A 72,089-nucleotide genomic window follows, 5' to 3' on the forward strand; every position below is an offset into this window, starting at 1 on the left:
AGGGCATTCTCAAATCATTGCAACCTCCTTCAATCCACTAATTCCTTCAAAACTCTGGTCACCAAGTGGAACCAAGAAATTTTTGGAAACATCTTCCACCAAAAGAGAAGAATATACAACATCCCACACCAAAGACCCTTGGGCTTTCACCAACCATTCCATTATGTCCCCCATTCTGTCTGAAGGCCAAAAAGCTTTTATGGACAGACCTCTTGAACTGAGTGAGATAAAAAAGGGCAGTCTTCTCCCACAAACCCTTTAAATCTCCTGGCCCTGATGGCCTCCACCCTTTCTTCTACCAAAAGTACTAGGACATAGTAGGTGACTCTGTCACAAACTTCTGTCAAAAATGCTTTTCTTTATGTTTTATGGATGACACCATGAACCAAACTCTATTGTGCTTAATCCCTAAATGCCCCCAAGCTTCAATGTTAAAAAGCTTTAGGCCAATAGGACTGTGTAATATAATTTACAAGTCAGTCACAAAAATCATATTGAACAGAATAAAGCCTATCTTGCCTCATATCATTAGGCCAAGCCAAGCCAGCTTCCTTTCAAATAGGAGAGCATGTGATAATGCCATCATTGTTCAAGAGTACATCACTCACTTTAGAAAAATGAAAGGGAAAATGGCAACATGATCCTAAAAATCGACCTAGAGAAGGCCTTTGATAGGCTGGAATGGTCCTTTAATAGAGACACCCTTGCTGCTTTAAACTTTCCACAAGGCTTATCCAAACCCATCATGTCCTGTATCAGTTCATCATCCATCTCCATTCTTGTCAATGGGGGAAAAACTGATTCCTTCAAACCTTCAAGAGGTATTAGGCAGGGAGACCCTATGTCTCTCTACCTATTAATTATGTGCATGGAAAGACTATCAAGATCAATTGATAAGGTTGTTCTAGATAACCAGTGGCAACCTATTAGTATAAGCAGATCTGGCCTAAAAATATCTCATCTCTTCTTTGCAGATGACCTAACCCTCTTTGCTAAAGCTAATGGCAGGAACTGTAACACCATACTCTCCATTATCCAGAATTTCAATGAGTAGTCAGGCCAGAAAATTAATCTTGCCAAGTCAAGAGTCCTGTTTTCCTCAAACACTCCACAAGACTCCATTCAGAACCTCTCCAACTCCATGTCCATCCAACACACCACATCCTTTGAAAAATACCTTGGTTTTCCATCCTCCATAAAAAGCAAACCAGTGCAGACTACCAATTTATCATTGATAACATGCAATCCAAACTGGCTAGTTGGAAAACAAACTGCATAAATATGGCTGGAAGAACAGTACTGGCCAAAACATCTTTAAACAATAGTCCTAGCCATGTCATGCAGTACATCAACCTGTCCACTAAAGTTACCAATCATATTGACAAAATTCAAAGGAACTTTCTTTGGGGCACCACCCCTGAAAAGAAGAAGCTCCATTTAATCAAGTGGGAGGTGGTCACAAAGAGCAAGGCTGATGGAGGGCTAGGACTCCAAAAGGCTAGTATTAAGAACAAAGCTTCTCTTACTAATCTTGCCTGAATGACTTACAAAAATACCAACAGTCTATGGGCAAAAGTTCTAATTCATAAGCATTGCAACATGTACAATAATGTTAGGTTACTTAGAGCCTCTAGATTCCCTAGACTCCCAAAATCAACAACCTGGCAGTGCATCCTAAGGGGCTGAGAAAACTGCAATAAAGCAATCAGATGGGTAGTACACAAGGGAAACAGGGTCAGCTTCTTAATTGATGCATGTATCCCCAATCAGCCCACAATCAGATAGTTGATTAAGGGTCTTTTAAACCAAAATGACCTCAATGCTAAGGTTAGCTCAATCCACAACCTAGGAACTTGGGACACATCATCCTTGTCTATTGCCCTCCCCCAAGTATCCTGAATCTGTTAAACTCTATGCTTATTCCCCCTGTTCCAGCTAAAGAAGACAACCTCATATGGAACTTGACTCCTAATGGCCAATTCTCAAATAGTTCTGCTTACTCCTTCCTAAGCAAGATTGGCACCAGTCCCCATTCTAGTGAGGAAGACTCCTTCAAATGGATCTGGAAGCTGCAAGCTCCCAGCAAAATCAAAAATTTCATTTGGCTCCTCACCCATAAGAGACTCCCAACTAAGAGCTTCCTCCATAGAATTGGGATAAATTGTGACCCACAATGTCCTTACTGTAACAATGGCCAGGAAACTATTGACCATATCTTCTTTGAGTGCCCTAATGCTTGTCCACTTCTGGAATAAAATGCTGTCAAAATCTTCCTACACAGTTAACAACAAACTCCAGTATTCAATGGCCATCCAGTGGCCATCAACATGGAACTCAATCAGAAATGTCTCTTTCAACAGCTATATCCTATGGGACAATCTCATTCCCTTCTGCTTCTAGCACATCTGGTTAACTAGAAACAACAACATATTCAATAACAAGAAGGAACACATCAACTCCACAAACACAATCTCCAAAGCTACGGAATACCTTATGCTTACAAAAAATAGCTCTAGAAAAATAACTCATCAAATTGCATTAAAATGGGAACCCCCAAGCAGAGGATTCTACAAGCTAAACACAGATGGAGCAGCATGGGAGAACCCAGGGAAAGGAGGATCAGGAGGAGTATTTAGGAATCATAATGGCGATTGGATAATGTGGTACATGGATAATATCCCTCACACAACAAACACTAGGGCAGAATTTCAGGCACTCCTAAGGGGTCTACAACTTGCGGAGCAAAATAACTTAACTCCTCTGGAAATAAACGCAGACTCCTCTGAAATCATCAATATGCTATCGAAAGGAAGCCTTATTTATGATCCTTTAATTTGTGAATGCAGTTCATTAATTCACAGGATGGACAGGGTGGTAATGAAGCACATCTATCAGGAGTAGAACAGAGTAGCTGATGCACTGGCCAAGGAGGCAACAAAAGAAGTCTTTTTGAACAAGTCTAGGATATTATGAGTTCCTCCGATGTTTGTCAATGATATATTTTGGGCAGACATCCTAGGAACTGAATTGGTTAGAACTCTTGTGGGTTGTAATATAGACACAATCGTGCATAACATTACTACTATGGGGGTACTACAATACCCTAACAATGACTCTGATGTACTATCTTTTGTTATCTAGCCATATATAATATAATATCCCTTTAAAAAAAAAAAATAAGAACATATCCACGTGCTAATGTGTTAGTAGCAGATTAAGGCATTAAAGCAAAAAATTATATCACTTAATTCTGAATGGTTGATAAATTAAAAAAATATATATATACAACATGTTTTATATTATATATATATATATATATATATATATATATATATATATATATAATTAATTATTTATTTGGTGCAGACATCGGATACGAGTAAATACTTTTTCTATTCATGTGTTGTCTCAAGCTTGTGCAGCGCATGATTTTTTGCTGTATTACTGGGTTCCAGCTATATCAATTTAATTCAATACTTAAACCTCAAAAATTATAAAATTCTATAAAATAATTTTAAAAATAATCGTTTTCATCCTCATTTTCAATTGGCCCTATCAGTTTTTTATTCTTTTTTATTTGTTTATAATCAGGGTGTCCGGTCAATTTTTGTACACTTTAAGTATTTCGCCAGACACCCTAATTCCATTGATACAAATATCAGATAACTTTGTCCATCAAATAATTTTCTTTTCTACTGAGATTTGGACAAATTTGAATTAAACAATTCCGCTGACATAAAATTTATCCTATTTAGAGGATGTTTGACTAAGCTTATAAGCTGGCCAAATTAGCTTATAAGCACTTATCGACTTATCTAAGCGTTTGGTAAAGTTAAAAGTACTTATAAGTCAAAAATAAGCCAAAAGCCATAAGTTGGTTACTCCCAGCTTATTAATTTTTAGCTTATAAGTACTTTAAGTTTGACCAAGATTTTTACTATTTTATCCTTAAAATATTCCTTTTTAGAACAAAATTCCTATATTGATACTCACTGGCTCAAGTATTTTTTTAACCTAGACTCCCCCTCCCTCCTTTTCAAGTCTTCAATTCTCATTGACTATTTAAGATAAACAAATTCTCTATTCATTTACATATTTATATATATGTGATTGTGTATTAATGTTTGAACTGTATATAATAAATAAGGACATATCAAATTTTTGATGCATTGCTTTCTAAGTGTTGTGGTGATGAAGACAGTGTTTGTTTATCTTCAAGTATTTTGTCAATTTATTAATTATTATAACTTAGGATTATATGCTTATCATAAAATAAATTATATTTATCATAAAAATTATCTTATCTAAGCACAATTGTATTTAAAATAAAATGACAAATAGAATACTTTATATTTGAATCGGAATCTAAAATTTTAAAGAAATTACGCACTTATAAGTGTAAATAGTTCTAAGGTCATTTAAATCATTTTAACAGAAAAAGAGCTTATCAGCACTTTTTTATCAAATACTGTAGCAATTTGTTATCAATTTCAGCACTTGTACCCAAACACGTAATTGCTTATTTATTAAATCAGTTTCAACACTTAAAAGTGTTTTTCAGCACCTAATGCTTGTCAGTTAATCCAAACGGGCTACTTTCAAAACTTTTAAGACCTCAAATTCATTTATTTATTCAAGTTTTTATTTTTGATGTTATATTTGTTTTCTCTATTAAAATATATCTTCAATCATTGTCTTAATTCATCTTTTTTCTTCTACCACTACAATTGTACATACGCTAAGAAAAGATCTTAAATCTTCTTTTTTGTAAGTCAAACAAAAAGTGAAGGCCACAGAATGATGAAGTAATGAAATACCATGAAAGGCAGTCGTATTTATAATAATTTTTGCAGAGACCTTTACCAGAATATTATGTTATGGAGTTCTTCTCATAGTAGTGGCTCTTTTGGTCAAACCCTATTTTTTAACATATTATAAGCTTTTAGTGTATAGTTTATTCATGGCAAGTCAAAACTGGCCGACCTTCGAATGTGCCTCCTCCAAATCTCTAAAGGTTGAGAGATCGTGAAGGGGTGTGGCGGAATGGTTAGAACCCGTCCATCTTTAGTCAAAGATTTTGAGTTCGAACAATTAAAATTATAACTTTTAGTAGGGAGCGATTATCCTCTCACAAAATGTTAATCCAATACGAACATTGATTAATCGAGTTAGTAAATTTCAAATAATAAATAATTAAACAAAAAGTTATTTTTCCAAATAATCAACCACTAGTTTTAGCCAAATCCAATTCCAACATTTTTGACCCTTTACTCTCCACAAGAAAATTGGGAGTAGTACTAACGATTATTATGATCTTTACCCACTTAGTTTTTTTTCTTCATATGGAATTCTCGACGTGTTCCAATAACGTTAGTAGTAATAGTAAGACCAATTGTATTCATTACTCACCAACATCAAATCAAAGTGACTGAAAGACAGAGATGTATTTTGTTAGGGTTCAAGGCAAAAAATGACAAAATCTAATGTGTAATTTCCTTAAGAGGGTCCCTTTACTGGCATATAATGTAAGGCTCCATTTGTCCATAAAAAAAAAAATTAAAAGTGATTTGTCTATGAAATTTTGCAAGTTTTTGAAATTTTTCGGAAATAAGTTTTTTAAAAATCAAAAAGTGATTTTGACCACTTTTTCAAAAATTTTAGAAAAACTTTTTGCCTCAATTACAAAACTGCAATATTTTTTCATTAAATACATGTCCACACATAATTTCAAATTTCAAATACCATTTCTCAACTTAATTTCAAATACTACTTTTTTTTCAAAAATTATACTAATTTTTATGTCCTAACGGCTACTAAATGTGTCAAACATTTGAGCTAAATATATCCCATGCATAATTAAAATTTAAACCGTGGGAATATTAATAATGGTTGCTTCTGGACTTAAAAAAATCAATTAATGGTTTAATCTAAAGAATGTTAATTTTCTAGTGAAATACACGAAAAGGAATCATCCTTACATGTTCTTTCCCCAACAATCTATTCATTCGTGATTAATGGCAATATTGGACTTTTTTTAAATGTTAATATGCCATTAAGCAGTGTGCTTAGTAGCTATTTTTAATTATAAATAAATCTTCAAAAGAAACTTTACCTTACAAATCCTAATAGGTATTCTTTTGATCTTTCAAACCTTGAAATGCAACTTAATTGAAGGGGACCATGTCCCTTAAACTTAATTAAGATGCCCCTTAAGCACTTGCAATTGGTATCAAAAAACTCTTTTGTATAGTACAAGTTGAGATTAAAATGTTTGAATTAACTCTCTCTAAAAGCAAGTGGCATAATATTCAATTTTAATAAACTTATATAACATGCTTGTTGCCTCCTCTCCCCTATACTATCATTGACCACTTTCCCTATTAATATTTTTTTAAACTTCATACCAATAATTCCTCTATATATGTAGAACCTTGATATAGCCTTGCTTTGGCCCAATCTATTGACCAAGAAAAAAGAAAAAAAGTTAAAGAAAGTAAATCAAAAAGCCTAATTTTTTGGGGGAAAGCATCACAAAATAGAGATGTAGAGAAAAACTTCTAGCATATAAGTGCATATAATTGAACTTGTTCCAAATGATCATTTCCTTTCATTATATTCTTGTTTAGAGTGAAACTAATACTTTCTTAAGTAATGACATGACAGAAAAATGTTATTAATTCATCTGAAACGCGTGACAAGTAGAAAGTACACAAAATACAAAAAAGATTGACAACTACAACTATTTAAAACTTGAAATTGGAATTTAGGGTTTACATTACGTATTTTTCAGGTGTGGCATAATGGTTAGTAAAGTGGATTGAGAACCATAAAGTTTATATTTAAATTTAAACGGAGAAAAAAATTAAAGCACAAGTTGATTTTTCCTCTTTGTCCAAGCCTTGATGAATATTAGAATTTTTTTTGTATTTGTACCGGTAAAAAACAGTAAATACTTCACAAAATTAGTTAAAATACGTATAAATTGATCGAACACTATAGTTATAACAAAATAGGTAAAGAATAATGTAAAAATAGTACGGGCTAGCCGGTTTTCGGACTGGTCATTCAAAAATAGTCAGTGTTTGCAAAGTCATTAAAAACTACTATTTTGTGGTGACAGGGACCGGTCTAGTATGAACTTCCAGCAAATTATGCTGGACCGATGTATTATACAGGAATTCCAGTATATTATGCTGAAGTATTTTTCGAATTTTGAACAGTATTTTCATTCAAATTTATCTTTACATAAAAAATAGTTAAATTTCGATTCCGTTAAAACTTTAGCTATTTTAGAATTTAGAATTTGGGGTAAGATTAATGGAAGACAAGGCCTTATAAGAGGTACTTGGTGCCTAGTTTTTTCTGTAGGAAAATGATGACATAAATGAAAGACGTGAGCATAGAATTAGATGGTGGGAGGGTAGTAGGGTTACGTAGAAGAAATAAATAAAATGACAACTCAAACGTCAAATCGTAGGATTTCAGATTATAAGACAAGCAGTGATGTATTGTCATTCAGTGCAGATTTGTTTCGACTCCATTTTTCTTCTTCTTTTTCCTTTGAGAGATCCCCACTTAATTAATTCCCCACTTAATTAATTACCCACACTGAGAGGAGAAAATAACAGCTCCTCCCTCTAATACAGACATTAATTATTATTCCCTAACACAATTCAACTGTTTTATGAACGCAGCTATTTGAACTTCTTGTCTTTTAATTAATCTGATTTTAGATATTAATTCCCTAATTTATTTAATAGAATTACATTAATTTAAGTCATTTGAATCAGATTCAACCCTCCCTTAAGTGAAAAAAATACGGCATGGATTGTGCCAAAAATAAACATAAGAACATAATTAAAACTTTATATCAATAAATTAGAATCACTTATATGGATCTCTTTTCCTCCATTTTGCCATATTTTTGTTAGGTTCAAGAGATTGATAATTTTTCGTTATATCCACCTTCCATATGATTTTAGATTTATCTTATCTAATTTAAAAATTTAACTCACTATGATTAGAGGTGAAACTAGGATTTGAAGCTAGTAGATTTGGAATTCTAATTTTTTAAAGTTATTATAATAATTTATAATACATCTTTTAATGATTTTTTCTAGACACATAGAATTTGGACCAAAGTTCACCCGAACTTGTAATCGAACATGTGAGTGATGTTTAGATTTAAACTAGTGCATTTAGAGGTTAATGTAAAATATGTAACGATTTTTTCTCATTTTATCTTAAACATAGATTATAACTAAATAGCTTATTAAATTACATTACATTTCCAAGGACCATTTACTCCTAAATCTTTTCCTTTAAACACTCACTTCTCCAACAAGATCTAAATTTCAACAAAAAAAAAAAAGAAAAAAAAAAGATCTACATGTTTAAATTAGGCAGGCTGATGAATAACCCTAAAATCCAATACAAAAAACTATAAAAAGATAAGAAAAGAAAAACATAGAAAAGAACCAAAAAAGAAGAAGAAAGAAGCAATATAGAATTAGGAACCCATGATTTTTCTATTCAATCTTCATTTCATGTTTTTCTTGAATTTTTCTTTTTTTATCTATATTCTCTCTTCTTTTCCCTTTTATTTTTTTTAAATACCTCAGCCACCCTGTATAACCATCCCCAGTATAACCATCCATATTGCTTCACCCTCTCTCTCTCTTAATATCTAACCACACAACACAACAGAAAACACCAACCATAGACAGAATCTCACAAGAAATAACATTGTGAGTACTTCATCATCCCAACAGTAGTTAAAACTATACACAACAAAATTCTAGTCACATAGTGTTTCTTTATTTTTCTTTTTGTACCACTTTTGAGTTTTGTTGAGAATATGAGTAGTACTCCTGAAGACAACTTAAGAAGTCTGTCTTTAGATTATCTAAATCTTCTCATAAATGGACAAGCTTTTAGTGATGTTGCTTTTAGTGTTGAAGGTCGTTTAGTTCATGCTCATAGATGCATCTTAGCTGCAAGGAGTCATTTCTTCAGAAAATTCTTTTGTGGGCCAGACTCACCTCGGTCTGGCCCACAACAACTTGACCCAACCGGGTCAAGAATGGGACCCGTCGGCGGTGTATCATCACCGAGGGGTTCGGGTTCGGGTTCAGTGATACCAGTAAACTCAGTAGGGTATGAGGTATTCTTGTTGATGTTGCAGTTTTTGTACAGTGGACAAGTCTCAATTGTGCCACAAAAACATGAGCCAAGGCCTAATTGTGGGGAAAGAGGTTGTTGGCATACACATTGCACCTCAGCCGTTGATCTTGCTCTTGACACTCTCTCTGCCGCTAGATCTTTTGGTGTTGAACAACTTGCTTTGCTCACTCAGGTTTGTCCAATTTTTTTTTAATTTTTTGTTGGATTTTGGAAAGAGTGATATCAGATTTTCCTTTTAATTTTTTTCTTGGGAAATGGGGTATGATTAATTTTTGTTTCTTGTTTGTTAGACAAAGATTGTTTATCACAGAGAAATCTAGTAGTTTACTAGTAACAACTTCTCTCTTTTTCTGTTAGTACTAGATTTCTTTTGCAGAATCATCTGATCCCAAATATTTCTTTTTATTTAAATTTCTTTTCATATTTTTCGACTTATGTATAAAGAGCTGAAGTGAATACCCAAAAAGAAAAAAGAAAAAGAAAGGATGTTTTTAACCTTTTTCCTATTTTTGCATTGTTTGATGATTTTTGTGATGGAATTTTGATATCAGCTGTCTCATCTCACAATTGTTACCTTGATTTCATGTGAAATAATTCCATTTTCTTGAATTGGGGTTCTCTTATCTTCATGTTTTAAGCTCAAATGTTTCCAAAAATGGTGTCTTGATTTTTCTAGTCGTCTTTCCACAGTGATCACACAAAATCTTTCCCCAATAGTGATCTACTTTCCTCATTTGGTTAGAAGAATGAATAGCACAAATGGAACTACTAGTGTTGAAAAAAGTTCCTACCCTACCCAATCACAACTTGGAACAAACACATTACAAGTTTGGATATCCAAATACAATCTAAATATGTCCCAGCTATTGAGTTTTAGCATTTACAAGTGTTTTTCAGCACTTGATGTTGTTCATTTTTTATATTGCATTTCTTTACTGCTTACTGAGTGGAGGATCTATCGAAAATAGCCACAAGCTATGAGTAATGTCTATAAACACACTACCCTCCCCATACCCATTTATGGGATTATACTACCTATGTTGTTGTTGTTGTTGTTGTTGTTTCAACACTTGATGCTTATCGGCTAGTATTTTTTTTTATCAAACTAAACTGGCTCGTAATATTTTCATTATATGTTTTGGGTTAAGCAGAAGCAATTGGCAATCATGGTAGAGAAAGCTTCAATTGAGGATGTGATGAGAGTTTTAATAGCATCAAGGAAGCAAGACATGCAGCAATTATGGACTACTTGTTCACATTTGGTTGCAAAATCAGGCCTTCCACCAGAAATCTTAGCTAAGCACCTTCCCATTGATGTTGTAGCCAAAATCGAAGAACTCCGCCTCAAATCCAATCTAACACGTCGATCGCTAATGCCACACCATCACGGCCACCACCACCACCACCACGATCTCGGCTCTGCAGCCGAGCTCGAGGACCAAAAAGTCCGTCGGATGAGACGAGCCCTTGACTCATCCGATGTTGAACTTGTCAAGCTCATGGTAATGGGAGAAGGCCTCAATCTTGATGAATCCATTGCCTTGCATTATGCAGTTGAAAATTGCAGCAGGGAAGTTGTGAAAGCGTTGCTTGAGCTCGGGGCAGCTGATGTTAACTACCCTGCTGGCCCTGCTGGTAAAACTCCTCTACACATTGCAGCAGAAATGGTGTCACCAGATATGGTAGCAGTACTATTAGACCATCATGCTGATCCGAATGTCCGAACATTAGACGGGATCACTCCGTTGGACATTTTACGTACCCTAACATCCGATTTTCTATTCAAAGGAGCTGTCCCTGGAATCAATCACATTGAACCAAATAAACTGAGGCTATGTCTTGAACTTGTTCAATCAGCAGCTATGGTGATTTCTCGAGAAGAAGGAAGCGCGAATATTGATCCGTCTTCTACAACTATTTACCCGCCTAATGTCAGTGATGATCATACTTCTAGCACAAGCAGTGGTGGGAATATTGGAAATAATCTTAACATTGATTCAAGAATGGTGTATTTAAATCTTGGTGCAGCTACTAATACTCAGAATCGATACAATGGTTGTGATCCATCTTCAATGTACCACCATTCACATGATTATTAGTTAAGCTCATATATATACATCTTTTGTCCGAACAGTTCATTTATTGGAACAGACCATAAAGGAAAGTACGATGATTCAGATTTAAATAATATTCAGATAGTTTACATATATTTTCTTCTTCTTTACCTTCTCTTTATGCTATAGTCGTTCTTCTCTCTATTTTTTTTTTGTGCATATTTTTTTGATTTGTTTCTAGGTCATTCAGATGATAATGCAATGAGCAGATTTTTGGATGGGACAAAAGGAGAATGTGAGGTTTTGCTTTGTGGAGAGAAAGGGACGCAGGTCAATCTTCTCTGGCCTGTCAACTCCCTTTTGTTTTATTTTTAAAGATTTTATTTGTGTACACTGATCATGTAATTTTTTATACAGCCATTAATTTATAATCTGTTTGATCAAGCTGCAAAAATTAGTTTATTTTGAAAAATATTTTTTTAAAAATATTTTTGGTGAAACATTTTGTGTTAGGCTAATTAATTTGAAAAGCATTTTCGAGCAACAATTAGTGTTTGCCAAAACTTTTAAAAATTGCTTCCGAGTGCTTTCGGAGTGAAGCTACTTTTTTCTGCTTCCACTAAAAAATACTTTTTTTTCTTTTAAAAATTTGACCAAACACTTCAACTTTGAAAAAACACACACTACTTTTTAGATTTTTTTTTGTTTGACTTTGGAGAAGCTTGGCCAAACAGGCTATTAATCACATTTTTTTTGGGAGAAAAAAGTGCTTATTATTGTTATATACATATACTTATAGTTATCGTTTAATCTAATACTCCATCCCAATTTATGCGGCAGTGTTCGGATTTCGAGAGTTAAACAAGTTTTTCATATGCCTTTTAGATATTTTAAACTTTTAATTATTATGGCTTATAGTAATTTTTATGTAATATATATATATATATATATATATATATATATATATATATATATATTTTATTTTTTTTATTTTTTTTTATGTCCGAATTCATGGTAAAAATTAAGAAGTTTAGCTCTCGATTTTTAAGGCTCCGCCATATAAATTACGACATAGAAAGTAGTGTTTAAGTAATTTAATAACGTAAAACTATTTTATACTGTCACTATAAAAATAAAGCTAACGGACTACTATTTTCTTCAACCAATAATTTTCTTGTCTACCAATATCCCACCTCCCATCTTCTTCCTTACATTTCTTGCTGTCACACCGAAAAGGTATTATTTTTAAACACAATGTATTTCAAATACATTAATGGTGGACTAGAATATATCAAAATAAGAAACAAAACCTTGTTCTTTTCTTCTAGTTGATATTATTTTTTTATGTATATTAATTTGCATGAAAGATTTCAAGAATGGATGTCGTTTGGCTTCTTGTATATGGTGGGGTTATATGTTTTTTTTGAGGCCATATTAGGGCATTAGACCTTTTTATTCTAATGAGGAAATTGAGCTGGCTCTTCACCCCCTTTTAATCTATTTTATGTTATTTTATATTTATCCTGTGTACTGCCTAGAAACTTGATTGGCTTTGATTTATAATTTTCTATAGAAATGTATTATTAAAGACACGAATTGGGGTTACAAAATTATATTGTTTGTCTTGCATGGATGCAACATTGAGTGTGACTGCACGACGGAATTGTACATATAATTTATTTGATTAATTCATTGAATCCATCTATTTATGTAAAATCCTCTTTTTTGTCTCTTGTTCCCCATTTTCAAGTCACTCCAAATTGAAAAGTTAAAAAAAAAAAAAAAGGAAGAAAAGGAAAGACGACTTGTGAGTGTTTTTCCTTTTTTGTATGGCTTTACTTTAACGACGACTTGAGGTAATATTACAGTTTTGAATATAAAATAAAAAGTAACAAGAATCTTTTGTAAATTAATTGATACCAATCTCTTGTGTTATTTTTATCGATCTCAAATGAAAATAATCATATATTTAATATTTTGTAATAAGAGGTGGAGCTAGCCTATGAGTTATTTCGACCAAACTAGTCATTTTGCTTAAATATTATATTCGTACTAAAAAATTAATTAAATATGCATAAATGTTGGTGAACTCAGTAACTACGACGAATTATGGATTCCGCGGCAAATTTAAAACCCATAAACTTTAAAATCCTGACTTCACCGCTGTTTATAATGAATCATAAAACAATCTCCTTTGAGGACTTTTTATGTGCAGTAGTTGAATTTTTAGTGGTCCTATTATTGTCCTTTTATTCAGGTTCTAAGGTTCGTTTTCAAAGGAAATTTCGAATATTTTTTGAAATATGACAAAAGTAGTGATAATTATACTCTATTTTATATATGACAAAAAATTTTTGGGGCATTTTCTCTATATGATTAAAAGTAGGAAATCAAGACTATAAGTCTTCTTTTCCTTATTATATGGCCCACTTAATACTTTCTTTTTCCTCTTTTCCTTCGCGTTGCACTCATGTTCTAAAATTTCTATATACACCTCTACTTATGCTCAATAAATAGCCTGAAAATTTTGGGAGATCAAGGTTTAATGAGATATGTACGATTTGTTTTCATAGAGTTACCGAGTACATATTTTGATAGGAGATAGTAGGATAGTGAAATAGCCAAGGTGCGCACAATTTGGTTGTTATGACAAAAAGAAAATAATAATATGCATGCATGATTACTTTACTTATGTTCGACTACTCTTTCCAAATAATTACAACTGCTTTTTAGCTTTATTAACATGTGGTGTATATTCGAATTTTCACATAAATATTAATTAGTAATTCCAAGTTTTTGAACTTTGATGCTTCCAAGAGACAAATTGGCTTGAATTCCATCGTGAAACAAGAAGGTGGTACATTATATAGCTGGATTTCATCTAGTTGTTCATATAGTTGACCTTCCAAAGGTGGCTTTAAAAAAGAACAAACATCATCCGAAAGTAACATATATATGTACTATCAAGTTGTATTGTATGCTTTTTTGTTTTGAAAATAAATTCAATGTTGTTTTGGTCACAGTTCTTAGGAGAACTAAATTAAAAACATGTCTTTCAATATTGAATAAATTTGTCCTTTGACTAAAACCTTTTAGACTCTTTGAGTAACAAGTGATGGAAAATAGGTATTTACGGCGGAAACAAAATAGCCAGGATCACTTGCATGTAATATAGACAACATATAATTATAGATTTTAATCAACCATAAGATCGATACGTATTTCTTGAAGCGTGACAGCGATCGCGAAAAGAGCCTCCAAGCAAGAGCGAAAACGTCCATGGGATCATCTTCCAGTTCCACAGTCTTCTGCTGTGTGACCCGAATAATGACCGGAATAAGCGAAACTCGTGTGGGCGAGTTTCTCCTAGGAAAACTGTATAGTAAAACCCATAGCCTCCTTATGGAATAAGACCTCTTTATATAGCCACAGGTTTTAGGGTTTAAAGCCTTTTTCTAAACCTGTTGGGTCTTACTTTTCCACCAAGAAATATAATTCCATTTAATTCCTAATTATTCGGTCACAACAGGGACCACAATATTTAATTAATGAGGCTTCCTATTATGGACTTAATTCGAAATATCTGAATTAATACTACCATAATAAATTACGAATTATTCTACTAAAAATTCGTAACTGCACTCCTCAGTTCAGTTTCGAAATTCTTCCATTAAACATTATTTAACTTCCCATGTTAAGATTCAGATACTAATCGAATAAATTAAATTACTGACAATTTAATTCATTGATTATTTCCTTTAGACCTTCGCTTAACTTATTTCATGTGACGGGTACAAAATCCACCTGCAGGGTTTACACATGAAAACTTATAAGCTTTCATAAAGGTGTATTATCAATCTCTAGACTTAGACATGGATTCCATCAACTAATTATTACTTCGCCAATGTATCATCATTGTCCAATTACCAGGCATATTGACCCACAAAAGAATCTTGCCTTTTATTAAATCAAAACAATAAATAATATACACAACTAATAATAATTATATCAAGATTAAGAGTATAAGTACATTTAATGGCTAGAGAATTTATTTTATTAAGTCAGTATAAAATACTTATCTCTACTTGGTCCGTTTAATACATACAAAATGTACTAGCACAAGAAGTCGGAATTAAACCATTCTCATAATCAAGATAAATTATATTTAATCTTGTGCTACAATCATTCTTGATGGTTTGTCCAATTCCATCATTAGATTGTGAACATGATCTTTATATTTATAAGAACCGATGATTTAATCTTCTGTGTATAAGCTAAACTCTAAACACTAAAGCATCTACTATATAAGTAATGGACACAAACGAATATATGATCTATTTAAAACTTTGTTAAACTTAAACAAATAATTATTCCATAATAAATACTATATCCAAACCAAAATCCATGGTTAATAGTATATATCCCAACAACAAGTTGCGACTTTAGGGCAAAGGCATTGCAACCAAGTAGAATTGTCGTGAAGCGGTAAATATTCCTTTATTCTTAATCAAAGGCTTTGGGTTTGAATTTTACATATAGACTAGAGAGTGATTTATCGCACAATGTGGGATTTTCCCGTACAAAAAGTTAAGATTTAATTGAGCCCTAATACGGATACCGGACATTAGACGAAAACCAAAAAACTGAATTGCTGAAAAATCTTAGAGTAACACTTTATAGAGCAACCTTTTTAGAGAAAATCCCAATTAAAATATGAAGTACTGACAAATCTTTTCAATATTCACAAGAATATAATCATAATAAAGGCAACTGGTAAAGATTGATTAAGGTGGCCCTTTTGACTTTATATACTACTGCTAGTAGTATTAAGCAAATAGAAACTAATGATAGAGTCTTTAAGGGCAAATCATACTAGTTGATAGCATAATCCAAATCTTCAGGTGACGTTTACATTAATTCTTCTACTTGTTTCCTCTTCTTCTTTTTCTCCTGTCACAATCCGTACACTTTTTGGGTAATGGTGAAAAAAACAGTAAGAATCATTAGAATATATACCATAGGAAAAATTTAAAATAATACTCCAATAAAAGAATCGACAGCTTTGCTTAAAAAATTCTTTCTTTTACGGAAAAGAAGATTTGGGGTTGACGTATATGGATTTGGATAATTAAGATTAGATTATATTACTTAGAATAGGTTTTGGGGTTTTTAAAAGGGAGTATCATTTTTTTAAAATTTTTTTTTTTCGTTTTATATGCTTTAATTTGGTTGGAGATATAAGTCGTCAAGTGGGCAACATGTCTGAAGTGATGGGACGATGACAAATTCCATGATCGATCCCTGGCTCAGGGGCGGATTTATGCTTACCGATCGGATGTTTGATATTCGCACCAGAGTGGATCCAGGATTTTAACACGGCAGGGCACCATTATTTTACTTGACCAACACCCCCTAAAGACTTTTAGTGTTCAGGGTACCAAGTTATTTATATAATCATTTTCAAGATACACATATACATATATAAGATTTCTGCCGTAGTTTATGGGGTACGGTGACCCCTCAACACTATCCATAGGTCCGCCTTTGGTTCACACTGAGGTCTCGATAATATATTTTTCTGTTCCCATGCTCGAATCTGAAATATCTCGTTAAGGGTTAAAGAATTCTATGTCATCGAGAATGTTTATACTCATGTCAAAATTCATTATACGGGTCAAATAATTTACAATTTTTATGTTGACTTTTGATATAAAATTTTCAACTTCTATAAAATAAAATTTGTATATTTTCGTAACTTATGCAAAAAGTACTATTAATCATGATTAACATTTTTTACATTTTAAAAAAGTAATTTGGAAATTATAATCAAGAAAAATCAGTTTGTCTCTTAAAATAATATTAGTGTTACATGAGTAGAACAACCATGAAAAAAGACCATTGGAAACAGATTTGGATATACCAATTATCAAAAACCCCACAAAAAATGTGAACAGAGAATCAATACGATCTGTTTGGTAATTAACTCTTAGTAAGGCCTTCTAATTCTCTAAATTGCCCATAATTTTACTTGATTGAGGTGAAAGGAAAAGATTGAGAGGAATATACTAAGGGGTTGTTGTGGGGTCCAGCCCTTAATTTAACGAAGAAGTTTTTTTCCTTGCTTCCGTTTTCAATATAGGCAGCAGCAGCCCACAGTTTTTTTGTCTGTCAAAGAAAGTAGGCTGCAGAACATTTAAATGTCAAGTATGGGAGGCTCATTTTTGCCTATATTTTTTATCACAATCTCAGAGGAAAATATATATGAGAGCTAGAAAGAAAGAGTGGGGTTTCACAGACAGGGTATAAGAAAATAGTCTGTGAAGAAAATAGAGAGTGTGAGCAATATTGTAGTGAAGTGAAATATCAAAAGAGGGTTATTTCTTTTGAGTATTATAGTGGTCTTTGTAGTATTTTACTCGGGCCTACAAAGTGTAAATTCCTTACTATAGTGATATCAGTTGCTCCTCTCGGGGTCGTGGTTTTTTCCTTTTTCAGAAGGGTTTTCCACGTAAAAATCTTGGTGTCATTGTTACTCTTTTATTCTTGTTAATTACCGTATCTCGGTGCTACATTATTATTCCGCTTTTATTATCGTGAATATTATTTTGGTAGGGGGTTTATTCCCAACAACTGGTATCAGAGCACAGGTTCTGCTCGTTCACTGAAATACTATTCACTGTCGGTAGTACTATACTTGGTGAAAAATAAAAATGTCCGGAGTAAAGTACGAGGTAGCAAAATTCAACGGAGATAATAGTTTCTCAACATGGCAAAGAAGGATGAGAGATCTGCTCATCCAACAAGGATTACACAAGGTTCTAGATGTTGATTCCAAAAAGCCTGATACCATGAAAGCTGATGATTGGGCTGACTTGGATGAAAGAGCTGCTAGTGCAATCAGGTTGCACTTATCAGATGATATGGTAAATAACATTCATTGATGAAGACACTGCACGTGGAATTTGGACAAGGTTGGAAAGCCTATACATGTCCAAAACGCTGACAAATAAATTGTACCTGAAGAAGCAATTATACGCCCTACACATGAGTGAAGGTACGAATTTTTTGTCACATTTAAATGTGTTTAATGGACTAATCACACAGCTTGCCAACCTCGGAGTGAAAATCGAGGAAGAAGATAAAGCCATCTTGCTATTGAACTCGTTGCCATCTTCGTACGATAATTTGGCAACAACCATCTTGCACGGTAAGACTACTATTGAGTTGAAAGATGTCACATCGGCTCTTCTACTCAATGAGAAGATGAGAAAGAAGCCTAAAAATCAAGGACAGACTCTCATCACAGAAGGTAGAGGCAGGAGTTATCAAAGGAGTTCGAACAACTATGGTAGATTCGGAGCTCGTGGGAAGTCAAAGAACCGATCCAAATCAAGAGCCAGAAATTGCTACAACTGTGATCAACCAGGTCACTTCAAAAGAGATTGCCCAAATCCAAGGAAGGGCAAAGGTGAAACCAGTGGCCAGAAGAATGACGACAACACAACCGCCATGGTGCAAAATAATGATAATGTTGTCCTCTTTATAAATGAGGAAGAGGAATGCATGCACCTGTCAGGTCCAGAGTCGGAATGGGTGGTTGACACAGCGGCATCTCACCATGCCACACCGGTAAGAGATCTTTTTTGCAGATATGTAGCAGGTGATTTCGGCACAGTGAAAATGGGTAACACAAGTTACTCAAAGATTGCGGGGATTGGTGACATTTGTATCAAGACAAATGTCGGATGCACATTGGTTCTAAAGGATGTGCGACATGTACCTGATTTGCGGATGAACTTGATCTCGGGAATTGTTTTAGACCGAGATGGATACGAGAACTATTTTGCGAATCAAAAGCGGAGACTCACTAAGGGATCATTGGTGATTGCAAAGGGAGTTGCTCGTGGCACGTTGTACAGAACAAATGCAGAAATATGCCAAAGTGAATTGAACGCAGTACAAGATGAGATTTCTGCAGATTTGTGGCACAAAATAATGGGTCATATGAGCGAGAAGGGATTGCAGATTCTTGCCAAGAAATCACTCATTTCTTATGCCAAAGGTACAACGGTAAAACCTTGTGACTACTGTTTATTTGGTAAGCAGCATAGAGTCTCATTTCAGACATCGTCTGAAAGAAAATTGAATATACTTGATTTAGTATATTCTGATGTTTGCGGCCCAATGGAAATTGAATCAATGGGCGGTAACAAATATTTTGTTACTTTTATTGATGATGCTTCACGAAAATTATGGGTTTATATTTTGAAAACCAAAGATCAGGTGTTTCAAGTTTTCCAGAAGTTTCATGCTCTAGTAGAAAGGGAGACGGGTCGAAAGCTAAAGCATCTCCGAAGTGACAATGGAGGTGAGTACACTTCAAGGGAATTTGAAGAGTATTGTTCAAGTCATGGGATCAGACATGAAAAGACAGTTCCTGGAACCCCACAGCACAATGGCATAGCCGAGAGGATGAACCGCACCATTGTGGAGAAGGTGAGAAGCATGCTCAGAATGGCTAAACTGCCTAAGTCATTCTAGGGTGAAGCAGTTCAGACAGCCTGTTACCTGATCAATAGGAGTCCATCAGTTCTGTTGGCATTTGAAATCCCAGAGAGAGTTTGGACCAACAAGGAGGTGTCCTACTCACATCTGAAGGTGTTCGGTTGCAGAGCTTTTGCACATGTACCAAAAGAGCAGAGAACAAAGTTGAATGATAAATCTGTTCCCTGCATATTTATGGGATATGGAGATGAAGAGTTCGGGTACAGACCGTGGGATCCTGTAAAGAAGAAGGTCATCAGAAGCAGAGATGTAGTCTTCCGAGAAAGTGAAGTTGGAACTGCTGCTGATATGTCAGAAAAGGCGAAGAATGGTATAATTCCTAACCTTGTTACTATTCCTTCTACTTCTAACAATCCCACAAGTACAGAAAGTACGACCGACGAGGTTGCCGAGTAGGGGGGGCAACCTGGTGAGGTTATTGAGCAGGGGGAGCAACTTGATGAAGGGGGAGCAACTTTACTGCATCCTCATCATTGACTCAGCTTTTGTTGGTTACTATCTGTTTTAGGTATGTCTTTTCCACTTTTACCTTGTTTGGAAAGTAACTGCTCATTATTTTTTTGACATAATTAGGAGTGTAACCAAAGTCTGTCACCTCAGTATGACATCTAAGACCAGTTATTACTGCAAACTCTCTCAATCTAATATTTAACCTCTCACCTTTTAACTCAGGTGAAAAATAGGAAGCATCAGATGATTTCAATTCATACTTCATAAGAAGATGAATAGCTTGATTTTGCATGCATAAATTGGGAAATGACAGTAAATAACCAAAGCATGTCTTCTTGAACAGCTTCAAACCATTTGGAGACAAAAGTGCTTTAATTTGGCTCGGAATGCTAGGGTCACATAATGTCTGGAATCTAAGCACCCCATAATCAACATTATGAGATGCAAAAAAATGTATATTCTGCAAAATTCAACAAATGTAATCTAACATTAATACAATAATTAAAAAGCACTGATACATTTGTATTTTATCTACAAAATAACTTCAAAAATATACAATAAAACAACAATGTTAAACAGATCAACAAATCTACAATTAATCTTCAAAATTAAGACAAATAATCTCACATAATTTTAGTGCTTAAAAACATAGATACATTTGCAATTTATATACAACATTCTACAAAAATCTACAAAGCAAAAAAAAAAAACAGCTTATGTAGATTTTTAACAACTAAAACAGGCGAAATAAGTAGTGAAGAAAGTACTAAATTCTTACCTTCCTCAATGAGTGTTTTCGAACATTTTTAGGAGATTTAACACTAGGGGCTTTTTTTGAATTTTTCTTCTTTTGGGGAGTTTTTAAACTGGAGTCACCTTAGCTTTCTTTCCAGGTTTACTGATAGGCACATTTTCTACATAGATAGGCACATTCTCTTTTCGTTTCCTATCCGCTTGTTTGATTGGCCTCGGAGATTCTCCAACATCAAAATCATGTTTTTGTTTAGTTCTAGCTTCAGCCCTGATTTGACGCGGAGAAACACTATGCTTCATATCTACAATTGCATGTGCAGATTTCCCTTGCTTTTTGGGTGAATGTGATGATAATACACCTAAATCGAAAGAAGGTATATCAGCTTCTAGATCTTTTTTAGGGCTGTTCTTTGAAGATTTGTTCTTCTTCATTGAGAAAATTTGAAGATGAAGGTAAATGTGTGTATGAACTTTGAAGATTTGACTTCAATTTTGACTGCTTTGTAGAAGAAAAACCTTGATTTTGGATGTTAATGGTAGATGGTTACCTTTGTTTTTCTGGTTTTAGCAGAGAAAATAATGGTTTGAATCGTGTGTGTGTGGTGATACGTGGGTGAGGTTGTGGGTTTAGGAGAGAGAAACGTGGGGGAGGGGGGGGGGATATGGAGGAATATACGGTACCATTAATTTAGGAGTGATATAAGGTACAATTAGTGTACAGTTAAAACACCTTATGATATAGAATTGGTAATTAGGTATACTAAATGTAGTTATATCAAACCTTAAACATTGAGGGTAATATAGTTTCCTATATGGCATAGGAATGTAAAAATTCCTTATTTCAAAGTTGGACTTAGAACTTTTGAATGTTCCAATAAGTTTTATAGCCATTAATATTAGTAAATTAAATAATGCTAACAAAAGCCCAAACCAAAATCAAATCAATACTAATGCTAATAAAAGACATTCAATTCAATACTACGAATGAGGATGTATTGAATATCTATTTTTTATTTTACAATAATTTAAATAAAAATGCATAACCTATTTTTATTTTTTCTTTAGCGTTTAGTCATGTAATTAATACTCCCTTATTAGTCTACTTATTTTAGCATGACCTAGTACTTTTAGATTATGTTTATTTTTATTATGGCTTTTTAATTAGCAATATTTATATCACATAATTTTATTGTCTTTATTGTTGAATATTTTAGGATAAGCCATGACACATCTCATATTTTTTATTATTTTCTTGAAAAATACTTTATATCGTTGTATCTTACTAGGATTAAAGAAATATTTTGAGCACAAGTTATATGTTTTGTTCTATGAAGATTTTACCGGAAAAAACCCGAATAACCCGAGAAACCGAGAAAAACCGAGATTGAAAAACCCGAATTTTATTGGTTTGGTTTGGTCTTTAGATTTAATAACCCGACACAATTGATTTGGTTTGGTAATTAAAAAATTCGAACCAATCCGACCTATGTACACCCCTAATAGAAGGTTACATAATCGTAGGAAAGTAATACAATAATTATTTAGAGTTACTCTTAAGTTTTTGGGTTAAATGCTTTTTGGGATGAGTGCATAGATAGTCAGTCATCACGGATATTATCTATAGATTAGTCAGTACTTATTTTGTCCTGAAATTTTAAACTAAAAATTTCAACTTCAGGACAATTCAGGATATTTTTATCCTGAAAAATTAAACTGAAAGACTAAAATTAAGGATGCACCGGCTAATTCCTAAATAATCGCTATTTAAAGTGACTATCTGGTGTCATTTCTACTAGATTTTTTCACATTAAGTTTATGTATCAACTCAAAAATCAGGATACAGTTGCATAAAGTTAAAACTTGCAAAGATCTTGAGCTACTTTACATGCCTTAAGATTTTGGATTTGATGGTCAACCTTTTTGATAATAATTACACAATTTTAAGGCTTAAACCTTGTCTTGGGGATAATGAGCCTTAGCGCAGAAACGAGGAAGCGATAATAGACCATGCTATTTGAATTAACCCAAATAGTCGTCCATCTAATTTTTTAAACTAAAATTGTACAGTAACATGTCTGTGTATTGTCTATTGCTTTTGCTTTGCATCTACTTTCTCATTTTCATAATGTTATTTTTCCTATGATTTTTACTAGTGGTACTGATATTGTATCTTTTCGTCTTCTTAAGCCGAGGATCTTTCAGAAATAGCCTCTTTGCTCCCTCGGGATAGGGGTAAAGTTTGTGTACACACTACCCTCCCCAGATCCTACTAGTGGGATTTTACTGGGTCGTTATTGTTGTTGTTGTATAAATGCATATGATTAATGTATAATCTATGTATACCAGCTAGAAAAAGTAAACATTGAATTTTATCGGCTATTTGTATAATAATCCTTTTTTCAAAAGCAGCCCAATTTAGGAAGGAAAAAATGACACCGTATAGCCGTTGTAAAAATAATAGCCGAAAAATATAAAATTTGTATATATATATATATATACATTATGTATGTTATATATAAAAATTATATAAATTTTATTTACTTTTTAAACTACCAAATATAAATAATTTCTGACGCGGGCTAAAAATGATAATACCCCTCTGGGAAGTGGACTCGTGCCCCCGTACTAGTTCCTCAGATAGTATGGGCTTGTCTTACAGAGCCCAAAAAGACCATAAAAGATGAAAGAGAAAAGTTCATAATTCTAATACATTCCATTTCCATTAATTTTATTATTACAGATATGAAATATCCACGAAAGGCTTATGACATGTTTCTATCTTTATCGCGGCTAGTTTCATTCAGACAAGAGGGGTTGCTCTGATGGTAAGCAACCCTCACTTCCAATCGAGAGGTTGTGAGTTCGAGTCTTCCCAAGAGCAAGGTGGTAAGTTCTTGGAAGGAAGGATGTCGGGTTTCTATTTGAAAACAGTCTCTCTACCCTAGGGTAGGGGTAAGGTCTGCGCACTACCCTCCCCAGACCCACTAAGTGTGATGATATTGGGTTGTTGTTGTTGTTGTAGTGGCTCGTTTCATATAATTTTTGAGATAGTAAATGTTTTTCATTTTGACAGTAATTTACTTGTGATATTTTAACCACTAGATTGACCTCTCTAAATAGATTCATTATGATTGGGTGGATTAGAGCAATATTTGTGCAAAACTCTTGAAGTTGGTCAATTTTATTCTCACAATATACCCTTCAAGCTAATCGATTAACTTCAAAGTTTTAAAATATTATAGTTAATTCTTTTTACAATCTTCTTTTCCAATAATATATCTTAATGTATCCGAATAAAATATTGTACGTTATATTAATCTGCTTTTATATTTAACGTTTTATCAACCATAAATTATTCTTCCAAACAATGACGGTTCGTCTCAATTAAGCCGTAACTGGTTGACATGCACAGACTTAGAAGTCTCAAGTTTAATTTGAAATACATGTGTATATTGGCTAAATTTGTAACACAAGTTAAATATTGAACAAAGCCATTCCTTGAGAAATTTTCATAAAGCACTATCTTTTAGTAGTAATTAGTCATCTATAGATACTATTTGCTATATTATGGATTATAGATAACTTTTCTGTGGTTATATGATGTATTTGATGTAATTAAACTATTGTATTCATGAATACATTAGCAAAAATAGGCGTGAATCAGGGAAGTTCAGCTAATCAGTTGTTGTATTCAAATGTATTCGACTGTATTCATGGCGTGAAATATGGGATTACAGCTGGACAGATTACTGTATACGACTGTATTCACGGCATGAAACAGGGGATTACACTGTTTTTAACGGAAAGTGTATCAATTAACATAATAGACTCCTAATATAACTCAACAAACTCAATTATACCACACAAAATTTGTATTTCCGGTTATAAAAAAGATTCTCAACTGGAAAAACGCCAAAAACGTAGCAATCTTCAGAGAAATTATATAATACATCTGAATACATAAATTATATTAATTAAAAAAACATATGAATACATAGAATACAGCGGGATACATTGAAATACAATAAAAAAAGATAGTGAATACAATGAAATACACGGAATACAGCAAGATATATTGAATTACAATAAAAAAAAGACAATGAATACAATGAAATACATGAAAATACAGCGTGATACGTTGAAAATACATTGAAATATATTAACAAAAAATCAAGTTGCTCAGCCCCAAACTCCGTCGTTTTTGCTCAAGAACAAACCCTAATTTCTGCCTTGTAGCCAAATAATCCTTCCATCTTCAAAGATCTTGCACGCTCAAATCTGGTGGAAGTGATTGCTTCAACTTGTCGGCCTTCTCAAAGTCGGACACACAGAGTGTGTAAAGGTACTTGGAGCAGCGAACCTTGAATTTGACCATATCCTTATTCTTCTTGATCTTGACAGATCGTGCATCCTTCCTTCTTGTTGTGAGAAGGAAATCCTTGATTTCGTGGATTTGCTTCGGCTTGATTGGGTCTTCGGGTTAGGGTTTGTTGTTGCTGGTCGCTGGATTTTGAAGGATTGATTAAAGTGAATCAAAGAGAAGATGACGTTAGAAGGAGGAGGAGAGCGGAAATTTTAATGGGATGGGGGAAGAGAATGTGATATATCAAAATAGAGAGAAAAAGAAAATAGTGTAACTAAATAGCGTATTTAGTGGCTTAGGTGTAGGAAGTAACCAACATTAGATATTTTGCTATAAACATTAAAAGGTATCTATAGAATATAATTATTTAAATGGTATTTATTTAAAATAAATAAAGTGTTAACCTTTGCGGTAAAAATTCCTACTATAATCATAATTGAGTTGTGTTCAACTTATACAACATTTTTCTGACCCTTCGTGTTTGTGAGCACGTAATAAATACAACTATAATTTACTCAAATTAGAAAAAATGCTTAAACTATAGACTATTGCTTAACTATGCCATCAAGCTAGAATTAGCAGCAAAAAATCAGCTGTTAAATTCAAATTATATATCCATACATAATTTATTCTCAAACGTAACATAATTTTCATTACCATTGTCCATGTAAACACGTGTAATCCAGCCCTCATCTCCTCTTGTTGGCGAATCCACCGTTGTCTAAGGGGTGTCAATTTGACACACCTTTATCAAAAAAATTATGCTCTGTTTAGATAGGTATATAAAATTATATTTTACGTATATATACAACAACAACAACCCAGTATAATCCCACTTAGTGGGGTCTGGGAGGGTAGTGTGTACGCAGACCTTACCCCTACCCTAGGGTAGAGAGGTTGTTTCCAAATAGATATTTGGAACGCCCACGTTCATTGTTCAACCACTTGTCTTCATTGAAACTTATTATGCACTGCTATCACATTCACTTCAAGAATGGAGCAAATCAAGTGGGACAATTTTCATGCCTTTTCATGAAAAATATATTATTTTTCTTTAGTCATCATTATATCATCAATATGGTACATTGGGACTCAAACCCAATGTCTTACCAATATAAAGGCATGGTAGACCATAATAAATTGGGACTCAAACCCAACTCTTATCATTATGGAGCATCAGGACTTGATCCCGATGTCTATTCCTCAATTAATGGCATAATAGGCTAAACAATATTGAGATTCATTCTCAAGCCTTAATTTCAATCACATGCCAAAAAAAGTTATACACAACTAATTTGCAACTTAGCAAATCAAATTTGCTTTCTTAAATAAGTGTACAAATCTCAAATCAGCGTAAAGCTTTATTAATTATTTGTAGCATCTATATGAAATACAATCGTTTGTAGTCAGAATATTTCTTCTAAATTCTATTAGAGTTTAAAAGGATCATAAAATCATTGTCATAATATTTATTGAGTCTCTCTCAAAAATATTGTTGTTTTCGGGGTATATCCTACCTATTGGATTTGATTTAACGCCATGACTTTCCTTCACTCAATTCAACCAAGCAATTAGTGAATAAATTTATCAAAAGTACATCATATAGGTAACAACACACATATAATACTAATACATAAATTTAATATTTATATTACCTGAAAAGCGACATTATAGGTAACAACTTACCAGTTGTAGCTTGTGCATCATTCATATAAAATACTTAAAAATGGTATGTCAGTAGCAAGCATCAAGTAAGTCATGGATACTCAAAAATACCTCTTCTAGTAGTCATACTAATCATTGTTTGCTTTCAAATGATACGACCATAAATTATGAAGTATACTTTCTCAATAGCCGGTTTGTTTTCCAAATTTCAAAGAAGTAATTAATCAACCTAAATAAAGATGTGAAGTATTTTTTGTTTTCTTCAAGGTGATTTATGCTTTTAATCAGTATGACCATTTTTTTTTGTACTATATGCAAGTGTAAAAATCCAAAAGGAAAAAAAAAATATTCATCGAAAATGTTAAAAGCGGCAGGACAAATTGAAGATAGTTAACATACAAATGTGCATAAGACAATTTATATAAAATATCCTTGGTTACCATGACATGCATCATATCAACAATTAACTGCTACTATGATTTTCACATATAGAACTTCGAAAATTTTATTCCATTCATGCGATATAAAAGATGTAATATTAATATGTGCTTATGTAATATAGGTGTAGGAAGTTGTGTGCATATGGGATTTAAGAGGAATGACAAGTATAAGATAATCATATCTTCTTACATTTCATTACTTACCATATGTAGTTTCTCTTTACATTTAACCATATGATGATATGTATAGCTTCTAATTGTAATCTTTCCGGATGTAGGAAAATTTTTGTAGATATATATACAATTGGTTAGAGACTCGTGCTGATAACGTGTTATGAAATAAAAGCAATTTAGTAAAACATGAACAAGAAATAAAGACAATTTAGTAAAACATAAACAAGAAAGAGATAGAGAGAAAGGAAGAAATTTTCTTCTTCAATTGTGTGTATTTTCTTATCTATTACAAGGCCTTTATATAGGCATGAAAAGTGAAGAAAATATGTCATGGAATATGTCATTGAACATAAAAAATATATCATTGAATATGTCATTAACCATTTGAGAGAAAGATTATGGAGGAAGAGTAGACATCCACCATATTTTAATTTCTATCGTAACAGTGTTCAACTTATACAACATTTTTCTGACCCTTTGTGTTTGTGAGCACGTAATAAATACAACTATAATTTACTCAAATTAGAAAAAATGCTTAAACTATAGACTATTGCTTAACTATGCCATCAAGCTAGAATTAGCAGCAAAAAATCGGCTGTTAAATTCAAATTATATATCCATACATAATTTATTCTCAAACTTAACATAATTTTCATTACCATTGTCCATGTAAACACGTGTAATCCAGCCCTCATCTCCTCTTCTTGGCGAATCCACCGTTGTCTAAGGGGTGTCAATTTGACACACCTTTATCAAAAAAATTATGCTCTGTTTAGATAGGTATATAAAATTATATTTTACGTATATATACAACAACAACTCAGTATAATCCCACTTAGTGGGGTCTGGGGAGGATAGTGTGTACGCAGACCTTACCCCTACCCTAGGGTAGAGAGGCTGTTTCCAAATAGACCCCCGGTATCCTTCCCTCCAAGAACTTCCCACCTTGCTCTTGGGGAGACTCGAACTCACAAAGCCTCTCGGTTGGAAGTGGGGGTTGCTTACCATCAGACCCCCTTGTCATTTTACGTATATATACTGTATGTTAAATTTTTTGACTTCTTTGCGTATTTTACTTCTTCATATATTTACTCCTTTTAACTAGAATCCTACCTCTTATAATAATATTATACAATCTTAAAAGTTTTTTTAAAAAAAAAAAAAAAAAGCTTAATTTTTGAGGTGAGAATACTTATCTGTCACAAGGGAGTGGAAGAATCTTTACTCTTTAATCTAGAAAATATAGGTTGCATGGTTTGGTAAAAAGAAGATTTGCAAAAAGGGATCAAAAACCGTGTCGGCTTTCGAATCTTTTGACGTTTTAATAACCTTTTTTTGCGAATATATCCTTATCACTTTGTTTCCTTTATCTTAAGTTTTTACATAAACACACTACAAATTATTCTTTTCCCTTTTTAATTTTATTAAGAAATTCAAAAAATAATCAGATTTACAAATGGTCATTCAAAAATAACCACGGTTTCAAAAGTAATCGAAATTTAGCCACTTTTCATATAAAGATAAATCTGAACGAAAACACTGTTCAAAATCCGGAAAATACTCCAGCATAAGTATACTGGAACTCCAACATATTATAATGGAGTTCCAACATAAGGATACTAGAACTCCAGTATAATATACGGTCCAGAATAATATGCTGGAAATTCATACACATGTGCTTCAATCTCCAGTATATTATGCTGGAACTTTTCGCATGTTGGATTCCAACATAATATGTTGGAAGTTCATACACAAGTGCACCGATCTCCAGTATATTATGCTGGACCGGTCCCTGTTGCAGCAAAATAGTGACTATTTTTCAATGACTCTGCAAACGCTGGCTATTTTTGAATGACCAGTCTGAAAACTGGCTAGCCGACTCAGTTTGAGGCTTCTTTCCGCGTAATATTCTCCAAACTCATTAAGTCACGAATAAAGCAATCAAAATATGCAAAGTTGATAACCATTTCCGTGATTCTCTTCACTTTCAATATCTCTTTCATTTTCATTAAAAAAAATGAAGCTAGTGATACAAAACTTTAACAGATTGTTTGGATGGTTGAGCGAAAATAATGAGAGATTAGAATTTAAATTCTAGTGAAACAAAAGCGTTAAATAATTTCCTTTTATTAGTTTAAGCTCTAGTTAACAAAATTACCCAATATTTATGCGGGTAAAAACTCGATAGAATAATAATAAATGCACATAAAATTAACCCAAACACCACTATTATAAAATAAAATAAAAAGTTACTATATTCTAAAGGGAAGGTGACAAAAAAATTCTATCTCTCGAACCGACCATATCATATCATTTCTTCGGCAAATAAATGTTGTGGCCGTGTGGGTCCAGATATTTAAAATTAAAAATGTAAAACTTAGATGTTGCCTTCTAATTTCTTTTAGTCCTCATCCATCCAAGTGAAAACTATATACTATAAAAGGTGGCCATTTGCAAACAAGTTCTCAAATCTCAACACAGTCTTTCATATTTGCATATAGTCTGTTTGTTTGCTTGACAGATAATATACTGAAATACTTTTCCTCTATACTCCTCTTTTCTTTTCTTGTGTTCATTTTTCAAGATGCAAAAGCAAGAAAACCAAGTGAACCAACCTCCTCCAGGTATGTATTTATCCCCTAAACACACACTTTTTCCATGCCAAAAAAAAAAGAAAGAAGTGCGGTGTACGAAGTATCCCGCATACGCGGAATTCGGGAGGACCGCATTTCAAGGGGTGTGATATAGACAGTTTACCTTAATGCAAGTATTAATGATTGTTTTCACGATTCGAACCAATGACTCATATCAAAGTGGAGAATTTCATTAAGAATATTCAAGATCTAATATATACTTATAAAAAACAATAAACACAACATAATTTTTTGGCAAAGAGTTTTCAACTAACCACTCTTCGCACGCTGTAGGGATTCGCCGTGCCCCCCCCCCCCCCCCCAACCCCCAAATTTTCAACCCATTTTTTTGCACATACACACACAAGAAACATGAAGTTGAAGTCACTTATGTTCTAAATGTTTTCTTTTTTATGTCTTTTTGTTTAAAGGTTATCCTACTGAATCTACACCAACTGGAAAGAAGAACAAGAAGATGAAGTGCTTTCCTAGAAGTAAACCAAAAGGAGAAAGGGGATTCCTTGAAGGATGGTAATTAAGTTTTCTCAATTTTCACATCATATTTGTTTTGTAACTATTGCTTTGACAGCCTCAAGTAATATTATTCCCTGTTAAGAAAACTTAGAACAAAAATTTGTTAACTTTTCTTGTTTTTGTTTTTTGCAGCCTCTTTGCACTATGCTGCTGCTGGATATGTGAAGTTTGTTTTGATTAAATATTTAGGATTTGGCCACATATAAAGAAGTCCATGAGTCCTTTTTATGTTGATCTATTGAACTACTGATGTAATATATACTTCTGTATTCTGTATTCCTCAATATACTTCTGTATATTGGTTAAGGTGTGTTACTTGTCTTTCAATTAGTTTTATACTATCTTGAGTTTTGTAAGAATCGTTGTGTAAGCAATACTAGAGATAATACATGTCTTACGTACCTAGAGCTAATGAGGCTGCACCATTTTCGCTACAAGAACGTTTTCCATTGCAATATGTTGCGCGCTAGCTGCAATAAAAAACACAGAAAGGGAGAATTTAGGAAGAGGATAGGGGTTCCTTCCCTTTCTCTCTCTGTAAACATCACTTATGCAGTAGTGGTTTATGGTAACACAAAAGTGAGAAGAGACAAGCAGAAGAAAGCTTAGTACAAGCTCATATAAGTTGTAGAAACATCACTGAACTAAAAACTCTTAGAATTGGTACATAAGTACAATGCTGTACAGAACCTAGCAGCTTTTCTAAGACATGTACTCTCTAGATGACCATCCTGAGTCATGTCTCCCAAACGAGTAGGCTGTCGGTGGCATCTGTGATAGGTGGAGGGGATCTGGTTCAATTCCATAATCAGTCAGTGGTCTGTGCTCTAGAATGTCATCATGCTTTTGAACAAATTCAGGAATCTCGAGCTCTCCTTTCTTTATGTCGTCCCAAAGATATTGCAGGCGACTAACATACTTTATTTTCCAATACAAGCTACACCACAAGAAAACTGGTGAACGTCCTGTTGTATCTCTCTCAAATGAAGGAAAGAACAAACTGCTAAGGCTATGGTTATTCGGAGTTAAAAGAGACAGAGTGAATTCTGAAGCAAAGGTTGCATAATACAACAAACAAAGCTTCAAGAAAGATGCAACCTCAATGCATTTGGGAAATATTTTAATGTTACGAGGGTATGCAACATGATGAGCACTGCTAGCATTATGGTCCAGCGTACATGTTTTATGGAAAGAGATCAACTCTTTAAAACCAAAAAATGTAACTATCGGGGTCAAAGTTCATGCAAAAAGCTCTCGACATGATAGGACCCCTTGTAACTGGAGTAAAAAGCCTCCTTTACAAGATGAAAACCTCAGGCTTAAATTTATAAGAGCCTTCTGTGAAAACAAATTTTGATAGGGATAAACAAATGACTCCAATCAAAATTTGAAGATGATGATACCTCAGCACTAAACATGCAGGGAGAAAATGTGAGTACAATAATACTATGACCAGAATCTTTAACTAACCAAGAAGTTACTTACCCTCCACTTAGGAAAAATCTGCCTAGTGTTGCAAGAACAAGCCTTGACCGTATCCCAGGATGCACAAAGTATACAACCTGAAGCCTGTCCTTATGTTCAGAAGGCAGATCTTCGTAGATCCACCTCAAGATGGTTAATCCGGGGTTGTTATCCTCCTTCTGGACAGTAGTATGCATGTAGACAATGCAGAATGGCTCCTCAGGCAACTCCGAGCAAATTTTGTTAAAGACGTACCTTTTCAGCCGCTCCCCATCTATAACTACAGCTGTGTATTATTGTAGAAAATAGTTGTTATAAAAACAATCAACTGACAAAAAGCAAGGGAAACAGCAACGAAGAAATATGAGATGGAGTATCACTTGAGAGAAGAAACAGAAGCCACGAATAATTTTAAATTAATCACAGCCTCAATTCTGAAGAATGGAACTATTCTTTGCAGGGAAATTTTGTCTTAGTCACAATGCATAGTATCATAACTAGCATTCAACTTAAAAGAATATTTTGTCCAAGTATTTTGAAAGCAAGACGTAGATGAAACCACGACGTAAAGCAAACATCAAGTAAAGAAGTGGCCTAGAGGTTAAAATCACGCCTTCCGAAAGGTCATCCATCCATGGACATGTATTTGTCCAACTTTATATGGTCCGTGACTGTTACTTATTCAATCACCTAATGGTTATAGTCAGTGCTCCGCTGAAATGGATACAACAGAGTTGGAGAAATAAGGCCATAAGAACCAATGAAGAGAAGAAAAATCCAAAGCTTCTACTCTTTTTCCCACGATTGAAGAATATAGGAGTTAGCACAATTGCCTTGAACCAATTGTAGCACCACAAATGACTCCAGAAAGGACGAGCTCACAAAGGCAAATCCAATAAAAATCTTTGAAGAGTCAAAGCAATAAAACCTGGTATAAAGGCCTATAAGAATCAAGCAAGAAGCTTCTAGTCAACTCTTAAAATAATACCTCCATGTAAGTGTCCCCATGTCATTGATAATCCAAAATGATTTGCTCCAAATCCATTTTCCTTACTTGATAGGTCAAACCCTTGAATTTTAAGGATGATCCATCTTATGAATCTATGATATGTTTAAACAATGGTAAGTGAACTTCAAAACAAGTTTTATCACTTGATTGACTTGATATTCAATTAAAAGTTTGTTAGACTATTGACGGGAATACACATTTCGGATGACATCACAGGCTTACATGGTGTATTCTTCCCATCAATAAATCAAACAGCCACCGGAATAAATGCAAAATATAAAAGAACAAAGGAAAAAAAAGCTCAAACACCAAAGTAGCTTTCTTTTCAGGTTGCAAGTGCAGGCAGAAGCATCACACTAATCCATTTACTCGATTGACAGTATAGTTAAAAAAAATGTTACGGAGAAGGTTTATTAATTAGTTTATGCAGCTGAAGGTACAAGTCTCAAAGTAAGCTCCACAGCAATAGCGAAACAGAAAAAAGACTCGATTTTTAAGCTTTTACACAAATACAGAACATAGCCACACCAATACGTACACCATCGTAGCTTTACGGAAGCTAACACACACACACACACACAGAAAACACTAACTTCCACTTTGTATCAGTGAATTGTTCATAACATGGAACAAACAGAAAACACTTACTTCCAAATTTCAATTATATTACAATATCCTCTCTCAAAATTGATCATTTTACCTAAACTCAACAACAAGAAGCAAAAAATATAGACATAATAGTACTAGTTGTCAAAATTGGTCAGTACTGTAAGATTTAAGTAAATTTAGGTAACTGAAAAGGGGTTTGTAGGAAATTACCCGGAAAGTATTTTCCAACAATACGGAAGATCCGATTACCCGCTTTATCAGAACCGGGTTCAAGGCGGAAGAATTGGAGGAAGTCAAAATCTTGTTCCTCAGAAGAAGGAAGGTGAGAAGGGCAATCATGCCAGCTCTCTTCGGGTTGGGTCAAAAAGGGTCGGGCATCAATACCAAGATCCGATGCTAACACTAAAACTGAGAAATCATCCTTACTGGAATTTGAACAGGAGCTTCCCGTATTCATCTCCACTGTCGCAGCTCCAAAGCATAGCAAATGCAATGTATAAAGGGAAAAGGTCAAATTTACATCTTTGGTCTAATATTATCCCATAGTCAAAAAGATAGATTTGGTTTTGGACCTTATGCCGGTATTTGCGTCTACAGTAGCTTTATTGGTCACGTTTTAACTTATAGCCGCTTTGCAAAAAAAATTACAAATACTCACTTTTCGGGTAACTTCAGGCATACGGGTCTGGCATAACAAAGGCAATCACGCAAACTTCAACATTCTAATAGACGGACTTAAGCATTCTAGTAGCTGAAGTTTTGTTCACTATTTGCTTAACTTCAGCATGTTTTAGTTGAAGTTTTCGCGTAATTTCTGGCATACGGGCTTGAAGTAGCAAAGACAATATCACGACCCGAATTTTCCACCATCGGGACTGTGATGGTGCCTAACATTATACCCGCTAGGCAAGCTAACGTTACTGATTATTTTACCTTTTTTCTTTATCCTTTAACAATTTACTAGTTGATATAAGAAAATCCGCGGAAACAAAAATGTGGAAGAATAGAATTTAACCGTTTAACTTAATACAAATACAAAATCCATAATAAAACTCCACCCAGAACTGGTGTCACAATTTCACGGACTGTCTACGAATACTACAAATAGTGGTCTGAACAACGAAATACAAATCTGTCTACTAATAGATAAAACAGAAAAGAAAAAGAATAAAAGGAGACGCCAAGGCCTGCGGACGCCTGCAGGACTACCTCGGGTTTCTTCTGGACTTAAGGCAACAACCTCGAACTACGGTGTGTATGGTCCTATATCGGGATCTGCACAAAAGTGCAGAGTGTAGCATCAGTATAACCGACCCCACGTACTAGTAAGTGTCGAGCCTAACCTCGGCGAAGTAGTGACGAGGCTAGGACACGACAAAGATAATAAACATATACAGTTAAACAATATCTAACAGAATAACAGTAATAGAAGCTAACAAAAATTAACGGGAAGGGCAACATGCTATGGGGAATACCAGAATAAGGAAACACAGAAATAACGGAAATGAAACAATTAAGGCGCGCGAACTGATAACAACAGATAATCATAGTAACCGAAAATAAATGCACGACATCACCCTTCGTGCTTTTACTCTCAATCGTCACCATGCAATCAATAATGAAAATGTGCACGGCATCACCCTTCGTGCTTTATCACTCTTCCTCGCCATGTGAGTGATAGGAATGTGCACGGCATCACCCTTCATGCTTTATCACTCTTTCCTCGCCATATGTATAAGTATGAATGTGCACGGCATCACCCTTCGTGCTTTATCACTCTTTCATCACCCAAGCAGTAGAAACAATAACATCCCGGCAAGGGAATCAACAGTAGAAACAAATACATTCCGGCAAGGGAATCAGCTATAACCAATCTCGTTCTAACATTTAACTTCACAAAATAAATCTCAACTTGGGCTAATACTCAACAATGGTCAAATACCAAGAAGATATCATAAGTCTTGTTCAACATGGATAATCATCAATTTAAGCATAGATAGTACATAATAAGAATCACAACAGTCACTTTGTAAGAATCACGGGCATGTTTGACATCAACGTATAAATACTCGTCACCACACTTATACGTCGTACATAACACTAACACGTAGCAAATAAGACACAATGCCTATTCCCTCAAGCTAATGTTAGGACAAACACTTACCTCGATTCCACGGCCACAAATCAAGCCTCAAATAACGCTTTCCCTTTAGATTTCACCTCCGATTCACTTGTATCTAGTCATAATTAACTTAATAACATCAATAAATGCTAAAAAACTCAAACCCAATGCTTAATTATAGTTTTCCCAATATTTTCCCAAATAGGTCAAAAATCGACCCCGGGTCCGCTTGGTCAAAACCCGAAGTTCGGACCAAAACTTGATTACCCATTCACCCCCGAGCTCGGATATGCAATTGGTTTTGGAATCCGACCTCAATTTGAGGTCTAAATCCCCAAATTTCGAAAATCCCAAATTTCACCCAAAAATATCCAATTTCCCATAAAAATCCCTAGATTTTGTGATGAAATCTTGTAAAATGATGAAGTAGATTGAAAGAAATGAGATAGAAATTGTTTACCTATGATTTTGGGGAATAACCTTTCTTTGAAAAATCGCCTATGGGAGTTTAGAGTTTAAAAATTTGAAAGAATGAGTTGAAATCCCGTCAAAAACTGTTTTTGAGCAGTTGCAGGTATTGCATTTGCGATCACAGGTTCGCAATTGCAAACTCGCAAATGCGACCAATGCTTCCCAAATGCGAAGATTGGCCTGACCTGCTGCCCCTCGCAAATGCGAACCAGTGTTCGCAATTGCGACCTCTGCTCTTGTCGCATTTGCGACTCTGAACTTTGCAAATGCGAAGGTCCCCTGCCGAGCTCAATCATGGTAAATGCGATGGTCCTTCACAATTGCGGTGCTCGCATTTGCGAGCCAGGCTTCGCAATTGCGAAGCCTGCAAAGCTGCAACACACCAGCAGTTTTTCCTATGTTCAAAACACTCCGCGGCCTATCCAAAATTCACCCGAGCCCTCGGGGCTCTAAACTAAACATGCACACAAGTCTAATAATATCATATGGACTTGTTCGTGCGATCAAATCTCCCAAATAATATCTTAAACAACGAATTTAGTATCAAAATCAATGAAAATCTCAAGAACTCTTAAAATTATCATTTTCACAACCGAGGGTCCGAATTACGTCATATGAATTCCATTTTTTACCAAATTTTACAGACATAACATATATACCATATTAAACTTGTAACGGGCTCCGGAACCAAAATACGGGCCTGATACCATCGAATTCAAACATTATTCAATTTCTAAATTCCTTATATTTTTCAGTCAAACAATTTTCTTCTAAAATTCATTTCTCGGGCTAGGGACTTCGGAATTCAATTTCAGGCATACGTTCAAGTCCCATATTTTTCTACGGACCCTACGGGACCGTCAAATCACGGGTCCAGTTTTGTTTTCCCAAAATATTGACTGAAGTCAACTTAAATTCAATTCTAAAGGCAAAATTAGCATTTTCCTCAAATTTTCACATAAAAGATTTCCGGATATACGCTTGAATTGGGCACGCAAATCGAGGTAAGATAAAATTAGGGTTTTAAGGCCTCAGAACACATATTTGACTTCTAAAATAAGAGATGACCTTTCGGGTCATCACATTCTCCACCTCTAAAATAACCGTTCATCCTCGACGGACATAGAAAAGTACCTAAATCGGTGAAAAGATGGGATATCAGCTCCATATATTGGACTCAGACTCCTAGGTAGCTGCCTCGACAGGCTGACCTCTCCACTAAACACGAACCGAAGGGTAACTCTTCGATCTCAACTAACGAATCTGTCGGTCTAGAATAACTACCGGCTCCTCCTCATAGGTCAAGTCCTTGTCCAACTGGACAGTGCTGAAGTCTAACACGTGGGATGGATCGTCGTGATACTTCTGAAGCATGGACACATTAAATACTGGATGCACTACTGATAAACTCGGTGGCAACGCAAGTTTGTAAGCCACCTCTCCGACTCGATCAAGAATCTCAAAAGGCCCGATGAACCTAGGGCTTATTTTGCCCTTCTTTCCAAATCTCATCACGCCCTTCATATGCAACACCCGAAACAACACTCGCTCTCCGACCATGAATGTCACATCACGAACTTTACGGTCGGCATAACTCTTTTGCCTGGACTGAGCTGTATGAAGCCTATCCCGAATGATCTTGACCTTGTCCAGACATCCTGTACCAAATTTGTACCCAACAACCGAGCCTCCCCCGACTCAAACCACCTAATTGGCGATCGACACCGTCTACCATATAATGCCTCACAGGGGCCATTTAGGTGCTCGACTGATAGCTGTTGTTGTAGGCAAACTCCGCTAATGGCAAGAACTGATCCCAAGACCCTCCAAAATCAATAACATATGCTCGGAGCATATCCTCCAAAATTTGAATAGTACTCTCGGACTGTCCGTCCATTTGGGGATGAAATATTGTGCTCAACTCGACCCGTGTACCTAACTCACGCTGGAGTGCCCTCTAGAAATGCGAGGTAAAATGCGTACCTCGATCAGAAATAATAGACACGGGCATACCATGTAGACGAACAATCTCCCGAATTTAGATCTCAGCTAACCTCTCTAAATAATAAGAGACTGACACAGGAATGAAATGCGCTGACTTGGTCAGCCTATCAACATTAACCCATACCGCATCGAACTTTCTCTGTGTCCGTGGGAGTCCAACAACGAAGTCCATAGTGATACGCTCCCACTTTCACTCAGGAATCTCAATCTTCTGAAGCAAACTACCAGGTCTCTAATGCTCGTACTTTACCTGCTGACAATTCAAACACCGAGCTACATATGCAACAATATCCTTCTTCATCCTCCTCCACCAATAATGTTGCCGCAAATCCTGATAAATCTTAGCAGCGCACGAATGGATAGAATACCAGGAACTATGGGCCTCCTCTAAAATCAACTCACGAATTCCATCCACATTAGGCATATAAACTCGACCCTGCATCCTCAAAACTCCATCATCTCCAACTGTAACTTATCTGGTACCATCGTGCCGCACTGTGTCCCTAAGGACAAGCAAACGAGGGTCATCATACTGATAATCCATGATATACTCAAATAATGAAGACCGAGCGATTGTGCAAGCTAGAATATGGTTGGGATCAGAAACATCCAACCTCACGAACTAATTGGCTAAACGCCTGAACATCCAAAGTAAGCGGTCTCTAACTAACTGGAATATACACAAGGCTGCCCATACTGGCTGATTTCCTACTCAAAGTATCGGCCACTACATTGGCCTTTCCAGGATGATACAAGATGGTGATATCATAGTCTTTCAATAGCTCCAACCACCTTCTCTGACTCAAATTGAGCTCCTTTTGCTTGAACAAATGCTGCAAACTCTTGTGATCCGTGAACATCTCTCACGACACGCCATATAAAGAGTGCCTCCAAATCTTCAGCACGTGAACAATGGCTACTAGCTTCAAATCATAAATTGGATAAAATTCTCGTGAATCATCAGCTGCCGCGAAGCATATGTAATAACTTTTCCATTCTGCATCAACATCGCACTAAGTCCAATACGAGATACATCATAATACACTATATATGGCCCTGATCATGTAGGCAATACCAACACCAGCGCCGTGGTCAAGGTTGTCTTGAGCTTCTGAAAGCTCGCCTCGCACTCCTCCGACTACCTAAACTAGGCACCCTTCTGGGTCAACCTGGTCATCGGGGCTGCTATAGATGAAAATCCCTCCACAAACCAATGGTAAAAACCTGCCAAACCCAAGAAACTCTGAATCTTCATAGCTTATATGGGTCTAGGATAGTCCTTGACTGCCTCTATCTTCTTCGGATCCACCTGAATATCCCCTGCTGATACAACATGACCCAAGAAGGCTACTGAACTCAACCAAAACTCACACTTTGAAAACTTAACATACAACTAACTGTCTCTCAGATTCTGAAGAACGACTCGAAGATGCTGCTCGTGCTCCTCTCGGCTACGGGAGTAGATCAAAATATCATCAATGAAGACAATCACGAAAAATCCAAATAAGTCTTGAACACTCGGTTCATCAAATCCATGAATGTTGCTGGGACATTTGTCAACCAAAATGACATCAATAAGAACTCATAATGCCCGTACCGAGTGCATAAAGCTATTTTAGGGACATCAGATGCTCTAATCCTCAACTGATGGTAGTCAGATCTCAAATCAATCTTTGAAAATACCTTGGCACCCTGAAGCTGGTCAAACAAATCATCAATCCTCGGTGATAGATACTTGTTCTTGATGGTGACTTTGTTCAACTGCCGATAATATATGCACATCCTTATCGATCCATCATTTTTCTTAACAAACAACACCGACACACCCCAAGGCGAGACACTAGGTCTAATAAAGACCTTATCAAGCAAGTCTTGCAACTGCTCCTTCAATTCTTTCAACTCCGACGGGACCATACGATATAGTGGAATAGAAATGGGCTGAGTACCCGGAGCCAAATCAATACAGAAGTCAATATCTCTATCGGGTGGCATCCCCGACAAAATCTGCAGGAAATACTTCTAGAAATCTCACGAACAACGGGCACAAAATCCATAGGAGGAACCTCAGCACTAAAATCATGAACATACGCCAAATAGGACAAATATCCCATATCAACCATATGTCGAGCCTTTACATATGAGATAACCCTGTTGGTAGAATGATCAGGAGTCCCGCTCTACTCCAAACGAGGCAACCCCAGTAATGCTAAGGTTGCGGTCTTGGTATGACAGTCCAATATAGCATGATAAGAGGATAATCAATCCATCCCCAAAATGACATCGAAATTCACTATATCGAGAAGTAAGAGATCTACGCTGGTTTCAAGACCCCCAAAACAACCACACATGAACGATAGACACGATCTACCATAATAAAATCACCCACCGGTGTAGATACATATACATGAGCACTCAAAGGATCACGAGGCACAACTAGATAAGGGGCAAAATGAGATGACACATAGGAATATATGGACCCTGGATCAAATAGAACTGACGCATCTCTACTGCAAACTGAAATCGTACCTATGATAAATGCATCTGAGGACTCAGCCTCAGGTCTGGTTGGAATAGCATAACATCAGGCTGGGGCCCACCATTCTAAACTACATCCCTAGGACAGCCTCCTGCTGGCTGGCCTCCACCTCTAGTTGCCTGACCTCCACCTCTAACACCTCGACCCCTACCTATAGCTGGCTGAGTGGGTGGTGGAACACTCAGTGTTGGAACCATGGCACGAGAACCCTGGTGCTGAGAACTGCTCGAGGCTCGAGGGCAAAATCTAGCAATTTGCCTCATGTCGCCACAAGTATAACAAAACTTCGGCTAGGACTGCTGACCCTGAAACTGACCCTGACGGCCTGAGTAACCACCCTGAAAACTCTGGAGCGGAGGTGCACTGATAGGAGCTGGTGGTGCACTGTAGGGCAACTGATCAGAATACTGCATATGAGAACCACGACCACCTAGAGCACCGTAAGAAACCTGAAGTGCTGACTGAAATGGCATGAGAGGATGGCCTCTACCAAAAGAATCCCTGCCTCCAAACGAGGCACCACTGAATCTGCCAGAATGACGAGGCCTCTTGTCAGACCCTTGACCGCTCCCCTGAGCTAGAACCATATCAACCCTCCTGGCCACATTGGTCGCATCCTGTAAAGAAATCTTGCTACCTGTCTCCTTACCCATCTGTAATCTAATAGGCTGAGCGAGTCCCTTAATAAACCTCCTCACCTTCTCTCTCTCTCGATGGGGAGTATAAGAAGAGCATGACAAGCCAAATCAATAAACCTCGTCTCGTACTGGGTGACAGTCATAGAACCCTGCTGAAGACGCTCGAACCGTGTGCAGTACTCCTCTCTTTGAGTGACCGGAAGGAATTTCTCGAAAAATAGCTGCGAGAACTGGTCCCAAGTGAGAGATAGTAACCCATCTAGTCTGGACAAACAATAATCTCTCCACCACTTCTTGGCAGAACCTGACAGACGAAAAGCAGCAAAGTCGACCCCATTGGTCTCCACTATCCCCATGTTCCGAAGAACCTCATGACAACTGTCCAAATAATCCTGGGGATCCTCTGAAGATGTACCGCCATAGGTAGTAGTGAGGAGCTTGGTGAACCTGTCCAATCTCCATAAGGCATATGAAGACATAGTTGATCCATCACCGGTCTGAGCTACAACACCCGGTGGGACTACCCCAACTAGCTGAGCTGCTGGAGTCTGAAACTGGGGAGTCATCTACTCCAGAGTGCGAGTGCAAGAGTCTATGCTCCTCCCCCATCTTAAGAGATGGCTGGTGCTACAGGAAGTATGCCTGCCTGAGTGACACTCTCCATAAGGCCTACTAGACGGACCAGAGCATCCTGGAGTACCGGGGTAATGATGAACCCCTCTGGGACCTGAGCTAGGCCCGCCGGAACTGTCTTGGTCGGAACCTCATCATTAAACTCTACCTGAGGCTCCGCCGCTGGTGCTGCTGCTCTAGGATAAGATTTGCCCTTGCCTTAGCCTCTAGCACAGCCTCGGCCTCGTCCTCTACCCTCGTAGGAGCTACCGTTGGGGGCTCAGGCTGCTGATAAGCTGATGAAGCGGTACGTGTTCTCGCCATCTATGAAAGAATAAAGTAGAAGTTCAATTAGCATTGAGAAATCAACCGCGCGACCGAGATGAATAGAAGTGAAACTGTTCCTAACTTTATAGGCTCTGGGGGATAAGCACATACGTCTCAGTACTGATCTCTCAGACTCTACGAAGCTTGTTCGTGAATTGTGAGACCTAAGCAACCTAGAGCTCTGATAACAACTTGTCACGATCCGAATTTCCCACCGTCAGGACCGAGATGGCGCCTAACATTGTACCCACTAGGCAAGCCAATGTTATTGATTATTTTACCTTTTTCCTTTATCCTTTAAAAATTTACTAGTTGATATAAGAAAATCAGCGGAAACAAAAATGCGGAAGAATAGAATTTAACCGTTTAACTTCATACAAATACAAAATCCATAATAAAACTACACCCAAAACTGGTGTCACAATTTCACGGACTGTCTACGAATACTACAAATAGTGGTCTGAACAAAAAAATACAAATCTGTCTTAGAAATATATAAAACAGAAAAGAAGCAGGATAGAAGGGGACGCCAAGGCCTGCGGACGCCTGCATGACTGCCTCGAGTCTCCTCTGGACTAAAGGCATCAACCTCGAACTACGGTCTGTATAGTACAATATCAGGATCTGCATAAAAGTGCAAACTGTAGCATCAGTACAACCGACCACATGTACTGGTAAGTGCCGAGCCTAACCTTGACAAAGTAGTGATGAGGCTAGGACACGACAAACATCATAAATCTGTACAGTTAAATAATATCTAACAGAATAACAGTAATAGAAGCTAACAAAAATTAACGGAAATGGCAACATGTTGTGGGGAATACCAGAATAAGGAAACACAGAAATAATGGAAACAAAACAAGTAAGGCACTGGAACATATAATAGCAGATAATCACAGTAACAGAAAACAAATGTACAACATCACCCTTCATGCTTTTACTCTCAATCCTCACCATGCAATCAATAATGAAAATGTGCACGACATCACCCTTCATACTTTATCACTCTTCCTCACCATGTGAATAATAGGTATCACGACCCAAATCGATGGTCCGCGACGGGCACTCGGTACCTTACTCAACCGAGCACCAATGTAACGTATCTTTCTTATTACATCATCATATACACGTGACATACGAGCTTAATAGGTCAACATAATCATTTATAAACTCAAAACATAGGCCGACAAGGCCGTACAATCTTACACTTACACGACATATGTCTACAAGCCTCTAAGAATACATAAATGTCATAAAGGTCGGGATAGAGTCACACCATACCAAAAAATACACATCTAAACCATACTAACCCAACAAGCAACTCCAAAGCAAATGGAGCGTACCAACATCTTCCGTTGAGCTGATAGCCTACTTGGAGGGCTCTCGACCTGTCTATCGGGACCTGCGGGCATGAAACGCAGCATCCCCAAGCAAAAGGGACATCAGTACGAATAATGTACCGAGTATGTAAGGCATATAAATAAGTACATAAGAGACATGGAAGAAATATAGAGTACATGACTCCTCCAACAAGTCTGAATAATTTTGTAAATCACAAATTACTTTTAACGTCATGCATATGCGTATGAATGTCATGTCGTGCATAGGTACATGTTTCATAACATTATCAGCCTCTGAGGGCATTCCATTATATCATACCGGCCACTGTGGGCAAAATCATCATCGTATACCAGCTGATCAGGTGGTGGTGCGTATATAACGCCATAACCTTTCTCATATCCCATATACATATATATACATACATATATACGCATATATAACACCATTTGAATACATACATATATATGCGTATATAATGCCATTTGAATATATACCCATATATGCGTATCTAACGCCGTTTGAATCATATTTCAGCCACTGTGGGCAATGTCATCATCATATACCAGCTGATCAGGTGGTAGTGCGTATATAACGCCGTAACCTTTTCCCATATCCCATATACATATATTTACATATATACACGTATATAATGCCATTTGATCATGGGTCAATGCACATGAATGCAATGCATGAAAAGTACGTCAATAAAATCATTTAGAAGGTCATAAGACCACTTTGCCTCTTGAGCAATATCATAAAGTAACATCTTTTCAACTTTCGTATTTTTTTGAGACCCATGGACAGATGATAAAATATTATAACACATGGGTGTGAGCACGTGATTTTTGCTTCACGGAAACTACTCCAAAAGAAATCGTAAAAGAAATAAAACAAGTTACCTTCGGGTACAATTTTGAGGATTTATGCGACATTTTGATAATTGTTCTGTCCGTAAATGCTCGCCTCGCTATAGTTAGAATACATGTTGCACGCATTTAGGAATAATTGGTACATTTAGGAATTAGTTAATTATAATTTGGTTGTTTAAAAGCGAAAATCACAAAAATATGCATTTTTGTTGTCATCGTAATTTTATTAAAATGTTTTAATTCATGTGATATTTGTTGTTAGGTATTAATTAATATTTGTGTGTTTAATTTTGGTTTTTAGGAATTTTTGTCTAATTGTAAAGAAGGAAAATATCGGATTTGGGCCAAAATTTAAATGAAAAATCAGGCCCAAACCAATTACCACTACCCAGTCCAAACCCAGGCTTCCCATTCACTTACCCAAACGACGCCGCATAGGGCATTTGATCTGATCCCTCCATCCAGTCCAATCCAACGGTCCAAGATCCCTTTCAGCAACCCGTTTCCAAACCCGACCCAGTAACCGATTCAAACTGACCCCCCCAACCAATGCCAAACAGCGCCGTTCCCCATTAAGTGAAAGATCCTGGCCATCGATCTCACTTCATCCAACAGCCAGGATCTAACCACCCACTACGTATATAAGCTCAAACCCTTACCCCACGCCCCCATCCGAACACCCCCCTTCCATCGTCCCAAACACAAACCCAAATCCCCCTTCCAAACCCTAGCCGCCCCCATACGCTCTCACCATAAACCCGGCGGCAACGACGCCGGTGACCACCAAAGTAACACCCCTGACGCACCTCACTATCCTGAATACGGATCTGTTACCCCCTTGCCTCGAATCATCCCCCATCATCTCGAATCTTGATTTGAAGATTCGAGCCCAACCCTGACCTACACCAACCCACCCCAGTTTCACACCAGTCACCACCCTAGCCTCATTCGTGACAAAACCAAGCTTGGTTTGGTCTGAATCTACCCACAAATCCTCAAGCCCCAAATCAGACTGGTTCGAACCCTAGAACACAAAAACTTTGGAATCCGGCCAGTTTAACAAAGGGTTGGGGTCTAATAGACCTTAATCGAAGTGTTCTCAGTTGAGAACACCTCGATTAAAGTCTGTTCGACCTCAAAGTGGGCAAATCTAGTTTAGGCATGGGTCGTCTGTGTTTGAGCTTCCAGAGTGAGTTCCCCTTCTCTTTTCTAGTTTTGTTTAAATGTTGTTTGAGTTTGTCAGCATGTTTAGTCAGTTTGTTTATTATCTCTGGCATTTTCTTTCAATAGTTCTCCATCTTCATAGGACATTTTATTTGGTCGATTGTCATTCTGTTTATGTTTGAATACGTATGGTGATATACATGTTCGGTTTGATTAATGTCGTCAAATAGATAATTCATATAGATTCCCTGTGTCGTGCAAAGTTGTTGAAGGCAGTTGATGCCCCGTTTGTGTTGTTTGTTTGATCGACTGATTATTCTATGTCATAATTAGTATAATCGATTAGATAAACGTCGTCGATTAGTTTTATAGGATTGAATGATCAAACATTCTGATTCGTATAGCTACATATGACTGATCGAACCATTGTCGTTTAGCTGTTTGTTTTAAACTATCTGTGAATGATTCGTAGCTGCAGTACAATAGCTGGAACTCAGTTAGGATGGTTTAAGTTTGAACTTTTAGAAGTTTAATTTCAGACTGCTGAAGCTCAGGGTAAAACAGTAATAACTGGGGGCTAACATGGGTAGTTTGGGGGTTTGAAAAGAGCAGAAATGATTAGTTTAAGTGTGCTGACAATAGTGTACTGAAATAGCGTTAAACTAATACAATAGTGGGGAACAAAACTTGATAGCATGGGGTTAATTAAAAGACTGTCAGCTGCCCATACCATTGGGGCACAAAACACCTGTTAATGGGAAATAAAAGGGTATAGGCAGAGTTGAGGGCTGGGGAAAACGAGGCATCCTGGGGCTGGCCTGTAGTTAGCCTATAAATAGGCTCATTTGAGGAGGAAAAAGGGGTTGGAGATCAGAGTTTAAGGCTAGGAAAAAATCAGAAACTAAAGGGGGGAGACATCAGAGTTTGAGAGGTTAGAAAACAGAAATTAAGGGAAGACTAAAACTTCAGAATTTTAGAAAAAAAGAAAAGAACAAGAGTGTTAAGGTTTTGATCCTCATTCGAGGTTAAGCTTTACAGAAAAAGAGCTTCAACTTGTCTTTGCCTTTGAGTGTTTAGCAAAAATCAAAAATCACTGTTGTTTGCCCCTGTCTATTCTCTGCTGATACTGTTGGGTTTTTTAGCTTGGTAGTCTCCAGTTTTCTGCTTGTTGAGTACTGTTCCATTAGGCTACTCCTAGTTTTCTATTTTTTTGGTTCAAGCCTGTCACTGGTTTCCTTGTTTGGTTATCATTGGATTTTCCTACTGGGGCTTGTTTTTGGTTCTTGAATCTGCCTGCTGGGTTTGTTTGGTTGCTGATTGCTGCCTGTGTTGCTGTTGCACTGCTGCTATCACTGCTGATTTCTTTTCTACTGTATCTTTGTTCTTCTACCAGGTACACGACTGATAAACTGTCAATATAAGCTGAAATTTGAGGCATGAATACAAAGAAAGTTGGAAGAGTTGAAGTTACTTCGAATTAGCTTTAGAAAAACGTATTGAAAGAATAGGTTGCCTGCATGATAGTTTATTTTTCCTAATAGAACTATGTTGTTAGCTGTGATGTAGTTGAACTTTTATACCTATCATTCAGTTGGAAAACTATATGTGTTGCTTATAATGGAAAGGTGTTGTAGTAGCCATGTTCTATTAATTCATTATTGTGTTTGTCAAGAAGCATGTTAGGTACCCAACAGTTCTTTCTTTAAACAAATGGTCTGTTTTTAAGTTGTTAGGAATATGGTTTGATTAAGGCAAACAATACATCGCATTTCAGCTTTTTCCCCCTTGTTTGTTTATAAATGTTAAACACATATCAAATGAGTTGAATAGGCCCAATTGGAATAAGAGTGGCCCAGGCCGAATTTAACTTCATGCACATTAGGCCTGGGCCCATAACTTCCAAACGGACTACCTGTATCACGTCCCTCTTTCAACAAATCACGTTCGGAACTTAACTATAATAACTCATAAGTATGTAAATACAGTAGGACCTTTCCATTTTTTAGAGACAAACAAAGATAGGAAATTATAGTTGCTTTTAGGTTTGCCTTCAAATAAAAAGGAGATGAGCCTCACCCAAATAAAACGCATAAATTGCGGGGCCCTCAATAATTGGTCACAATAAATACTTAGAATTTGGGATGGACTGTTTAGTGAATTTCACTGCCTTCCCCAAAGATAATAACGCGCTAGACTCTTTAGGCGCAATTTAATTAATCTTACCTTCTTAAATTGGGGTGCGCATTTTATGCGACGCAAATCCAAATCCCAAAACATTGAATAAAAATGTGTTCCGAATTGCGGGTACATTTCATGTGACGCAATCCAAAGACATGTTTTAAACGATGTTCACTTTCTTTTAAAATATATTAATAAAAGCGGTAAAGAGTAAAAATTTGCACATGAGCGCATAATTGTATAAAATCAGATAAACAAGCCGAATATGATAGTTGAGAGACCGTGCTAGAACCACGGAACTCGGGAATGCCTAACACCTTCTCCCGGGTTAACAGAATTCTTTATCCGGATTTCTAGTTCGCGGACTGTAATACAGAGTCATTCTTTTCCTCGATTCGGGATTAAATTGGTGACTTGGGACACCCTAAATCTCCCAAGTGGCGACTCTGAAATAAACAAACAAATTCCGTTTCGATTGTCCTTTAATTGGGAAAACTCCTTCACCCCTCGCGGGGGCGGAAAAAGGAGGTGTGACAGCTCTGACGACTCTGCTGGGGACTACAGACCCAGAACCACTGGTTCAGGGTTAGAAATCGAACTTAGAATAATTGTTGTGTTTAGCTTTATCTGATTTTGTTACATGATCTGTGTTTAATGTGCTAACTAACTGCTTTTACCGCTTTGATATTTTGTGAACTGTATATAAACTGTGCCGAAACCCATATCCTCTCTGAGTCTTCTAAATCATGAAGAAGGATGCACTTCATGTGACTTCTTTTCTGTTTAGAGTCAATCCCAATTTAGAACGATGTTCGGACAAGTTGCTAAGCCGGTGAAGCTTCTGTATTCCCGGTATGCTGGCCCCCCCTCGGCTCGAGCTGTCCGCTCGGGTAAGCCAGGTCTAGAACAAACACCCAGGTTCTGAACCTAGAATAACTCAACTTCATGCCGGATCCCTAGTAGGAACGCTTATCTGCATCATGTGCATTTTTGACTTAGGGGACTCAACACAGGGGTTGGGTCCGTCTAGGAATAGCAACCTGAAATAGAAAAGACCATCCTGATGCATCCTACTCACTGCTTGTGCATTTATTTGTTTTGGACTTGCATGACGACCGACTTTGAATATTGAAAAAAAAGGAAAATAGCAGTGTATAGGGTTAATCTTCTGTTTTGAAAAATAACAATGTCCAAACAGTGTCGAAACTCTGACGAAATTTTGAGAAAAATATTTTATTTTTAATATAGTTGTTTTATTCAAAAAAAAAAGTCTATCATTTTTAGTTTGTCTGGTCTGCAGAAATGGAAAATGAAAAAATAATTTGTTCTGTTATGGGAAAAGAGTCTTGATTTTTGTTTTAGTTTATTTGCCAACGGAAGCAAAAATAGGTTTTTTTAATAGTTTGTTTAATTGGGCGAACTACGCCGGTTTGATTCTCACCGGATGTGAGATACGTAGGCAGCCCTAATCGGGTCCAACTTCCCATTTTGCTAAGATAACCAAAAAATGTCAAATGCTAATCTCATCAGAAAATAAATCAAGTCAGGCTGTTTTGCCATAAATAACCAAATACTCCCGAAAGGGACGCCGGAAGGCTGAATTTGCACAAACAGCCATTTTTGTGATTTTTTTGACCGGTATACCCACACAGCCTTAAAGTCTTCGTCCCTGAAGTGCTGAAAGGCCGTATCTGAAACCGACTCCTTTATCTTCAAAATTCAAAAAAAAAATCGAATATAGATAGTCTTGTTTTGAGTCTAATAAAAGTTTTCTTTCTTTAATTACCTCAATAAATGTGCAGGATGAGCACAAATCGAAATGAACCGTTTTCAGTCTTTAGCGAGGTCCCTCTACAACTCCACATGTGGTGGAATGATCTGGAAGCCGATAGTAAAGAGATAGTGGGAAGAGTATTGGGAGGTTTTGTCAATCTGTTGAATATCAAGCCAAGGACAGATATCCTCAAAGCTCTAATACCGTTCTGGGACCCAACCCGCAATGTATTCCATTTTGTTGACTTTGAACTTTCACCTACACTAGAGGAAGTCGCCGGATATGCGGGATTGAATGAAAAATTAAGAGGACAGTATTTACTTTCACCAAGACCGGTATCTCCGCACGCGTTTTTGGATTTGCTGAGCATTAGTCGGAAGGTGCAAAATGATGATTTGTCGAGAGGATGTTGTGCTCTCCAATTCTTATATCAACGGTATGGTACTCCTCAGGGTTTTGAAGAACCAAACCTCGGACTAATTCATGCTGGGAACAGAAACAAGTGGGAAGCGAGACGTACTTTGGCATTCATAACAGCATTCCTGGGAATCGTGGTCTGTCCCCGCAAAGATAAGAAAGTAGATATAGGCCTTGTAGGGATGGCCGATGTTGCAATCAAAAAACTGACAGTATTGTGGTTCCTTTGATTTTGTCCGAAATCTACCGAGCTTTAACTATATGCCGAGAAGGAGGCAAGTCCTTCCAGGGATGCAATCTGTTACTCCAGCTGTGGATGCAAGAACACCTCTGTCACCGAGTAGGATACATGAACCACGGGTTAACCGAGAAAAACTGTATCAACGGTTTTGAGAAACGAATGACAGGCGTCGTATTCCCTGAAGGTGTCGAAGCATGGCTTACACGATTGAGGTCAACAACAGCCGACCAAATTGAATGAGCATTTGGGTGGTTGACTGATACTGAGGTAATATACATGGTAGCCGAGGAATGTCATATTCTTTTGATGGGACTTCGCAGCATCCAACCATATGTTCCTCATCGGGTTTTGCGCCAGCTAGGAAGATTTCAAGTAATTCCCACTGATGAGGATCTAAGCAAGCACGCCATTGAGCTGAGCCCAGGAGTCGTATTTCTCGAAGGAAAAATTAGAAAATTGTGGCACGAATGTAGATTCTTGGAGCCCAAGACTATGGTTCGAGAACTGGCTAAGGGCGAGGTAGACCCAAAGTACGACGTTTGGTTCGAGAGAAGGTTCCAGATTTGTCAGAGACCTGCTAAAAGAGATCACGTCCAACAATTTACGGATGATTCGCATGAACAGTGGGGCTGGTTAATAAGGGAGGAAGGCTACCGGGCGGAAATCGGGAAACTGAAGCGACAAGTTGAAAGGCTTATATTTGAGAACAACGTGCAAGTCGCCTCGGAACAGGGTGAAAAGAACAAATTAGCCAAAGAAAACCAGGCACTAAAAGACCGAATTCGCCAAGTTAGTAAGAGTAACAGCGACCGACAGAAACGTCGCTCCGATGAAAGGTTGATAGTAGAGCTGAGGAGTCAGGTCAGCAAAAGCCGAGAGGACTTGGAGAGATCTGAAGCCTGCATAGCAAGAATGAGGGTCAGATGGGCAAAAGGTACAATGGCCCGGAGGAAGCATCTGCAACAAGTCATAAGGGATTCTGAAATGAGCATCGGGATATTAAGGAAAACGAACTCCACTCTTCAGGAGCGGATCTTCAAACAAGCCCAGGATGCCCAAGCTGACAGAAGGCGCTGATACGATGTGATGACCAGAATGGAAAGACAAATGGAAAGGTTCCAGGATCGACTCGCTGACAATGCTCAAGCACTGGGACTGAAGAACATAGAGCAATTGTTCGTTGAAAGGGACAACATCCGAGGAAGGATTGATGAGATTGGGCACTACATCTACATGAGGTGCCTAGCATGTGAGCAAATACCTCATGATACCATTCTTGCCTCCATCATGGACTACGTCCACCGGATCATGAATGAGTTGAAGAGCTTGCAGAGAGGTCTTACACCAAAGTCCGCGGAAAGGCCAAACGATGCCTCGCGAGCCCCTAAGTTGGAATCTTTAATGTATCCCTAGTTCGAGTCTTGTTTGTTGGCTTTATGGGTCCATTGTCTTCCCATATGTTATTTTTTCTTTTCATCGAGTCAGGTTAAGAATTTTGGAATATGTACTATTGCTATTCTTTGTTTGTAATAGGTAGTTTGTAATAACAAATTTTGGTGATGAATTGAATGATTCCAAAAGAATTTTGTGTCTTTACTTTGTGGCAGAACTACGCCCGGTCTGATTCACGCGGGGACGTGATACGTAGGCAATCCACATAAGATTCGACCGCCACTAAAAGAAAAGAAAAAAAAAGAAAGAAAGAAAAAGAAAAAAGAGAAGGAAGAAAGAAAGAATAATAGAGAGAAAAACGGGGGTTCCCAAAACACTTTAAAGGCATAAATAAAGCAAGCCGGGATGACGCATGCGTTTGAAGCAAAACATGTTAGAAATGGTTAACTGCCTAGGAGCATTGCATCCCCAATGTGCTATGATCAAAATCTGTTAAACTCTAATGCTAACAAGTTTGTTGTTTTCCACAAATACCAGACAGTTAGTTGTAAAAGCTTTCTGGCAGCACACCCTTATCAAACCAGATCCAAAGGACCGGTGCCAACAAGCATGACTACTTCAGAAAATAGTACCGAGGAAGAAAGGCCGGTAAGCCAGTTGTTGAAAGAAGCGATGGAGAAGATAGAAAGAATGGGATTGGAGATGAATGCGATGCAGTTAGCCTTGGCTAAAGTACAAAAGAGCCCTAAACCCCTAGGGCCTATGCCGGACTACCATCACTCTGGCCCTTCAACAAGCCTCCCGAATCACCGCTATTATCAGGAGAGAAGCCCCCATGATTCCCAAGCTCCACCACCTCATCAACCTTTCCCACCACCAAATGTTCCCACCTTTATGGGACCCACACCATCCACCCTACAAAGATTAACCAGCGAGTTGTTGTTTCAGGCTCACGATACGCAGTACTATCCCCCTGAACCCACATTCAATGCACCAGAACCCCATGCCTATAATCCACACTTGGAGGTCCCGGCGGAGATTGAAAAGCTGGCTAAGGTGCCAGAGCAGGATGAGGTAATGAGGAAGTTCAAAAGCCTGGAGTAATCCTTCAGGAGCCTGCATGGATTGGGCAACCAGGTCAGCATGGCCTACAAGGATCTATGCCCTTTCCCGGACGTCCAACTCTCGGCTGGGTTCAAGATGCCTAAGTTTGACTTATATGAAGGGCATGGTGACCCTATGGCACATTTACGGGGTTTTTGCAGCAAAATGAGAGGCGCAGGCGGCAAAGATGAGCTACTAATAGCTTATTTTGGTCAAAGCTTGAGTGGATCGGCATTGGAGTGGTATACCAGGCAAGATCCCAGCAGATGGTACACTTGGGATGATCTGGCGCAGGCTTTCGCGGGTCACTTCCAATACAATCTTGAGATAGTCCCCGACCGTCTCACATTGCTGAGAACCGGAAAGAAGCCTGGGGAAAGCTTTCGTGAGTTTGGTTTCCGCTGGAGAGAACATGAAGCCAGGGTTGATCCTCCCATGAGAGAGGGAGAAATGGTGGACTACTTCCTGCAAATGCTAGATCCAACTTACTTTGGTCACTTGGTGACGACGGTTGGAAAATCCTTCAATGAAGTAGTAAAGATAGGGGTTATGATCGAGGAGGGGATGAGGTCTGGTAAAATCCTGAATTACTCAGCACTCAAGGCAACGACCCAGGCTATTCAGAGCGGCACGGGAGGTGCGCTGGGAAGAAAGAAGAAAAAAAAAGTCGCCACGGTTGAGGCAGGCAGTTGGTCCAGGTCCGACAAACCCTACTACAACCAACCCAGACCCCACAGGCCAAATTATCCATACAGCCCGCCACAATACTACTATCCACCTCAAGAACCACATTTCTCCGTGCACCAAGCCTAAACATACACTCAGCCTCTGGTTCGCCCACAATGGCGCGCGCCGGCTCCCCAAAACACATATGCGCCACCACAAAACACCTACCCTCCACCACAAAATGCCTATCCTCCACCAAGAGCATACAGGAACCCTCCAGGGGCGGGCTTTGGGGAAGTCAAGCTGCCATAAATGACAGGCTACAGAGACATAGAGCTTTTACTGAGTTGGGAGAGACCTATACCGCCATGTTCCACAAGTTGAGGCGGCTAGGTTTTGTGAGTCCTGTCGAGCCTAGAGGTCCAAACCCCCCACCCCAAAATTTGGACCGATCGATAAGCTGCGAGTACTGCTCAGGAATGCTAGGGCATGATACCGAAAAATGTTGGAGGCTGAAGCAGGCAATACAAGATCTTATTGATGCCAATAAGATCGAGGTCCAGGTGCCGGAGGCACCCAACATCAACCAGAACCCATTGCCAGCACACCACGAAGCTCACATGATCAAGCTGGTATATGAGGAAGGAGAGCCGAGGAAGCCCTCACAGATAGTGATGATGATCCAGGCCGCTCCGAAAGAAGAATCGACCGGTGGGAGACCAGGGGTACAGTTGAAGGGGAAAGGTGTCAAGCCAGTGGTGATATTAGGGAAGAATCCGTCCACCGCAACAAAGAAACCAGAGCCAGCCAAATTGGTAGTATCAGGGACATTATCCACACCCGTAGTTGTATTGAAAGGGGTCTGCAGGGAACTGGTCACCATAAAGCCGGTAGTCCAATTACCAGTGATTGATAGCAAAGCCGTGCCTTGGAAGTATGAAAAGGCAGTGGTAATGTACAAGGGAAAGCAAGTGGAGGAGGATAGTTGTAAGGTGCAGGGACTGACTCGATCCGGACGGTGTTTTGCTCCAGTGGAGTTGAGAAGATCCAACCCAGCCACAACAAAGAAACCCGTGTTAGAAGAAGAGGCTGAGGAATTCTTGAAAAAGATAAAAGTGCAAGATTATTCCGTGGTCGAACAGTTGAAGAAAACACCGGCCCAGATCTCGTTGTTATCACTATTGATCCATTCGGATGAACATCGTCGGGCCCTGATGAAGATACTGAATGAATCTCATGTACCCAATGAAATTTCAGTAAACCACCTTGAAACGATTGTCAACAAAAATTTTGAGGTGGACAGGGTAACATTCTCTGATGATGATCTGCTAGTGGAAGGCACGGGACATAATAAAGCTCTCTACTTGACTGTCAAATGTGAAGATTCGGCAATTACTCGGGCATTGGTGGATAACGGCTTGAGTGCCAATATTTGTCCGCTATCCACCCTGAACCAGTTGAAGATTAACCATGGTAGAATCCGCAAGAACATTATTTGCGTCCGAGGATTTGACGGAAGTGGAACGGCCACTGTGGGGGATATTATACTTGAGTTGACCATCAGTCCAGTCCAGTTTACCATGGAGTTCGAGGTATTGGATGCCGCGGTATCTTATAACCTTCAGTTGGGACGACCGTGGATCCATGCGGCTAAAGCAGTGCCATCCACCTTGCATCAAATGGTCAAGTTCGAATGGGATAAACAAGATGTCGTGTTGCACGGGGAAGACACTGCATGCACCATGGGAGGCGCCATTGTGCCCTTCATAGAAACCAATGATGACAAAGGTCCCTGGGTTTACCAGATTTTCGATGCGGTGTCAGCAGACAAGATTCCCGAGGGTGAAAGCGTTCCACACCCCAGGGTAGCTTCCGCAACTGTCATGATGATTTCAGAGATGCTGGGTAATGGGTTTGTGCCAGGAAAAGGCCTGGGGGCTGAGCTTCAGGGGATTGTGAATTTGGAGACCTTTGGATTGGGGTTCAAACCGACTGCGTCAGATGTAAAGCGAGCATGGAAAATGAAGAAAAGAGTGTGGTATCTTCCCAAACCCGTTCCGCGTCTCTCAAGATCCTTTATTAGAGCAAGTGCCAAGGGGTCACCGGTCCCAAAAATTCTTGGATCATTGATTGGGATGGACGGGGATTTGAATCAGAGCTTCGAAAAACTGTTCGCTGATGTCAATATGGTAGAAGTTGGAGAGGGTTCCAGTGGAGCAGACATATAGTTTGTGGGGCCTGAGGCCAAAACCAACAATTGGACGGTTACTCCTCTCCCTATCCGGGGGGAGTCCTGGTAGTAGGCTTTGATTTTTCTTTCTTGTTTTTCAGATTATTCCAGGGTGTAATCCAAACCTCATTTTATTTTGTACAAGTGTGAATCCTGTTATCCCGCATTTTTAATAAAATTCTCTTTTCTTGTCTCATTTTAATTTTGTTTTGTTCTTTCCTCTTTCTGAACAGTTCTCTTTTTACTGGTTCTAATGACATGGCATGCACAACGGATCTTCGACCTAGTCTAATAAATCAATCTGACTCCGACTTAATTACACAAGAGATCTGTTATGACGATGAGTCTGAATATGACGAGGATGAAGCCTTCGAAGAAATAAACCAAAAACTGTGCCAATTTGAAGAGAAACCCAAGCCTAATCTGAATGACACCAAGGCTGTGAATCTAGGGGATGCAGATAATATCAGAGAAACCAAAATTAGCATCCACATTGAGCCAAACGTCAGGGAGGAATTAATCAAAACCCTCATTGAGTTCAAAGATGTTTTTGCATGGTCATATGATGATATGCCGGGATTAAGCACCAATCTAGTGGTTCACAAGTTGCCCACTGACCCGGCATACCCTCCGGTCAAGCAAAAACTGAGGAAGTTTAAAACAGAGATGAGTGTGAAGATCAAAGAAGAAGTGACTAAGCAGCTGTAGGCAAAAGTTATTCGGGTCACTCGATATCCCGATTGGTTGGCCAATGTGGTACCAGTGCCGAAGAAGGATGGAAAAATTAGGGTATGCGTCGACTACCGCAATCTCAGCAAGGCAAGTCCTAAGGATAATTTTCCATTGCCCAACATCCACATCTTGATCGATAATTGCACTGGGCGCGAGATCGGATCCTTTGTGGACTGCTATGCAGGATATCATCAGATCTTAATGGACTAAGAAGATGCGGAAAAGACAGCTTTCATTACACTATGGGGAACTTACTGCTACCGGGTAATGCCTTTCGGACTGAAGAATGCTGGGGCAACGTACATGCGAGCAATGACTATTGTGTTTCACGACATGATACACAAAGAAATTGAAGTGTACGTAGATGATGTGATCATAAAGTCTTGGCGTCAGGAAGACCATGTAGCTGACCTAAGGATATTCTTTCAAAGACTTCGAAGATATGATATTAAGCTCAACCCGGCCAAATGAGCCTTTGGAGTTCCATCAGGAAAGCTGTTAGGATTCATCATCAGTCGACGGGGTATTGAGTTGGACCCATCCAAGGTCAAATCCATTCAAGATTTGCCCCCGCCAAAAAGCAAAACAGAGGTAATGAGTCTATTGGGAAGACTAAATTATATCAGCAGGTTCATCGCTCAACTCACGGTGACTTGTGAACCCATATTTCGGCTGCTGAAGAAAGATGCTGCGGTAGACTGGATGACGGAGTGTACAGAGACTTTCGACCAGATCAAAGGGTATCTGCCCAATCCACCTGTGTTGGTTCCACCTGAGCCGGGGAGGCCATTAATTCTTTATCTGAGGGTCCTGGAGAATTCGTTTGGCTGCGTGTTGGGGCAACACGACATTACATGAAGGAAAGAGCAGGCCATTTATTATCTTAGCAAGAAGTTTACGGTGTATGAGGTCAAGTACACTCAACTCGAGAGGACATGTTGCGCCCTAACTTGGGTTGCTCAAAAGTTGAAACACTACTTGTCCTCGTATACTACTTATCTCATATCCCGTTTGGATCCATTAAAGTACACTTTCCAGAAACCTATGCCTACAGGAAGGTTAGCAAAATGGCAAATCTTGCTCACAGAGTTTGATATCGTCTATGTGACGAGGACGGCCATGAAAGCCCAAGCGCTGGCCGATCACTTGGCTGAGAATCTCGTTGATGAAGAATACGAGCCTTTGAGGACGTATTTCCCAGACGAGGAAGTAATGCATACAGATGAGCTGGAATTACCCGAGGAACCAAGCTGGAAGCTTTTCTTTGATGGAGCCGCAAACGCAAAAGGGGTTGGAATAGGAGCAGTACTCATTTCTGAAACATGACGGCACTATCCTATTACAGCTCAGCTACGCTTCTATTGTACCAACAACATGGCAGAGTATGAAGCATGCATTTTGGGTCTGCGACTAGCTGCAGACATGGATGTCCAGGACGTTTTGGTCTTGGGAGACTCGGACCTCCTGGTGCATCAGATTCAGGGTGAGTGGGAAACGCATGATTTGAAACTCATACCATATCGACAATGTTTGCACGATCTGAGCAAGCGATTTCGATCAGTGGAATTCAGACATATCCCGAGAGTTCATAATTAGGTTGCCGATGCATTGGCCACCTTAGCATCAATGTTACACCACCCCGACAAAATGTATGTTGACCCCTTGCACATTCAGGTTCGTGATCAGCATGCTTATTGCGGCATGGTAGAAGAGGAAGTGGATGGCGAGCCATGGTTTTGCGACATAAAGGAGTACCTCAAGATGGGGATATATCCGGAGCAGGCCACAGAAGACCAAAAAAGAGCCATTCGGCGTTTGGCAAACAGTTTCTTCCTCAGTGGAGGAGTGCTGTACAGAAGAACCCCAGACTTGGGATTGCTAAGATGTATAGACGCCGGTCAAGTCACGACGGTTATGGTGGAGGTGCATGCTGGAGTTTGTGGGCCACATATGAGCGGATATGTATTAGCAAAGAAGATTCTTCGAGCAGGGTACTATTGGCTCACTATGGAGCATGATTACATCAGTTTCGTGAGGAAATGCCATCAATGTCAGATACACGGAGATCTGATTCATTCTCTGCCGACAGAATTGCATACAATGTCAGCGCCATGGCCATTTGTTGCATAGGGCATGGATGTCATTGGACCTATTGAGCTGGCAGCGACCAATGGCCATAGGTTCATTCTGGTGACCATCGACTACTTTACCAAGTGGGTTAAAGCTAAAACTTTCAAGTCGGTAACCAAGAAGGCAGTGGTGGATTTTGTTCACTCCCATATCATCTGCAGATTTGGGGTCCCAAAAGTGATCATCACGGATAATGGTGCCAATTTTAACAGCAATTTGATGAGAGAGGTATGCCAACAGTTTAAGATTACACACCGCAATTCCACCCCATATCGTCCCAAGGCGAATGGAGCAGTTGAAGCAGCCAATAAGAACATCAAGAAGATACTGAGGAAGATGGCATGAGAAATTACCATTTGCCTTGTTGGATTATCGCACTACAGTCCGGACTTCCATAGGTGCAACTTCTTATTTGTTGGTATACGGAACGGAAGCAGTAATACCAGCAGAGGTCGAAATTCCATCCCTCCAAATTGTCGCTGAAGCCGGGATTGATGACGATGAATGGGTCAAAGCTCGACTGGAGCAGCTGAACTTAATAGATGAAAAAAGATTGGCAGCAGTGTGTCATGGCCAGTTGTATCAGAAGAGAATGGCAAGAGCATACAATAAGAAGGTGCGCCCCAGAAAATTTGAAGTAGGGCAGCAAGTATTGAAACGGATCCTCCCACATCAGATCGAAGCAAAAGGCAAATTTGCCCCAAATTGGCAAGAGCCTTATATCGTGACCAGAGTGTTGTCCAACGGCTCTTTATGTCTAACAGATATCGAAGGAAGATGCGTCGACATGGCTATCAATTCTGATGCAGTCAAAAGATATTATGCACAATTTCTTTGATTATGATAGTTATTGGTTCGTTTGTTTGTACTTGGTACTTATTGGATAATGAAACGACGGAGACAATTCTTTCTTCTATCCAAACACTTTTAACCTTTGCTTCCCCCCTTTTGAGCCTTATTTATTCTTTCATACCCCTCTTTTGGAATCACTAATGGAAAAAATATATGAATAAAAAGAGAAAAGAAATTAAAAGAAAAATGAAAACAAGATAAAGGTCATAAGAAAATAGAGGAACCGTAGAAACTACGTTTGACCTGATTCCTCAAAGAGGATACGTAGGCGCCTCACGGCTCGGTCATAGTGCACTATAGTGTGCATAATGTGCATAACTCCATATAGTGTAAATATAAAAAATCCCCAAGCAAGAAAACTGGGGCAGTAGTTATGTTTTGAAGTTTCAAAAGGGGTTGATTCCAAGAGTTGTAGTATTTTCACCCGTCGAAGTTGTTTTTGAATTTTGATAGACTTTCTTTAAACCAACACAAAACCAACATCGATGTCCCAAAAAGACTTCCCGATCAATATCCGAGAGGTGCCAAGTCAAGCAAATGAAAACCGAGAATAATACGCTGATCCCCAGCAAAGAAGAGGATCATAAACTGGAAATGAATTGATAGCCGAAAAGAATCCCCGGAAGAGAGAGTCATATCGGCAGCACTCCAATTCCCCGATGGAAAATAAAATGAGAGAGTCTTATCGGTGAAAACCTTCATAGGCACCGTAAGGCGACGAAAGATGAGAGAAATAAAATGAGAGAGTCTTATTGGTGAAAACCTTCACAGGCACCATAAGGCGACGGGAGCTGAGAGAAAGGAGAGAGTCTTATTAGTGAAAACCCCTCGAAGAGCACCATAAGGCGACAAGATACATTGGCAAAAAGGCTCCGCGTTTGCGAATAGGTGGACACCTATTTATCCTCGGCAAGTGAGGCCACCAGGAATATTGGTTGATACAAATAGACTGGGTCGATTAATTCGCAATGCACGACATGATCGTTGGGACCGGACCTACCATCCAGATAAGTTCTTTCTTTTTCTTCTCCCCCAACATTTGTTCATAAAGATTTTTCTCTTTTTCTATCTTTTTTCATTTTCTTTGTCTAAAAAGACTTTTTCCAGAAATTTGTTTTGAAAAGGATTTTCAGAGTTTACTATCAGGGGCCAAAATGGTACAAAGCAAAATGCAAATGGGACAGGCCAAAGCCGAGGCAATAAGACAAAAGGCGTTTGTTGTAGAACCAAATGATAAACTGGCCTAGAAAGTTAAGGGGAACATGAAGAAAAGTGGAAAACGACAGTTGAGGGACTTATGGACCAAGTTCCAAGAAGATCCCTAGCAGAGCTTTGATAGATCATGGACCAAGGTCCGAGGTGGTCAGACACCACAGAAAGGGGGAAGGAGGAAGAGAGAATTAATTCGCCGCAAGATAACCCCCAACAGTCCTATCCTCAATAACGTTATCCCCAGGTGATAACATTTTATGCCAGTGCTGGGAGAAAATAAACTTTTAAGGGAATAGTTTTGGAGGCGAAGAGGACTCCCACAGCATGTCTTGAAACAAAAGAGAGGGGAGGGGATAAATGGAAAGCCATCCCCAGCAGAAATACCATCCCCAGCAGAAATACCATCCCCGACAAAAAATACCATCCCCAGCAGAAATACCATCCTCAGCCGACATATCATCCCTAGCAAGCAACTTTATCCCCAACCAGTTTTGGGAGCACATAGCAAGGGAAAAGGGAAAGGAAAAATCATCCCCCAGCAGGAGTGACACGACCACTTACCATGGTAAAACTAACAAAATTTTCTTTGGTTGCTACAGGAAAATAAAGGTTGATAATGGCAGAAAGACACGCCACAAGGAAGGTCACCAAAACCGGGGCAGAAAATTTTCTTCCGTTGTCAAAAAAATTTCTCGGAGGAACCAGGAAATAAATTCAAATACTTTTTTGCTTTAGTTAAATAGGTGTCCACCTGTATAATGAGAGGAATACTTTTATGCTTTAGTTAAATAGGCACCCACATGTATAATGAGAGGAATACTTTTATGTCTTAGTTAAATAGGCGCTCACCTGTATAATGAGAGGAATACTTTTATGTCTTAGTTAAATAGGCGCCCACCTGTATAATGAGAGGAATATTTTTATGTCTTAGTTAAATAGGCGCCCACCTGTATAATGAGAGGAATACTTTTCAGTCTTTACATTTCATGTTTCAGGCGCCCACCTGTATAACGAGAGGAATACTTTTCAGTCTTATACTGCAGATCTTGAAATCATCTTATACTGCAGATTTTGAAATCAGTAACCTACGGAAGGCAGAAGGTTACGACAGGAATCCCCAGCAGGAAACAATAAAAATCCCCAGCACCGGAAAGCAGAAGGTTACAACAAGAGGTCCCAGCACAAATTCAAGCGCATGAGTCAAAAGGAAGAAAAGAAGCATCTTGAAAGAAGCGGCATGTGAACATTAATTTATGCCCAGCATAACAAATCTGATGAAGGAAGCCATATCCCCAGCGGACCGAACAAAATGATGAAAACTGGTATTCAGAAAAGCAAAAGGCCAGTGTCATCCCCAAATTCTCGGAAGAAAATCACCGGAAGAAACACAAGCCGACAAGAAAGCAAGGCAACAAGAACAAGTTGAAGATAAATGAGATCTTATGATCCGTAGTCTAGCCTAGCTTCTTGTTTTCTTTTAAGCACGGTGTAACAAGGAGATTGGTAAGCAGTGGTAATAGCATGCAACGGTAGTAACATTGCAGTCCCACGGTAGTCCCAGCTACCAAAACTTCCCGAACTACATTAACCTGATTCCCTTTCGGCCAGGGATATGTAGGAAACCTTTGAAGCAAAGGTTCGGTTAAATCTTTTTCTCAAAAATGCTTCACACGGAGACTCCAACAGGGCAAAAATCGCTCGTATCCACTCACTTTATCTTTGCACGAAAGACCTTTGTGCTTTCGGACAAAGAGGGACAGCTGTGAGCATGTGAGTTTTGCTTCACGGAAACTACTCCAAAAGAAATCGGAAAATAAATAAAACAAGTTACCTTCGGGTACAATTTTGAAGATTTATGCGACATTTTGATAATTGTTTTGTCCGTAAATGTTCGCCTCGCTATAGTTAGAATACATGTTGCATGCATTTAGGAATAATTGGTACATTTAGGAATTAGTTAATTATAATTTGGTTGTTTAAAAGCAAAAATCACAAAAATATGCATTTTTGTTGTCATCGTAATTTTATTAAAATGTTTTAATTCGTGTGATATTTGTTGTTAGGTATTAATTAATATTTGTGTGTTTAATTTTGGTTTTTAGGAATTTTTGTCTAATTGTAAAGAAGGAAAATATCGGATTTGGGCCAAAATTTAAATGAAAAATCAGGCCCAAACCAATTACCACAACCCAGTCCAAACCCAGGCTTCCCATTCACTTACCCAAACGACGCCGCATAGGGCATTTGATCTGAGCCCTCCATCCAGTCCTATCCAACTGTCCAAGATCCCTTTCAGCAACCCGTTTCCAAACCCGACCCAGTAACTGATTCAAACCGACCCCCCCAACCAATGCCAAACGGCGCCGTTCCCCATTAAGTAAAAGATCCTGGCCATCGATCTCACTTCATCCAACGGCCAGGATCTAACCACCCACTACGTATATAAGCTCAAACCCTTACCCCACTCCCCCATCCGAACACCCCCCTTCCATCTTCCCAAACACAAACCCAAATCCCCCTTCCAAACCCTAGCCGCCCCCATGCGCTCTCACCATAAACCCTGCGGCAATGACGCCGGTGACCACCAAAGTAACACCCCTGACGCACCTCACCATCCTAAACACGGATCTGTTACCCCTTTGTCTCGAATCATCCCCATTATCTCGAATCTTGATTTGAAGATTCGAGCCCAACCCTGACCTACACCAACCCACCCCAGTTTCACACCAGTCACCACCCTAGCGTCACTTGTGACCAAACCAAGCTTGGTTTGGTCCGAATCTACCCACAAATCCTCAAGCCCCATATCAGACTGGTTCGAACCCTAGAACACAAAAACTTTGGAATCTGACCAGTTTAACATAGGGTTGGGGTCTAATAGACCTTAATCGAAGTGTTCTCAGTTGAGAACACCTCGATTAAAGTCTGTTCGACCTCAAAGTGGGCAAATCCAGTTCAGGTCTGGGTCGTCTGTGTTTGAGCTTCCAGAGTGAGTTCCCCTTCTCTTTTCTAGTTTTGTTTAAATGTTGTTTGAGTTTGTCAGCATGTTTAGTCAGTTTGTTTATTATCTCTGTCATTTTCTTTCAATAGTTCTCCATCTTCGTAAGACCTTTTATTTGGTCGATTGTCATTCAGTTTATGTTTGAATACGTATGGTGATATACATGTTCGGTTTGATTAATGTCGTCAAATAGATAATTAATATAGATTCCATGTGTCGTGCAAAGTTGTTGAAGGCAGTTGATGCCCCGTTCGTGTTGTTTGTTTAATCGACTGATTATTCTATGTCATAATTAGTATAGTCGATTAGATAAATGTCGTCGATTAGTTTTATAGGATTGAATGATCAAACATTCTGATTCATATAGCTACATATGACTAATCGAACCATTGTCGTTTAGCTGTTTGTTTTAAATTATCTGTGAATGATTCGTAGCTGCTGTACAATAGCTGGAACTCAGTTAGGATGGTTTAAGTTTGAACTTTCAGAAGTTTAATTTCAGACTGCTGAAGCTCAGGGTAAAATAGTAATAACTGGGGGCTAACAGGGGTAGTTTGGGGTTTGAAAAGAGCAGAAATGATTAGTTTAAGTGAGCTGAAAATAGGGTACTGAAATAGCATTAAACTAATACAATAATGGGGAACAAAACTTGATAGCATAGGATTAATTAAAAGACTGTCAGCTGCCCATACCATTGGGGCACAAAACACCTGTTAATGGGAAATAAAGGGGTATGGGCAGAGTTGAGGGCTGGGGAAAATGAGGCAGCCTGGGGCTGACCTGTAGTTAGCCTATAAATAGTCTCATTTGAGGAGGAAAAAGGGGTTGGAGATCAGAGTTTAAGGCTAGGAAAAAATCAGAAACTAAAGGGGGGAGACATCAGAGTTTGAGAGGTTAGAAATCAGAAATTAAGGGAAGACTAAAACTTTAAAAAAATTTTAAAAAAAAGAAAAGAACAAGAGTGTTAAGGTTTTGATCCTCATTCCAGGTTAAGCTTTACAGAAAAAGAGCTTCAACTTGTCTTTGCCTTTGAGTGTTTAGCAAAAATCAAAAATCACTGTTGTTTGCCCCAGTCTGTTCTCTGCTGATACTGTTGGTTTTTATAGCTTGGTAGTCTCTAGTTTTCTACTTGCTGAGTACTGTTCCATTAGGCTACTCCTGGTTTTCTGTTTTTTTTGGTTCAAGCCTGTCACTGGTTTCCTTGTTTGGTTATCATTGGATTTTCCTCCTGGGGCTTGTTTTTGGTTCTTGAATCTGCCTGCTGGGTTTGTTTGGTTGCTGATTGCTGCCTGTGTTGCTGCTGCACTGCTGCTATCATTGCTGATTTCTTTTCTACTGTATCTTTATTCTTATACCAGGTACACGACTGATAAACTGTCAATGTAAGCTGAAATTTGAGGCATGAATACAAAGAAAGTTGGAAGAGTTGAAATTACTTTGAATTAGCTTTAGAAAAACGTATTGAAAGAATAGGTTGCCTGCATGATAGTTTATTTTCCCTAATAGAACTATGTGGTTAGCTGTGATGTAGTTGAACTTTTATACCTATCATTCAGTTGGAAAACTATATGTGTTGCTTATAATGGAAAGGTGTTGTAGTAGCCATGTTCTATTAATTCATTATTGTGTTTGTCAAGAAGCATGTTAGGTACCCAGCAGTTCTTTCTTTAAACAAATGGTCTGTTTTTAAGTTGTTAGGAATATGGTTTGATTATGGCAAACAGTACATCGCATTTCAGCTTTTTCCCTCTTGTTTGTTTATAAATGTTAAACACATATCAAATGAGTTGAATAGGCCCAATTGGAATAAGAGTGACCCAGGCCGAATTTAACTTCATGCACATTAGGCCTGGGCCCATAACTGCCAAACGGACTACCCGTATCACGTCCCTCTTTCAACAAATCACGTTCGGAACTTAACTATAATAACTCATAAGTATGTAAATACAGTAGGACCTTTCCGTTTTTTAGAGACAAACAAAGATAGGAAATCATAGTTGCTTTTAGGTTTGCCTTCAAATAAAAAGAAGATGAGCCTCGCCCAAATAAAACGCATAAATTGCGGGGCCCTCAATAATTGGTCACAATAAATACTTAGAATTTGGGATGGACTGTTTAGTGAATTCACTGCCTTCCCCAAGATAATAACGCGCTAGACTCTTTATGCGCGATTTAATTAATCTTACCTTCTTAAACTCGGGTGCGCATTTCATGCGACCCAAATCCAAATCCCAAAACATTGAATAAAAATGTGTTCCGAATTGCGGGTGCATTTCATGTGACGCAATCCAAAGACATATTTTAAACGATGTTCACTTTCTTTTAAAATATATTAATAAAAGCGGTAAAAAGTAAAAATTTGCACATAAGCGCATAATTGTATAAAATCAGATAAACAAGCCGAATATGATAGTTGAGCGACCGTGCTAGAAACACGGAACTCGAGAATTCCTAACACCTTCTCCCGGGTTAACAGAATTCCTTATCCGGATTTCTGGTTCGCGGACTGTAATACAGAGTCATTCTTTTCCTCAATTCGGGATTAAATTGGTGACTTGGGACACCCTAAATCTCCCAAGTGATGACTCTGAAATAAACAAACAAATCCCGTTTCGATTGTCCTTTAATTGGGAAAACTCCTTCACCCCTCGCGGGGGTGGAAAAAGGAGGTGTGCCAATGGAAATTAAAGAACATAGATATTTTTATTACTTCTATGAGTAGAGTTACTTATGGAATTTGTGCATTTGCACGTTTCGTTCATATCGTATGGATCATGCCAAAAGAAAGAAGGGATAGCCTTAACATACCTAGAGTAAAGAAAACTCTGTATAATACTCTTGGAGAAGATTGCATGTATTCCTTTAGGACCGTCAAATTTTACGTTGCTACGATTCTACCAAATTCTCGTTGGAACCGTGTTGCTGCTCGTTGGATTGAGCTTAAAATCACAGGAACTGAAACAACTGTTGTTCTTAAACCAAGAAATGAAAATATTTCTATTGAAAATAGCTACTATTCTTGGTTCATTTATTTGGGCTTGGTTTCCACGTTTCCTTGGTTTCAAAGTTCATAGGATTTAATGTTTAAATCAAAAGCAATGTTCTATTGCAAGGTTAGTCTTTTAAAGTGAAGATGAATTGAAAATTTTAAAAGAAACTAAACCTTTACATACACCTTTAGTGATTTAGTGTTTTACACGTAGATGCTAGGTGGACCCTAACCTTATATGACTTAATTAGTCATATGCTTGGTAAGCTTTCTTGCTGCCACGTTGAAATTATTAATGGTTATCCCCTTATTAGTTAATTAGGTAATGTTCCGTTACTCGATAATTAATCAATTACCCAAAAAATTGAGAATTATTTTCACTTACTTAAAATATTACTCACTTTTCACATACCTTATACACCTTTATATTATGGTTACGTAGTACCTTGTATGGCACTAGTCCATAAATACCGGGTATTTTAGCTCGGGTCATTCCCCAACATGCCAAACTTCGACAAAATTCGTTTTCTTCGATATTACTTACCCTCTTACCTTCACGAATTTATTCATCACTTATAATCCTTATAATCTCCAAATAATCTTTTCCTTGGACTGATGTCAATTACCTTACGACAAATTCAACGTACAACACTACAGGGTGCAACATCGTCATAATGTAGTACTGCGGGACATGACATCTCACTTCCCGGCTCTCGTTAATTTATTTATGACGTATTTTCATGTACGAAAATATGGGGTGTAACATCATTCCCCTCTTTGGAACATTCGTCCTCGAATATTGACTAATGTGCTTATCATTCTCATATCACATAGCTCTTGCGAATACTTTAGTAGTCCTTTTGCCATCTAGGCAACTGTTCTGTGAATAAGTTCAAAGACCAGGGCATTCCCCCCTTTAGGCCTCTTTCCCACGCCATGACTTGTGTTTGAATTCCTTCCAATCTCGTAACTACTACTACCTTCCATTATGCAGTTTCTATGACACTGACCTTGTAAGTGTGCCTATGCGACTCTCTTCTCCTTTTTCTTCCAGCTTTTAGCCTATCCTGAAGTTCTTCGCTTGATATTTTGTTGAACTTACGAATACTGCTATATCTTATTTTATAGACTTGGTTATCCATTCATATGACTTTACTGCATCTACATAGGTCATATTATACCATAACACTTACCTCAATTTCTCGTTATTGAGGTCTGCTACAAAATCTCAGGTTACTTTCATTGCTCATCTCGTACGTATAAATATATGTCCTCTACTGCCTCTATATTACTGTTTATCTTTAAGAATGACGACCTAATCTCCTCTCATACTTTGTAACTTTTATCCATCCACTGTTGATTCACTTCAATTTTGATCCATAATCCACCCCAGATAACTTAACTTTTTATGTAATATTGCAGCTAGGATTCACGTTTTATCGGGGAACATCTGAAATGATTAGATTGACCCACTTGGGGCGATTCCCTGCTTTCATAACCGTATCTCACGACATCCCAATGTGATTCACCTTACGTGTGTATTTTAATCATGTCCAATTCATGAGATCCCTTTCTTTTATCCGTCAGATCATTACTTAATTGAAGGCCCAAACGTCATTTTTTTTGTCGATAATAATTACCCCTCATTCTATTAACAGGGTAAATTTCATTTTTTCTGAATGCTATAAATCTTAGATTCCTTTGAGTTCATTCAGGCTATACTGAATTTTCAATAACTTAGAGAAACCATTATCTTTCTTGTTTTCATGGACTTAATCCTGAGGACTTATCCATTCTCGTTGCCTTTTCACTTGTCTTTCCTAATTTTTACTCATATTTTCTTAAAACTTTATCGCTCTACCATACTTTAGCTTGTGACCTATAAATATCCATTTATAATACTCACAACTTTCCTTCAACAGGCTTACACCATATATTTCCTTATATTATTCTGGAATGTCAAGCGATACATCATACCGTCTCCAACTCTTCTCCATTCTCTTAACTAGATCTCTCAGTACTTAGAAACCATAGGTTGGAAGACATGCCGCTGATGATGCCGTTATCATTCCCGGTTACTGGATCCCCGTGCTGATAGCCTTCTATCTAAAGTATGTACTATTCACGATCTTCTGCCTTTGAGTATCTCGTACGTTGTTCACCTTTACCTTACTTACCTTAAAATCTCGCATCGTATCTTCTATCTCTTTCCTGACCTCTCTTACACTTAGGTGTAATTCACGTTCATAACTTGAAGCTCTATTATAATACTCGCACCTCTGGTACATACACAATCCAGTGGGAGCTTCGTACTGACTTCTTATGAGGCTGGTACTTCTTCTAACTGGCTTCCTTGTAAAGCCATTATAGATTATGGTTGTTGTGTTATTTCTTTTGAACGTCTGATATTAAGAGTGATTCTGTCATGTTCTTAAGCACAACTTCTATAATTTTTGTAGGTCCAATAATCAGACTCCTTATTTACTTAGGTGACGTAATTCTTTAGTTTCCTCTTCCTTCTGATCAGCCTTTACATAGGCTTAAGCTATCTTCCAATCCGTGGCTCATGGTATCAGTTATTACCTTAGCCTTTCATGGGCATTATGGAATATCCATGATACAATCTTCTAATTCAATCCTTTGTCTATGCTCTAGGCTCAATTCTTCCTTTTAACTTATACTGGAGTCTTCTATGGCTGTATGATTGTCAACAACTATGCTGTCTGGACAATGCTCCAAAATCTTGAGTGTATCCATCACATACTAACTCTAGATCATTGATCAAATAATTCTTTCGTTCCATCTTAGCTTTCTCTCAATGCAAACTATTACTTTTCCTGGTCCTTCTGCCCCTTTGTTGCGTCTATACTTAGCTCACCTTAGTGCCCACACTTGCCAAAGTTTTCATACAACTCATATGATCTCGAATATTACTTTTAATTCTTACTTCCCGTTCATTAGCCACGGTAGGTGCCACTTTCCTTTGGAATGCTTACAATGTTGTTGCGAGATTGTTGTTACATGACCATTTCCTCTTTAGGCAGTTGTGTTTAGGTTGAAGTCTTCTTTCTTATCTCCTCAGGTAGTCTTTCGTTATAGTACTTAGGGAGAACCCTTGACTCTCGTAAAGCTGTGGGCTTATTACGGACCTTTTTGATGTCCTTACTTGCCTATAATCATCCGTAGTTGCTTACTTACATGCCCTTGTGCTTGTATGGTAGCTTCTAAACTGATATTTTGACTACCTTCCCAGTGACATTTTTTTTAATCCCCGTAACAATCATACGGTACCTTTAACTATCCCGACTTTTGTTTGAATATATCTCAAGTATTATAATGATATTCTTCGAAGCTGAATTCTCCATGTTAGGTTCTACTATGCTTATCATAAACGATATGATGACTCGTCTGTAACCTCCTGTTTTGCCATAACTGGGATCTTACTAACCAATTACTAACTACTCGTGGGCCTATTCTCATACCAATATTCCTCGTAATCTTTCTTGGGTTAATCCCTTTGTCTTAACTTATGTCTTGCACTGGCTCTTTATTTATTAATAACAGCTCGGGCAGGAATTTTCACTTCCTTTTTTTTGATGTCGTGCTTGCACAGTATTCTTGAATCATAGCATATCTGTAAGATTTGGATAAGTGTCATCTCATTCCTCTTTCATTTATCACATTCTTCCTTTACTACTCCATAGTCACTAGAATCACTTAACTCTGACTTAATGTCACATCACTCCATATTCCCCTCTTTAGGGGTGTACTAAAAGCTGAAGCCATGAGGATCTACCTATAGATGTTTTACCTCTTCATCTTTGATGTCGTTTCTCAACGTCAATGATCCTTACTCGCCTTGCGGCAATCCTTCTGTACTAAGGATGACAAATACCCTTACTCGCGAGGGTGACACTTAGCGTAACTGGCAATACAGTCTCTTAAGCTTAACTTTGCTCACATTGCTTGCTCTAGGGAAGCGTCTCCCTGAATGACCATTCTCGGAATTCATCATGAATCTTCTTCTGTGGTCAATTCTATTACCGCCGCAACAAAATCTGAAATTACCATGATGCCGAGTACTTTCCAATCATTCAGTCCTTAATTTATATTTAGTTTGTTTACCAATCCATACTAATTTCTGCTACTCTAGGGATTAACTCTTCCCTCTGGTAGTCGCGTTGGAGTTACAAACTTATTTCTCGAAATGAGGATATGACTTTATGGCCTATATTCTTTTATTGTCTCAAGACCTGTAATCTTTTGTCTTTTCCTTCACTTGATTGTAAACTCTATAATACTGTCATCATTTTTTTTGACCTACCGTTGTCATCCGTGTATCACATCTTACTTATAATGCTTTATTAACTTTCTTCTCATCTCCCGCTAATTATCTATGTCCACTACTTTACTCTGAAAACTCGAACAAAATATTCGTTTGCTTTTGGCTCCACTTGCTCCATCCCTTGGCTCTTCCAGTTGCCTAACATTCTTTCTTTGCTGGGGGCGGAAGCCACACTAAGGTAATATTTATTACTTTAAGGCTTCCAATGCTCATATCTAGCTTTAATATTTTAGGGTGCACCATCTAGGTGTCTCACGAGGAGATCTATTAGCGCATTTGCAATATCCTTCAGAAATGTCAACTAAAGCAAACAATCCATTCACTATTTTGGGCCACTCTAACCCCATCCGGATCATGATATCCTGTCCTTTTCTTAATCTACACCTGTTAGCCCCCAATATGGTATAACTAAGATGGGTGTGGCCCATTATACATACCTTCTGTTACTGTTGAATATAACTCAAAAAGCTTACGTTCCTCTACCTCAATCATAAACGTTGTTAACCTTCATTAACTGGGCGCCTCGTACCCTTCTTCATCTTGCTTCTTTTGCTTGTTGAAACTTGTATTTATCCTTTTAATCTCTCATTGTCTTTCACCATAAAGGTGGATAGGCATTCTTGCCTTAAGGCTCCTTATCAAGAGGCTTACATCTTTCAATACGCACATGATCTGTTGAAGACCTCATATTTACTTATCATAAGCATGATACAAAGTCCAATTCCTCTAACTCAGCTTTTCCACAACAATCTCTCTTTCCAACCTTCTTTCGGGAAGTAGGCATCGTCTTATTACGAATAAAATAGAATTTCAGAACTTGGATTCATATAAGTGAGCTCTACCACA

At 37.9% G+C, this 72,089-nt stretch overlaps 2 protein-coding genes across 2 annotated transcripts; one reads left to right on the plus strand and one right to left on the minus strand.

Annotated features, from left to right (window-relative positions):
- The first annotated feature begins 8,724 nt into the window (after nt 1-8,724).
- On the plus strand, nt 8,725-11,392 carry LOC107820609 (BTB/POZ domain and ankyrin repeat-containing protein NBCL). Its single transcript, XM_075233660.1, has 2 exons — nt 8,725-9,355; nt 10,335-11,392. Exons 1-2 carry the CDS (start codon nt 8,858-8,860, stop codon nt 11,280-11,282), a joined length of 1,446 nt encoding a protein of 481 aa, XP_075089761.1. The 5' UTR covers nt 8,725-8,857; the 3' UTR covers nt 11,283-11,392.
- Nucleotides 11,393-31,312: 19,920 nt separating this feature from the next.
- On the minus strand, nt 31,313-34,419 carry LOC107795431 (uncharacterized). The gene is made up of 3 exons (XM_075233661.1): nt 34,107-34,419; nt 32,300-32,564; nt 31,313-31,751 (listed from the first exon to the last, which is right to left on the minus strand). The coding sequence occupies exons 1-3, from the start codon at nt 34,351-34,353 to the stop codon at nt 31,517-31,519; spliced, it is 747 nt and encodes a 248-aa protein (XP_075089762.1). The 5' UTR covers nt 34,354-34,419; the 3' UTR covers nt 31,313-31,516.
- Nucleotides 34,420-72,089: the final 37,670 nt, after the last annotated feature.

The sequence above is a fragment of the Nicotiana tabacum genome, chromosome 16 (assembly GCF_000715075.1).
Source record: "Nicotiana tabacum cultivar K326 chromosome 16, ASM71507v2, whole genome shotgun sequence".
NCBI classification, from domain to species: Eukaryota; Viridiplantae; Streptophyta; class Magnoliopsida; order Solanales; family Solanaceae; genus Nicotiana; species Nicotiana tabacum.

Coding starts and splice junctions, on each gene's coding strand:
- LOC107795431 (XM_075233661.1), bottom strand. CDS start 34,353: ATGAATACGGGAAGCTCCTGTTCAAATTCCAGTAAGGATGATTTCTCA. Junction 32,565..34,106: donor TGTTGGAAAATACTTTCCGG/GTAATTTCCTAC, acceptor AATAATACACAG/CTGTAGTTATAGATGGGGAG. Junction 31,752..32,299: donor AGATTTTTCCTAAGTGGAGG/GTAAGTAACTTC, acceptor CTTGTGGTGTAG/CTTGTATTGGAAAATAAAGT.
- LOC107820609 (XM_075233660.1), top strand. CDS start 8,858: ATGAGTAGTACTCCTGAAGACAACTTAAGAAGTCTGTCTTTAGATTAT. Junction 9,356..10,334: donor AACTTGCTTTGCTCACTCAG/GTTTGTCCAATT, acceptor TGGGTTAAGCAG/AAGCAATTGGCAATCATGGT.